The sequence below is a fragment of the Lagenorhynchus albirostris genome, chromosome 3, assembly GCF_949774975.1.
Source record: "Lagenorhynchus albirostris chromosome 3, mLagAlb1.1, whole genome shotgun sequence".
In the NCBI taxonomy this organism is placed as follows: Eukaryota; Metazoa; Chordata; class Mammalia; order Artiodactyla; family Delphinidae; genus Lagenorhynchus; species Lagenorhynchus albirostris.
In genome coordinates this window covers 102,039,974-102,112,062 of record NC_083097.1, presented here as the reverse complement: position 1 = coordinate 102,112,062, position 72,089 = coordinate 102,039,974, and the positions used below count along the sequence as shown (strand labels likewise).

The 72,089-nt window shown below is 39.0% G+C and overlaps 1 long non-coding RNA gene across 1 annotated transcript; it reads left to right on the top strand.

Annotated features, from left to right (window-relative positions):
- Nucleotides 1-35,991: 35,991 nt before the first annotated feature.
- LOC132518210 (uncharacterized) lies at nucleotides 35,992-65,710 on the top strand. The gene is made up of 3 exons (XR_009539881.1): nucleotides 35,992-36,127; nucleotides 58,569-58,785; nucleotides 65,222-65,710. It is a non-coding gene; the product is annotated as an uncharacterized LOC132518210 (long non-coding RNA).
- Nucleotides 65,711-72,089: the final 6,379 nt, after the last annotated feature.

The following is a 72,089-nucleotide window of genomic DNA, read 5'->3' as shown; positions in this document are numbered from 1 at the left end:
ACCCTGTAAAGTGATACCACTCAAGCTAGAGGACTGATGGAAGCCCAGCAGCTCAGGAATTATCCACTCAACAAAGGTGATGTAATATCCACTGTGGACAAAAGACCAAGGTAGCAAACTAATATCTAAATGTACACTTGGTCTGCCAGTAATGTTCTAACTCATGAGAAGGGAGAGACGAGTCAGTAAAATTGTTTAAGGATCTGGGGTCAACCTGAGGTGAAATCCCTGAAAGAAATTCCTGGAGTTAAAATTAAAAGAAACACCCAAGTTGATCTCAGAAAATGGGAATTTAAAACTGTGTTCTTAATCTCTACCTTTCTGGGGGGGAAAAATGAGATTTCTTCAATAGAGCCAGATAGGCAACCAATGGTCTGAGAATTTTTTTGTAGAAAAGAAAAAAATTAGCACAAAATGTAAATTTCTTTAAGATGTTTGATAGTTTATCAAATGGAAGAAGAATTAGACTTTTTCTGTTAATTTCCCAAAGATAGATATGGACAGATGTTTAGAAATTAGTTACAGAGACAGTTTTGAACTTAATATAAAACCATTCTTAAATTTAGAATTCTTCAAGAGTAGAATGCATTAGAAATAAACCCAGTTTTAGTGAAGTAAGGCTCCTAATTATTATTCACATTGGGAGAACAGGCTGACTTGCTGAAATCCATAGAGTTACACACTCCTGAAAGACACCTGTAGGGGAGTCAAAATGTATTCCAGACATAGGCAGAGGGAAGATGCAGCCCCTTAAATGCATTCTTAAAAGGGAAGTTACTGATCTAGGAATAAAGGTCATGAGCTATTGGAAGGCAGAATATTACTGTGGTTTTTGAGCCTAGGACTTATGGAGTCAGACCTGTAAATCAATTCTTGGTTCTGCCAACACTTTGTTCTCATTGACTTTGAAGTAAGTAAATGTTGCACAATTCAGTGTCATTTTTCTCATCTATTAAATGAGAGTGATACCTTTTTCAGGTTTGGAAAAGGATAATAAAATGAGAAACATATGTATAACACTTACTGCAGTGTCTGGCACAGAGAAAGCACTAAAAGTGATAGAAATTAACAAAAGAGGAAAGGGCCGGGCAGTGGAGTGGGGAAGGCACTGATACTATTCATCCTGGGACCACAAAATACAAATAGACAGCCTTTCTGATGTTTCACAATTTTCTATTAGTTAGGCAGGTGACATCATTCTAGACAAAAAGACTGTTCCTACTGGGATAGAGCTATCCTAAAATTCTTTTCCTTGACTGGGAATGAACTTTATGTAAGGCTCTGCTTTAACCATTGCATAATTGAGGGCAAATCCCTACAATTTTACAATGTATAATTGAGGGTGTATTCTAAGTAATCTTTCATCTCTCCCGAAGAAGAAATACTTTTCTACATTTGACACTTGACAGCTTATTTAGCTTCTACAACTTCACAAGAAAAAAAGAAATGAAACTGAATGTCACTGAGATAGAAATATGAAGGAATTACACCAGCGGTAACAACAAACTATAACTTGTCATCTTTCATCTGTTTCTGACAGTGTAACATAATATTTCTACTACTTCTGAAAAGAGTGCATATGAACTGCCAGCAGATGTTTCAAATATTAGTCTCTACTGACCCTCAACTGTCTAAATAGCATAACTCTATTTTGAATCTATTTTCTGGAGTGGGAGTACTTAACATTGATGTTTTGACCTTTAATGCCTTCCCTACCTTCATCATCTGTAGAGAAATATTTGGGATTGTTTTACCATCATCCCTGTTCTGAGAATCACTTCCCTCTAGTTCTATCCACATGGCTTTCACAGGAGCCTTCCTGTTATAGTATCCCTACATTCAGTTTATTTGAGACAGTCCTTGTTTATAATAGTCATGTCATTAGGTTTAGTGTTTGTCCAGGATTTCCCATTTGTTAATGAGGTATCATTATGAAGAGCTGCATTGAAATAAGCCAAGATGGGTTTGGTGACCTCCACTGTATATTTTAACTTCTGCTATGGCCACATCCAACAGCATGTGAGAGGCACAGGCAGTGAATAGATTTCTCAATATTTAGCATATGACTAAATCAGAAAGATGATCAAAATTGAAAATTATCTCTAGGAAAGCAAAAGAGAAACTGAAAACTAATGATGATAGCTCAAGTAGTATAGAAGATCTAAATTTGAAATGCTATAATTATGTTTTAGAGTAGCTTTATTGTAGTAAAATATTTTTTAAACTTCTAATTCAGAAATAATTTCAAACTTACAAAAAGCTATTAAAATAAAATTGTTACAAGGAACACCCATATACCCTTTCCCCAAATTAATTTATTGTTAATATTTTGTCCAGCTGGCTTTATTATTCTCTTTCACTCCCCTTTCTCTATCTTTTTATTTTTTGATTTGTGGGTAAGCTACCCATATCGTGGCCCTTTACCCTAAATATTACAGTGTAATATTTCCTAAATTAAGGATATTATCTTGCATAACCTCAGTATTTATTAATTTTATAAATTTATATTGGTACAATACTTGAATCTACTGTCATGTTCTAGCTTTGTCAGTTGACCTAATAATGGTTTTTAGAGCATTTTCCTAACTCAGTACAGGATTCACTGTCTAGGGTCATATATTGGATTTTGTTGTCAGTGGTCACATTTCTTTATTAAATGGCATAGTACAGGTGGCCCTCTGTATTTGCATAATTTGAGATCATCAGTAAAGAAGATGATTGATTCCAGCGGGAGACACTTTAGAGCATAACAAAATTCATAAGTGGGGAATGTGGTAGTGATGGGCTTTTTAGGAAGGTTAGTTATCCAGTGGTTTGCAGGATGGAAGTTCTAGGGGAAAGCACTTGAAGACAAGAGAAACATTTAGCTGTGGTATCAAGAAGCACTGCCTCACATAGTTGGTTATAGGGAATGTTTCAAAAAAGTGTTATCTCTCTTCCAAGGATTTCTGAAATGTTGACATTCTCAGGGTAGACTTTACAACTGAGTAGGTGCTGGAATCCAGACTTATTCAAATGGAGGATTTGATAACAATTGTTGAATTTCTCCAGTTAGCAGCTCAAAGCTATAAACGCTCACTGAAATTCAAGTCCTCTTCATCCCTTTATCTAGGAATTATTTACTAAGTGCCTACAATTACTGGATCCTAAAGCCACATGGTCATTTCTTAATGTTCAAATAATTGATATGAAATTTAATTTTCCTTTTTGCTTTGTTGTAGACATATAACTCATTTCATTCTTTTGGAAGAAATATTTATTTTTTGGATAGTTTGGAATAAGATTATTTTTAAGGGCATGCCATTACAATGAAACCAATTTGTGGGTCAGTAAATAATATTTCAAAAACTAGATAATTATTTTAACACTCAATTTCGATGATAAATTATTTGATCATCCTGATGTTAATACAGTGTGACTCTATCCATCAAATGAGATTACTCTTCCAAGGTAGCCAGCTGGTCCAATTTGAGCCAATCAGAGTTCTTCCAGAATAGTACTGGAATTGGAATAAAAAACAAAAACGAAACAGTCAAATCTATTTTTAGGTGGCAAGACTAGAATATATTAGTGGCATAGTACCTGTCATATGGATTGGAGAAGCAAAGGAATCAAGTCTAGAGAGAGTGAGGCAAAAACCTAAGCAGAAAAGAGGTCTTTCCTAGATTAACGCTCATGGAGGCCAGGAGAAGATGGAGAGGGTGGAGGTGGATTTCTGCTCCCCTCTGTCAGGCTTTGGTAGTCCTCAATACTCCTAGACAGTGACCAGGTATTTCTGGTTTTTTTAATTTATTTTTTTAAGTATAGTTGATTTACAATGTTGTGTTAATTTCAGCTGTACAGCAAAGTGATTCAGTTATACACACATATACATTCTTTTTTATATTCTTTTCCATTATGGTTTATCCCAGGACATTGAATATAGTTCCCTGTGCTATACAGTAGGACCTTGGTGTCCATCCATTCTATATGTAATAGTTTGCATCTACTAACTACAGAGTCCATCTGCCCCACCTTCTCCTTTGGCAACCACAAATCTGTTCTCTCTGTCGGTGAGTCTGTTTCTGTTTTGTAGCTAAGTTCATTTGTGCCATATTTTAGATTCCACATATAAGTGATATCATATGGTATTTGTCTTTCTATTTCTGACTGACTTCACTTAGTATGATAATCTCTAGTTGCATCCATGTTGCTGCAGATGGCATTATTTCATTCTTTCTATGGCTGAGTATTATTCCATTGTATATATTTACCACATCTTCTTTATCCAGTCATCTGTCAGTGGACATTTAAGCTGTTTCCGTATCTTGGCTATTGTGAATAGTGCTGCTATGAACATAGGGGTGAATGTATCTTTTTGAATGATAATTTTTTCCAGATATATGCCCAGGAATGGGATTGCTGGATCATATGGCCTGCTATTTCTGCTCTCAGTTCATAATTCAAACACCTTCTGCTACCTTGGCAAGCCCATCAACTTCCCCTGGTCCCAGTGGCTATAGGTGAATACTGTCAGAAACTCTGTCTATACATTCATACTTCCACTTCCAATATATGTAGATAAAATAGAGACTTGAGTATTTTTTAAGTCAGCTCTTGAAGGGAAAATTAACAGCTGCTTCCTCCTCTCTCATTCAATAAATATTTCTTGAGCTCCTACTGTGTGCCAAGCCCCTTCTAGGTTTGGGCATTAACCAGTGAACAAAACAAACAGCTCTGAGTTCTATTTGGGAGACATATTAACTAAAGAAAACATAATAGTATGTCACATGGTGATAAAACAAAGCAGGTAAACAGAAGTAGAGAGAGGTTAACATGAATATTCCGAATAAGGGGAGAGCAGAAGAAGAGGCCCTGAGTTTTCCTGTCAGGAGTTCCTCAAGACTCCATTGCCCTGTTTATCCATCCTCAATATTTAATGATTCACATTTCCCAACACCGTTTTCTTCTGCAAAAAAAATCTTGCAATTTATGTTTTTACTAAACACACACACATATACATATAAACACAGCAGAAAATTGTTTTCATCAAAGAATTACTATCATTTAGACTCATGTTGATGTAGGATTCACTGTACATTTTGCAGAACAGCATCTGAAATGCTTGAGCTTTCCCAAGTACTGTAATCTGAATGTTCATGTATTTAACATGATTAATCCATCATAGATTGTCCAGTTTTCAGGGTCTTTTTGTTAACAGTGAATATCGAAAACATTATTGTAAAATCACTCTTCATAGATCAAGTGAAGATAAACATGCTCAGGACTTAAAACTTGAAAATTTTTTTTTATTTAGTAATAATCCCTGGTTAAGATTGGTAGTCTCTGTGAAGAAACTATACCTTTGAAGTTGTAACTAATTACCGGTCTTTCCAAGCTGAACAAGGCTAATACAAAAGAATTCCTAATTACTGTGATTAGCTGACCTTTCCTGTGGGAAGTGGCTGGAAAAGAACCCCCTAGGTGTCTAATCAAACCAACTCCCAATTGCAGCTCTATTTATTTGACATTTACCATCCCAGAGCCCTGTATTGAGTTCATTCTAATCATGGACACCTGGAAGATCTGCATTGCCTCCTGGAATTTCAGATACTTTCTTCAGTTCCCTTTTCTTCTATAAACTTAGGCTATGGATAAGTAATGCTATGCTGAACTGAGTGAACATTTTTTTTAAAATGTCCAATTTCCATGACCCTCTGTATAGCAAATGAATTAGAGCTAGACAAAATCTGAAATCCCAATGACTTTTTGTCCTAGTTTTATAGTTGGAGAAACCAGCCCAGTCAAAACGTTCCTTTTACCCAATATGGGGAGAAGTACAAGAGAAATATTACATTGAAATTTTGAGGAACCAGACATTCTTACTTCCCAGCATCCTCCTGCCTCCTCCAGCCCCACAGCCCACTGCCCCACCTCCATCACCCAGCCTCCACCTGTTAAGTAAGGGACTTCATATACTGTAGTTCCCACTCTGTTGTGGTTGACTCCTTATTGCTCTAATATTCCTTGGCTTCTCCTTTTCGAAACTTATAGTTACAATCTACAGCAGTAATTGGACTTATTCTAATTATTGTATCCTCAGCTACTAACTTGGAAAGTTTATTCTAAATTCTTTGATGACAGTCTGTCCCATTCAGTTTTCAGATTGTTTGCTTGATGGCATAATGAAATGGTATTTCTTCAAAAGAAAAGAGATTCATCAGTAATGAGCAAACGTGTTCTAAAAGAGGTTATTAGCACATGTGATAGAGTCATTGCATGCACTGTGAGGAAAACTTGCACAAAACTCAGAAAACAAGGTCCTTTCCATTTAGTAACTAAAAGTAACAGGAACAGCTATAAAAATTAGAGTGTTTCATTTTTGTTTTAGTAATAAAAAGTAGATAAAGAGAATGAAATGGCCAGGCTAGGAAAAATTGTACTTGAGGCAGAAAATACTATAGCTAGTACATAATATGAGATGGTAATTTTAGTGGCAGGTTTCTTGTGGCAATTCACACCATGAGAAAAAGGACAAACAATACTCTTTTATATGCATCTCATTGCTAATAGATAATTTCCTCTTTATTGTATATGTTTTTGATAAAGTAGACATTAAGTCTAGTAGGTTAGGCTTTTTTTTTTTTTTTTTTTTTTTTTTTTGCGTTATGAGGGCCTCTCACTGTTGTGGCCCCTCCCATTGCGGAGCACAGGCTCTGGACGCGCAGGCTCAGCGGCCATGGCTCACGGGCCTAGCCGCTCCGCGGCATGTGGGATCTTCCCGGACCAGGGCACGAACCCATGTCGCCTGCATCGGCAGGCGGACTCTCAACCACTGTGCCACCAGGGAAGCCCAGTTAGGCTTTTTTTTTAAAGTAGAGGTACTAAAATCACTTTTAAAAATGTATTACTCCATGAGGGGTAACATTCTTATCACCCCCAAATTTGCTTTTGCACACGTGACCCTGCATGCAGATCAGAAGAGTTCCAAAGGGACCACTCCTCATAGGAGAATTACTACAGCTTTCCATGCCATTCTCACTGAGAACACTCAAAAAGCTGCCTGTTATTGGTCAAGGTATTTCAAGACATTAAAAGACCTTTACTAGCAGTGACACTGGTGTCAAGATAAGGTGAATTTATATTTGAGAATCAAGAGTCTTATTCACGTTTTTGATTCACCCAACAAATATTTATTAAATTCCCACCACGTATTGTAGTCCCATATAATTAAGTGCAAGTTACTTGTATCAGTGAGGTTCTTATTTGCAACCAACAGAGACTAATTCAGGCTCATTCAAGAGAAAAGGAAACAATTGAAACTTTGATAGGTCATAGGCTTGCTGGGAGTACTAGACAACCTGGCCCAGAACAGAGGGAAGCCATAGAGCCAGAGCTACAGCCCTAGCATGCCATTGGCCCAGTGCAACAAGAACACCATGACCACCACCACCAGCCACCCTTCTCTAGAACTTGGGCCACCAACACGAGTGACTAGATGCTGCATGCCCCAGCTTACTCCACCCAGGAATACCACCATCCCAGGAAATGGGTGCTGATGACTTCACCAACACCACAGAAAAAGTTTTCTCCTGTCCAGGATTGTTTGTGTTGTTAGTTCCAGAAGTAAAATTAAGGGTGATATATATGCTTAGCTGAGTCTTATCAAAATGAATATCTGGCATTTTGAAGGTTCTGTTTTTGGAAATGGCAGTGTGCTAAAACTATCACTCATTGGGATGATCTATTTATCATTTCTATCATATGATAGTCCTAATGCTGTTAATAGCAATTTAAAGCATAATTGTATTAGATCTGCAAAACATCTGGACATGCTCTTCATAGCAAGGCAACAGCAAGCATTTGGATGATCACTGGTTAAACATAGTTCTCCTTACTTTTGTCTCTTCACTGAGGTAATACCACCTAAGTACACTGATGGAATACATTGTTCAGTAATTAAATACCAGAGTTAGTAAACATCTGAGACTTTATATTTTAGCCTGCTACTCATAAAGAAAACCTGAGGAACTAATACCACAAGATTGATTAGTCATTAAGATGGTTCTATCCTATTTCCATTTCCTCTTAAAAAAAAACTGTTCTATAAACTAGTTTTTTGAAAAATATGATGATAATAAGCATTTGAAAGTTGTGGTTTATAAAAAATTGTGGACTACTGAATAGATCTTTGGTTTTTATTTCTTTGCTAAACAGTACATGCTAGTTCTTTAACCACCTTCCTAAAGAAAATCATTTCACTTGTCTTGGAGTTGATGCTGTTCCCAGCAGTTTCTTCTCTGCTCATTGATTTTTTTTTTTCTCATTTCTAGGCAGCCATCTCTCCCCCCTGCCTACTATTATCAAGTTCATTTAATATCAACTCTATTAATGTAAATTCCACTAATGGAAATGTTCTTTTCTCATTCTCCAAACTATTTTTATTAATTTAATGTAAATGTTAATTTAATATCACTTCACAAACTTTTCCTGTTCAATGTCAATTAAGAAGTCACTGGTTTGCTACTCAACACAGCACTTAATGTCAATTATTTCAATCAGCCTTTCATTTGAAAACTGAAATTTTTAAGTGAAACTGATTGTAATATGTCTGTAAATTTTCTCAATAATTAGTTGAGCAGATTATAAAAGACAATTCCTTAAACTTTTAAGGAACTGGAAATGGCTACTGGAGTTTTCCAACTCATCAAAACTGTACAGCAAAAAATTAATGGAAAATTGTTAGCATTAACTCAGGTGGCTCTTTATTTTTTTTTAAATTAACTTTTATTGGAGTATGGTTGCTTTACAATGTTGTGTTAGCCTCCACTGCACAATAAAATGTATCAGCCACACACATACAGATATCCCCTCCCTTTTGGACTTCCCTCCCATTTATGTTACCACAGTGTATTAAGTAGAGTTCCCTGTGCTATACAGTATGTTCCCATCAGTTGTCTACTTTATACATAGTATCAATAATGTATATTTGTCATTTCCAGTCTCCCAGTTCTTCCCACCCCACCCCTTTCCCCCTTGGTAACCGTACATTAGTTCTTCAAGTCTGTATCTCTATTTCTACTTTGCAAATAAGATCATCTATACCATTTTTCTAGATTCCACATATATGCGTTATTATATGATATTTGCTTTTCTCTTTCTGACTTACTTCACTCTGTATGACACTCTCTAGGTCCATCCACGTCTCTACAAATGACCCGATTTCATTCCTTTTTATGGCTGAGTAATATTCCATTGTATATATATACCACATCTTCTTTATCCATTCCTCTGTTGATGGACGTGTAGGTTGCTTCCATGTCCTGGCTATTGTAAATAATGCTGCTATGAAGATTGGGGTTCATATGTTTCTTTGAATATGGTTTTCTCTGGGTATATGCCCAGTAGTGGGATTGTTGGGTCATATGGTAGTTCTATTTCTAGTTTTTTGAGGAACCTCCATACTGTTTTCCATAGTGGCTCTATCAATTTACATTCCTACCAACAGTATATGAGGATTCCCTTTTCTCCACACCCTCTCCAGCATTTATTGTTTGTAGATTTTTTGATGATGGCCATTCTGGCCAGTGCGAGGTGATACCTCATTGTAGTTTTGATTTCCATTTCTCTAATAATTAGTGATGTTGAGCATTTTTTCATGTGTTTGTTGGCTATCTGTATGTCTTCTTTGGAAAAATGTCTATTTAGGTCTTCTGCCCATTTGTGGAATGGGCTGTTTGATTTTTGATATTGAGCTGCATGAGCTGCCTATATATTTTGGAGATTAATCCTTTGTCAGTTGCTTCGTTTGAAAATATTTTCTCCCATTCTGAGGGTTGTGTTTTCATCTTGTTTATGGTTTCCTTTGATGTGCAAAACCTTTTAAGTTTCATTAGGTCCCATTTGTTTATTTTTGTTTTAATTTTCATTACTCCAGGAGGTGAGGCAAAAAAGATGTTATTGTGATTTATGTCAAAGAGTGTTCTGCCTATGTTTTCCTGTAAGAGTTTGATAGTGTCTGGCCTGATATTTAGCTCTTTAATCCATTTTGAGTTTATTTTTGTGTATGGTGTTAGGGAGTGTTCTGATTTCATTCTTTTACATGAAGCTGTTCAGTTTTTCCAGCACCACTTATTGAAGAGGCTGTCTTTTCTCCATTGTATGTTTTTGCCTTCTTTGTCATAGATTAGGTGACCATAGGTGCATGAGTTTATCTCTGGGCTTTCTATCCTGTCCCAATGATACGTATTTCTGTATTTCTGCCAGTACCACTGCCTTGATTACTGTAGCTTTGTAGTGTAGTCTGAAGTCAGGGAGCCTGATTCCTCCAGCTCCACTTTTTTTTCTCAAGATTGTTGTGGCTATGCAGGGTCTTTTGTGTCTCCATACAAATTGTAAACATTTTTGTTCTAGTTCTGTACAAAATGTCATTAGTAATTTGTTAGGGGTTGCACTGAATCTGTTGATTGCTTTGGGTAGTATAGTCATTTTCACAATGTTGATTCTTCCAATCCAAGAACATGGTATGTTTCTCCATCTGTGTGTGTCGTCTTTGATTTCTTTCAAGAGTGTCTTATAGTTTTCTGCATACAGGTTTTTTGCCTCCTTAAGTAGGTTTATTCCTAGGTATTTTATTCGTTTTGTTTTGATGGTAAATGGGATTGTTCCCTTAATTTCTCTTTCTGATCTTCCATTGTTAGTGTATAGGAATGCAAGAAATTTGTATGTATTAATTTTGTATCCTGCAACCTTACCAAATTCATTGATTAGTAGTTTTCTGGTAGCATCTTTAGGATTTTCTATATATAGTATCATGTCATCTGCAAACAATGACAGTTTTACTTCTTCTTTTCCAATTTGGATTCCTGTTTTTTCTTTTTCTTCTCTCATTGGTGTGGCTAGGACTTCCAAAACTATGTTGAATAATAGTGGTGAGAGTGGGCACCCTTGTCTTGTTCCTAATCTTAGAAGAAATTCTTTCAGTTTTTCACCATTGAGAGTAATGTTTGCTGTGAGTTTGTCATATATGGGCTTTATTATGTTGAAGTAGGTTCCCTCTATGCCCACTTTCTGGAAAGTTTTTATCATAAATGGGTGTCAAATTTTGTCGAAAGCTTTTTCTGCGTCTATTGAAATGATCAGTAGGTCTGAAGTGGGCCTCTTGTAGACAACATGTACATGGGTCTTGTTTTTGTATCCATTCAGCTAGTCTGTGTCTTTTGGTTGGGGCATTTAATCCATTTACATTCAAGTTCTTATCAATATGTATGTTCCCATTACCATTTTCTTAATTGTTTTGGGTTTGTTTTTGTGGGTCTTTTTCTTCTCTTGTGTTTCCCACCTAGGGAAGTTTCTTTAGCATTTGCTGTAAAGCTGGTTTGGTGGTGCTGAATTCTCTTAGCTTTTGCTTGTCTGAAAAGCTTTTCATTTCTCTGTCAGTTCTGAACGAGATCCTTGCTGGGTAGAGTAATCTTGGCTGTAGGTTTTTCCCTTCCATCACTGTAAGTATGTCCTGCCCTTCCCTTCTGGCCTGCAGAGTTTCTGCTGAAAAGTCAGCTGTTAACCTTATGGGGATTCCCTTCTAGGTTATTTGTTGCTTTTCCCTTGCTGCTTTTGATATTTTTTCTTTGTATTTATTTTTTATTAGTTTGATTACTATGTGTCTCGGCATGTTTCTCCTTGGGTTTATCTTGTATGGAACTCTCTGCACTTTCTGGACGTGACCAACTATTTCTTTCCCCATGTTAGGGAAGTTTTCGACTCTAATCTCTTCAAATATTTTCTCAGGCCCGTTCCCTTTCTCTTCTACTAGGGCCACTACAATTCGAATATTGGTGTGATTGATGTTGTCCCAGAGGTCTCTGAGACTGTCCTCAATTCTTTTCATTCTTTTTTCTTTATTGTGTTCCTCAGCAGTTATTTCCACCATTCTGTCTTCCAGCTCACTTACTTGTTCTTCTGCCTCAGTTATTCTGCTGTTGATTCCTTCTTGTGTATTTTTCATTTGTTATTGTGTTGTTCATCACTGATTGTTTGTTCTTTAGTTCTTCTAGGTCCTTGTTAAACGTTTCTTGTATTTTCTCCATTTTATTTCCTAGATCTTGGTTCATCTTTATTATCATTACTCTGAATTCTTTTTTCAGGTAGCTTGCCCATTTCCTCTTCATTTATTTGCTTTTGTGGGATTTTACCTTGCTCCTTTGTCTGCAGTATATTTCTCTGTTGTTTCATTCTGTCTAACCTACTGTGTTTATGGTCTCCTTTCTGCAGGCTGCAGGGTCATGGTTCCTCTTGTTTCTGTTGTCTGCCCCCTTCTGTGAGTTTGGTGCAGGGGCTTGTGCAGGCTTCCTGGTGGGAGGGCTTGGTGCCTGTGCTCTGTTGGGTGGAGTTGAGTCTTTTCCCTCTCATGGGCAGGGCTGCGTCAGGTGGTGTGTTTTGGGGTATCTGTGAGCTTAGTACGACTTTAGGCAGTCTGTCTACTGATGGGTGGGGCTGTGTTCCTGTCTTGCTGGTCGTTTGGTGTGAGGTGTTTAGCACTGGAGCCTGCAAGCAGTTGTGTGGGGATGGGTCTTGGTGTTGATATGGATACCTTCAGGAATGCACACATCAATTAATATTTTCTGGGTCCAGGAATCCTCTGACGTTCCGGTATCCTGGACTCTCTGTTCGTACCCCAGAGGCCCAGGCCCAACCCCTGGTCTGGGAACCAAGAGCCCACAAGCTGCACAGTGAAACCCGATAAAAAATAGAGAAAAGAAAAGGAAAAAGAAAAACAAAACAAAGAAAAACCCAACAGCAACAACAAAAAAAAAACAGACAGACAAAGCTCAGGGCAAATAGCGAAAACAGCAGCAAACAAGCAGCAGCAACAGCAACACAACACACACACGCACACACAGAAAAGAAAAAAAACCCCAAGGGAACAGACAACCAAACAAGAGAATTCTGATATGAGAACAGTCAATAAGGACTATACTAATGAAAACAAAGGATGAAAAATAAAACAGAAACAGGGGCAAGCAAACAATATCCACAACAACAACAAAAAAGTGAATAAAACATAGAATATGCACCAGAACAATTGAATATATATATACATATAATATGAAAAACAAAAGACAAGCCACTAAGCAACAAAAAAGTAAGGGGAAAATATTTTTTAAAAAGCTTTATGTATATTAAGAAAATTACATAAGATAAAATTTTTTTTCAAAAAGTAGAAAATAAAAGATAAAAGCAACAATACCAACAACTGAAGAAAACAAAACAAACCAACAAAGAATAATAGTAATAAGAAAATTTTCCTGAGACTACCTCCCCAGGAGGCCTTCCTATACCTCTAGGTAGGTCTCTGGACCTGCTGTGGACACTGTGGGACCAGCTCAGACTCTGATCTGTCCTGATTACCGTGTGTATTTGCCCACAAAGTCCAGTGCTGCAAAGGCTAGACTGGTTTCAGATGTTGAAACACTCATTGTCTATTCAGGTATTCCACAAACGCAGGATTTACCCAGCCGATCTTGGGGATTTGATTCACACTTGTGCTGCTGCATGGAAAGATCTGCATTTCTCTTCCTTAGTTGCACCACCCCTCGGGCTCAGTTTTGGTTTTAACCCCACCTCTGTGTATGTGCCGCCCTCAAGCATCTGATCCTTTCCCAGGTGAGAGGGAGTGAAAGCAGCAGCTGCTTGGAGCTCAGTTGGGTACTCCCAGTACCTGCAGCATCAGGAGCTGGCATATGGGAGCGTTGCCAGCCCTGCCTCTTTGCACTCCTCTCAACAATGGCACCTCGCTTTCCAGGCAGACCACGCTTCCTCTAGGAGCATTCCTGGCCACATGTCCCCTCACTCCTGTCCCTTCTATTGTATCCACATAGTCAACTGTGTTTCTCTCCCTGGCCAGGTCTGTTCTGCCAACCCCACGCTTTAGCCCTCCAACCCTGCCAGCTTCAGCAGACTCTCGTCCCAGGCAGGGGTGCCCAGGGCTGATTCCCAAGGAGGGTTTAGGGGTGGGTGGCACTCAGGCCCCTGGAGCCTATGCAGGTGGAGGAGGCTCTGGCCCAGGGGGCAGGTGGGCCCACTCAGATGGGAGCCCCTCCCAGTGCCTGCAGAAGTCAGCGTGTGGGTAAGGGGATTATGATGGCAGCTCCGCCCCTTGCACGCTGCTCGACAATGACGCCTTGCTCTGTTGTCTCAGGCTTTTTCCACAGAGTTTCCCAGTTGTGGCACCCCTTGCTCCTGTCCCTTCAGGCTATCCTTTCACAGCCAAGAGCTGTTGTCTCCCTGGGTCTTCACTCCAAATCCCTCTTTCTAGCACCCAGCTCCCCTTCGCAGCAGGTGACACACAATTCAGGCTGGAATACGCAGAGCTGTGGTGTAGATCATGTGTGCGGTCCTTACCTTGTCCTGCCTTCCACAGACCGTCTTCTGCATTCTCCTTTGTTCCCCCGAAGTCCAGCTGATTTCTGTCCCAGCTGATTTCCCCTCCATGAGGGAATCTTTCTTAATGTGGGGATCTCTCCTCACCTTCAGCTTCCCACAGGGTTGCTGGTCTCTTTTTTTATTCCTCTTTTCTTCTTTTCCTTTTTCTTCTTTCTTTCATTCTTTTAGCTGTCCGAAGTCTACTGCTAATGTTCAGCAGGTGCTCTGTGGGTATTGTTCCATTTGTAGATGTGTTTTTGATGAACTTGTGAGGAGCGACAAATCCTGCGTCCTCCTATTCTGCCATCTTGACTCCTCCTCGAGGTGGCTCTTTAATGGATAAATAATCACCACATTTCTACCAAATATAATTTTGACTATTTCCTTATTTCTCCTGTTGTCAGCGTTATTCCCAAATCTTTATGCTTTACAAGACTGCAGCCATCATACACAATTTGGTTTTATGAGAAAGTTATGTTCTACCTTTAATCATGTAAGCTATCAGTGAACATATCAATTTGTATCAAGTCTAGAAACAAATTATACTGCTGTCTCATGAAGAGATGAAGTAATGGGGATAGATATCATACCTATATCATGGCAAATATATGAAAATTAGAATAAAAGTATAATGTGGAATATTATTATATCAAGAATAGAATATTTCCTCTCATCTAATTTGACCACTTATTAACATAAAATAAATATGAGTAATTATTTTAATATTAGTTATTTTAAAAGTTTAATAGTAAAAAAATAGACCTTTGATTCTTCAAAGCAGTAAGCATTTCACATAGAATATAAAGGTCACATCTTTGTCATACATTAAAATCTTAGCTTTTAATCCAGTGATAGACACAAAATTTTATGTTCTGTAATACTTCCTTTTTTATTTGGTTATCATGTATAGCTTCAAAGTTAAATCATGATAAAATCACTTTTGATCAGACGTTACATTCAGTCATTGCTCATAAATAGCTATTAGGTGGTCAAGTAGCCTCAGAAATTACACATGATGTTTACTTATCTTGCATTCAAGATTTAGCCTACAGTATTTCTAATCTTCATCAGTTTTTTTGTTTGAAAAGACCAGAGTTTCTCAAAATTATAAAGAAATTTCATGTAACATAGTATTATTCAAAAAGAAGAGCCTATAATTTTAGTGAAAGAGTCTTGACAAATATCTAAAGTATTGACAACTGTTGATGTCATCCATTAGGTTAGAGTTACCCATTTAATGTTCTCCAGATAACCAAAGTATATCCTTCCTGGTTAAAAAAACAAAAAAAAAAGAATTGTCAAACGTTATAACTGCAAAGAATATTTTCAATTAACAGTAAATCATCCTTGATAAACTGATTTCTTAGGGAGACAACCAAGAAACATCAGTGGTTGCTGAAACAACCTGAGGTCTCTCTCCCATGACTGTTCCTATTTCTCAATAATCTGCGAGGGAAAAGTGGACATACAGAAAAAATGAAGAAGAGCTGAAAAGATAGTTTGGCCTGCCAAAGTTTTTTTTTTTATTATTCTCTATGCCCCTTTATAGTACTAATATAACTTACACCTGATTATCAAGCCAGAAGGAAAAGTGTGAAATATGGATCCTAGATCCAATTTCTTAACCTTTGTGGTACTCAATTTCAGTTTTTGCAAAATGAAAAAAATATACTCATATGTTAATATAAAATTTTAAGTTCAAATGTAGCAAAATGAGATTGTGATTTTCATATTAAGAACTGCACATATATGGAATAATAGATGGTGCCAAAGTCTTATACAAGACATGAAATTACAGTCAGCCCTTTGAATCTTCAGATTCCACACCCATGGATTTAACCAACTGTGGATCAAAAATATTCAGAAAAAAATTCCAGAAAGTTCCAAAATGCAAAACTTGAATTTACCTTGCTTGGGCAACTATTTATATGGCATTTACATTGTATTAGGATTTTTTAAATTTTTATTTTAGAGTATATTTGATTTACAGTGTTGTGTTTCAGATGTACAGCAAAATGATTTACTTATACATATACACATATGTATTCTTTTTCAGATTCTTTTCCTATATACAGAGTATTGAATAGAGTTCCCTGTGCTATACACTAGGTCCTTGTTGATTATCTATTTTATATAGTAGTAGTGTTTTTGTTAATCCCAACCTCCTAATTTATCCCTCCCCGCTACCTTTCGCCTTTGGTAACCATAAGTTTGTTTTTGAAGTCTGTGAGTCTGTTTCTGTTTTGTAAATAAGTTCATTTGTATTATTTTTTTAGATTCCACATATAAGTGATATCATATGATATTTTTCTTTCTCTGTCTTACTTCACTTAGTATGATAATCTCTAGGTCCATCCATGTTGCTGCAAATGGCATTATTCCATTCCTTTTTATGGCTGAGTAATATTCCATTGTACATATGTACCACATCGTCTTTGTCCATTTATTTGTTGATGGGACATTTAGGTCGCTTCCATGTCTTGGCTATTGTAAATAGTGCTGCAGTGAACATTGGGGCGCATGTATCTTTTTGAAATATGGTTTTCTCCAGATGTATGCCCAGATGTGGGATTGCTGGATCATATGGTAGTTCTATTTTTAGTTTTTTAAGGAACCTCAGTACTATTTTCCATAGTGGCCGTACCAATTTACATTCCCACGAACAGTGTAGGAGGGTTCCCTTTTCTCCACACCCTCTCCAGCATTTACTGTTTGTAGACTTTTTGATGATGTCCATTCTGACTGGTATGAGGTGATACCTCATGGTAGTTTTGATCTCCATTTCTCTAATAATTAGTGATGTTTAGCATCTTTTCATGTACTTTTTGGCCATCTGTATGTCTTCTTTGGAGAATTGTTTGTTTAGATCTTCTGCCCATTTTTTTTCTGCCATTGTTGTTTTTTTTTTTTTGATATTGGGCTGCATGAGCTGTTTCTATATTTTGGAGATTAATCCCTTGTCAGTCACATTGTTTGCAAATATTTTCTCCCATTCTGTGGGTTGTCTTTTCATTTTGTTTATGGTTTCCTTTGCTGTGCAAAAGCTTTTAAGTTTAATTAGGTCCCATGTGTTTTTATTTTCATTACTCTAGGAGGTGAAGATACTGCTGTGATTTATGTCAAAGTGTGTTCTGCCTATGTTTTCCTCTAAGAGTTTTATAGTATCTGGTCTTACATTTAGGTCTTTAATCCATCTTGAGTTTATTTTTGTGTATGGTGTTAGGGAGTGTTCTAATTTCATTGTTTTACATGTAGCTATCCAGTTTTCCCAGCACCACTTTTTGAGGAGACTGTCTTTTCTCCATTGTATATTCTTGCCATCTTTGTCATAGATTAATTGACTGTAGGTGTGTGGATTTATTTCTGGGCTTTCTATCCTGTTCCACTGTATTAAGTATTATAAATAATCTAGAGATTATTTAAAGTGTACAAGAAGATGTGCATAGGTTATATGTAAATGCTACACTATTGTATATAAGGGTCTTGAGCATCTCAGATTTTGATATCTTTGTGGGTCCTGGAACCAATCCCCTGTGGATACTGAGGGATGATTGTATAAACCTGTACAAATTTACAAAATAAATGTCCAACGACACCTATGGTATTTTATATTTGCAAAAATGCACATTATGTGATATAGCATCAATTATTGCACCCATTCAGTACAACGTAATTACTCCAAAAAATCATACTTTTCCAAGCTTAAAATGCCCACTCATAGTCATCAAACTCTACTGATGATTCATTATGCAGTTTAGGAATAGGATTAGATTAGAAGCCAGATAATTAAATCACATTTCATTTTGCTTCTAATAATCCATTTTGGCCTTGCACAATTTACTTCATCTTCCGGGACACTGCTTCCTCATCTGTAAAATAAGAGGGTTGAATTACATAATCTCTAAAATCCTTCACAGTAACACAGTTGACTTTTTGTTCAACTTGACCACTTGAGACTATTGCCTAGATATTGTGAATGTGATTTTCTTTGAAGTTCTGTCACTTATTTATCTAACCTAGGGGATTGAGTTGAAAAGGGTAAAACAAGTGATAGCCTATGTATCAGTGATTTTCCTCCAACATGTTACTACAGTTTCCTTTTATCTCAGTAAAAACACAAACAGTTCCAGTGTTCAGAGAGTGAGAATGTTTTGTTAGTGTACTCAGAGTACTCCAGGATAGCTTTTATTGATGGGTATGTTGCATCCAAAGACTAAATTTTGATTATTAATATTGTCTAAGTAACATGAAACAATTCAGGCAAACATAGTTATATCCCCTTATATATGACTGGGACTTTGGAGGCTAAAAGCCAGAGAGAGGTCAACCTCTAATGTGATACAGCAGCTTTGGATGAGAGAATTGCAAGACATGGCCATTACGCAACAGACAGAAGCTGAGGTCAGTGAGAAGCTTTAGGGGGTTCAGTGGGGAGAAGCATAATAAGAGGTTTGAGTTCTAGTCAGACTGAGGCAGTCATGGTTGGCATGCTTAGTCATTGCTTAGTTCTCAGGGGAAACATTAGTTCCATATCTGCTCTAATACTTCTGTCCTAAAGGAAAGAATTCCAGAACCTAGACAGTGTTACTCCTTAAAGAAAGGGATGGGAGTTTAGACAGTCCATCCCAAACGTTGCCATTTATTTATTTTCTTTTCTGTTTGCACAACAGTTGTAAGGCCTTTGTTCCTATTTAACTTTCTGAGATTAAAAAATGATTATATTGGTCAATGTATTCTGGTAAGTAATAGAACCAGTAAAGCCTTCATGTAAATTACCAAAAGCCATTTCCCAATAATTATAAAATAGACTGGGATGCTTCCACTTATATTAATATAAGTTAGCATCATTAGTATTCTTGGTATGATTTTATGAGGTTATTTCGAGTCGATAACAAGAAATTTATGAACTCTTGTAATCTTTCTGAAAACCCCAGCTCAATATTAACTTGCTGAGTACATAGAGGAAGAATTATTTTGGTTATATGACCCAAGTTAATAAAGCAGTTAAAATTAGATAGAAAAACTTCATAAAATTCTCTTGGGATGCTATCTGGATTAGCTAGTTTTCCCATTGGTAATTTTTAAATAAACTTTACAATCATCTAGAAGCAGATCTATTATTAAAGTATCAAACTCTCTTGGTTCATACATTCTAAGTCTAATTCACATAAAGAGGTCTAATTTCTGCTGGACAATGTACGGAGTATAACTCTTTATGAAAAAAGAATAACATAAAGTCAAAGAATATTTAAGTTCAGGAATCTGGTAAAGAAGAATAAACAAGTATGGAAATCCAGGAGGAAGGAAAAATGTACAAAAGCTTACAAAAGTACAAAGAGATAGGAGAAGCATATAAGGGTACTACAGAAACAAGACAAAGCGAGGATAATTTGGAAATCCTAGCTCCACTGCCCACTCCATTTATCACTCCTTCCCAAACACATAGCTTACCACAATTGTTACAAAATAAATTAAACATATATAACCACTGTTGACTAAAGATACAACTGTCTTATGAAGTGTAACAATATGGGAGTTAGAAAGATCTTGGGTCTTGATCTTGACTCTACCATTTGCTAATAGTGTGATTATTGGATTAGTCAATAAGGATTGTTGAATCTCAGTTTCCTCATCTCTAACATGGGGGTTATACATCTTATCTCAGAGACGGCCATGAACATCTATAAGAAGAACGCTTGGCAAGGTGACAAGCTCATGTCTACTCAGTAAATCATGGTTTCCCTTTGCCTCTTTGATTCCAGTTCTCTCCACCTCACCTATCAAAACAGTGGTTAAGGGTTATCCATTAAACAATAAGATTTCCTTTTAGCTTTTAGTTTGTTTATTGCATTATAACACATGAATACATTACCATCGTAGTAATAGGTATAAATACCTATTGTAGTAATAGGTATAAATACCTATTGTAATAATAGGTATAAATACCTAGAGTACAATCTAGGTATCTAGAGTAAAATCTTCCCACTCCACTCCTCAGCCTCCATAACAGTCACCACTCCAAAAGTAACCATATTTAGCATTTTAAGATTTATTCTTCTGCCTTTTCCTAGGCATGTGTAAACACATGAAATACTTAAATTTGGTGTTTCATATATATGGAATTTTACTATATAATTTTCTCTGCAACGTACTTTTCTAATTTACCAATATGTCTTGAAGATCTTTAAAAGTTAATGAATATAGGGCTTCCCTGGTGGTGCAGTGGTTGAGAGTCTGCTGCTGATGCAGGGGACACGGGTTCATGCCCTGGTCCAGGAAGATCCCACATGCCGCGGAGCGGCTGGGCCTGTGAGCCATGGCCACTGAGCCTGCATGTCCGGAGGCTGTGCTCCGCAACGGGATATGCCACAACAGTGAGAGGCCCGTGTATCGCAAAAAAAAAAAAAAAAAAAAGTTAATGAATATAGACCTGTGCCAACTTAGTGCCCAGTAGTCTGGATTATGGATGTTCCCACAATTCATTTAACCATTACCCTTTGTATTAATAAATACTTATTCCTAGTGTTCCACTGTTACAAATGAAAAATATGGACTGAATGTTAAATGTTATTAGGAAATTATTTTTAATTTTCTTAGGTATAATGATTATATTGTGGTTATGTTGGAGAATGTCCTTATTAGGAAACGCATGCTGGAGTATTTAGAGGTCCTTAGGGGGGTGAAGTGTCATGATGTCTGTAACTTACTTTCAAATGATTCAGCAAAAATGTGTGTGTGTGTGGTGTGGGGGGATGAGAATGTATACACATACACATAGAGCTAAAGATAAAGCAAATATGGAAAACATGTAAACCATCATTGAATCTAGGTGGTGGATACAAAGGTGTTATATATATTTTTTTAATTTACATATTCCCAGGGCTCCACCATGAACAGTGCTGCACTGAACACCTCTGTATACCTCTGTGCTTATATAAAGTTGAGCACTGCCTTAGAATAGATATTTAGAAATAGAAATACTGTAAGAATGAAACACTGACTATAAATTCAGATAGGTAGTACCTTAAAAATATTAGACATGTTTATTCTCCATACTGCCATTTCTCCTCACATTCCATTTGTCTATACAAGTCATATGGCCAATGATGCTAAAGAATTGGGAAAATACACTCTTCTTACAGGAATATTCATAGACACTTGAAAATAATAACAGAGTTTGACACAAATTGCAATACTGAATGATATTATTGAATTGAACTTCAAAAAAACCCAAAAAAGTCTTTTGGTATCTAGGTTTAAAAAGAGAAGAAAGTAGGGAGATGGGAAGAAGTTAATTAGGCTCCCTAGCAACACTCAGTGCCAAGAGTCATAGGGAAATATTTCTGTGGGAAAGAATATGTGCCTTAAGAATATTATAAGCAGTCAAGGTATTGTCTAGATTGTCTATGACCACCAGGCGTCATTTTGTCCCTTTGTCCCCTCCTATATTGCAAGGTATAAAGACTGGAAATACCATTTTCTCCATTCCAGCCAGCAGAATTCCAGATGGAATTCTGCCATTGAGAGGAACTTGAACAAGATGTAGAAGGCAGACAAGATGCAGAAGCCATCATGGCTTGGTGCTAGCAGCAGGCAAGCATATAGGCTTTGGCACATGGCAGCTTCTAGGCATCCCCCTGCAAGTCACTCATTTGGGTGCTATAGGCCACTGAGGTCATCAATGATGGCTTCCTGAGATTTTTGTCCTTCCTGATTTCCTGAATGCCAATTTCCCTGAGTTGGACTACTCCAGCCCTTTCAGCAGTTTAGTAAACCTCTAACTCCTTCAGTCCAATCGCACTTTATTTGAAGCACCTGGACTGATTCTCCCTCCATTTCCCTGAGGCACCTTGACTGAATACATATAAAATAGGCATTCCAGCGGATACAAAAACTTAGGAAATAACAGTCCACAAGACTCTCTTTTAACAAGTACTTAACTATAAAATAAAATTAAAAAAATAAAAACAGAACTTAAGAATAGAGAATTAGATATATAGAAGAGAAATACAGAATTCAGATTTTTTAAAGTAGGGTAATATGATTACAGAATATACTATGTTATAAACCTTGGCATTATAATATTCAGAACTACCAAAACCAGGGGGTAAGGAAGAAAGAAGGAGAGGGAAACTGTCATGTGCTAATGTCCAAATGTCATCATCTTTCATAGCAGGTCAGGGATGAATACTGTCTAAAGTTTAAGAATTTGACTTTTGAAATGAACTCTGGTCTCTTTAGTTCTTTCATAATTTTTTTCCTTGAAGTAGAGCATGTACTTGTGTTTCAACAATTAATTCACATATATTTTTCCTTTTTTCCATTAAGTTAAAAAAATTTCATTAATATAATTTTTAGAAAATTTGATCTATTTATATATCCTTTTATCTATATATATCTATGCTCATCAAATTACTTCACTGTAATATCTGGATGGTTGTTTTGTGGTTGGTTTAAAATTTTTATTTTATATAATTTTCTCTACTGTTTAGTTTTTAATAATGTCATTAATAAAGTCATTATTCTTTTTGTATAAAAACCAAAAATAGGGCATCCCTGGTGGCGCAGTGGTTGAGAGTCCGCCTGCCGATGCAGGGGACATGGGTTCGTGCCCCGGTCTGGGAAGATCCCACATGCCGTGGAGTGGCTGGCCCATGAGCCATGGCCGCTGAGCCTGCGTGTCCAGAGCCTGTGCTCTGCAACGGGAGAGGCCACAACAGTGAGAGGCCCGTGTACCACACACACACAAAAACAAACCAAAAATAATAATTAGCTTTAGCCCTTTATATCACCCCTGCCAAGTATACTATATGTTGCTTTGGATTTGTCAACAATCTTTTTTTTTTAATAATGTGAGCAACATTCTTCAATTCTATAAAATTGATTAGTTGCATTTGGATTTGAACTGTTTATGTTTTTATGTAATGCAGTATATTTAACTAAGCTACTCCAGGGAGTTTATGGGGAAAAAATGACCTTGAAAATGAAAGTTAAATCAATAACACAGCATACCAATGCAAGAGAAAGGGTTTTTCCTAATTATCAACTATGAGTCAGTTATAACTATCAACTTGTTGTTAAACAGTTTTTATTCTAATCAGTTCACAAATGCTGATAGAGTTCAAAACAAAGCTAATAAAAATTTTTAATGATTATCTTAGTAAAAAGAAATAGTGTTAAACCCAGTAATCTGGGAAAAGAGTATTTGCAACTCTCAGAAAAAAAGGTTATTTAATCTCAGACTATTGACATACCTACTCCAGTCTAACATCTTTAAACAAAATAAACACTTCTTTGTCTAAGCAGCTCCAAATTCTGAAATCAAAGCACACACAAAACAGTATTCTATCTTGTGTGTTTTTTCCATGACATTTATCCTGATATATCTTGTTGATTAACATTTATAAGGTATAGTGAGTCATTGACATACATTAATCTCCCGGGGGTGTATCAGGGGGAGTCACAATGATGAATATGTATTATACTCTTAGCTGCTGACTCAATCCTATATAGAAAAACTGGACGTAGTTAACTCTGAATAGAGATGATAGAACGTAGTGTCAAAGAGTCTTCAGGTCTACCACTCACCAAACCCTCTTCCAAAGAAAATGGATGGAGAAGATTCTTTGTTTTACGTGACTCCATTTCCCTGATCACTACTGATAGATCAGACATGGGGGCCTGCTTATGAGATCGTTTAGCATGTGAACTCTGTTCATTGGGGAAAAAAATCTAAGTTAGAGATTGATTCATTCAGTATTTCATTCATTTCTGAGATCATACTAAATGCCCCATGCTCTGCAAGGAGCTGGTAGCTAACACAGTGCTTAACCCAATCAGAGATAGGCTCTACCCTCCTGAATCTTACAGTTTAGTGGGAGAAATAGATAGTGGTCAGTGTATCCTACAAATATTTCAAAATGTGTCCTTGTCACAGAAGATTATAGGAAAGGCATAGTCGTAGTGAAAGGGAGGACTGGTCGAATGTGGCTTCTTAGAGAAGGTGACATTTGAGCTGATATCTGAAGGAGGAGAAGCAGTTATGCAGATGAAATCACAGGGGTATAGATATTAGTCAAAGCCAACATCATGGCTGAATGAAATCAACTGGGGGACAAAGTGTTAGAAAGCAGACCAGGATTGATATTCATGAAACCACAACATTTAATGACCAGGAAGATCTGGGATTTGAAAATGAAGAACCAGCCAATGATGTAGATGAAAACCCAGGAAAATGATTAAATTAATCATAGCCTTTATCTTGGGGAGAATGGATAGTGGTTAGAAGAGTTATAGGCCAAAAGACAGAGATACAGAAGTAAACAATTTCCCAGGCTGGAAAACCATGCACAAGCTACAAAGTGGTGAGGAGTACAGAGATGCTTTTCTTGGAAATGAATAGAACAAAGACAGAGATAGAGTGACCCAAAGATCAGGGCAACAGAAGTTTGCTGCTGAGGGGTCAATGGCATTGTACATTCACAGGGGATATTTTAAACATTGTCCAGTTTCTTGAGCAGCATTGTAGCCTCATGATACCTGGATACAAAAAGGTTTCAATTATTTCTTGTCTTTCTTACTTTCCTGTGTATTCTTAAAATAAACGCCTTTCAATTGGGCACTTAAGCATACATATATATAGACACACACACACACACACACACACACACACACACACACACACACACACACATTTCTAGCAACATGAATGAAAGGGCCCAACTAACACATCTAGAAAGTATAGGCTTAATAGAATCAAGTGCTAGCTCATCATGGTACAGAACTGCAGGAAATTGTTCATGCTCTTAAGTCTGTGGTCTCCTTGATTTAAAAAAAGACCATTACAAAAACTGTGAAAGAACCTTTAAGAGTATATAATCTTAAAGTGGAACAAACTCTAGGGGTAATGGATTATACCAGATGGCCACAATAGATGGTTACAAAAATGGGCCATAACTTCAAGTATGGGTTAGATAATTCAGAGGTGGAAAGGGGAGGCACACAGAGAGAGACTTAGCTTAGCTTGTGGCTCTCATGATAGGACAGTACAACATTGGTCCCTAAAATTCTATTCATTAAAATATTCCACCTACAACTTCGGACTGTGTCAATAATCTCACAAAGATACCATGAAACAAAACTTACGCTGCAGGAATGCCATGAAAAAACTACTTTCTTCGTGTCTTCAGGGTTCTGAATTCAATCTGAACCAACACTACAGGACGGTAAATGACCTGAAATATTCACATACATTTTTAATGTAAGACCAGTCCTATCATCTTTTTTTTTTTTTTACTTGAAAATGACTTTTATCAGCAGAGGGGAGTGCTGAGCTCTTGCTACTTCTGATGTATTTGTGTTTCTTCTTTATAAAGTTACTGTTACCTCTGATTTTGAGTGTGTATTTAGACTTGTGAACATAGACAATCATAGTGTCAGCTAGTTAGGGACCTTTGGAGTCATCTAGTCCTACCCCTAACCGTTTCTCTCTATATAAAAGTGTATGAGCTCGTAAGACCACAAGGGATTTGCAGTCTATACAGTGGAATTTACTAATAGATTTTGCCGCTTATGTAATGCACATGTGGGCCATTATCTCCTTTCTCATGCATCATCAGTGTTCCCTTTCTTCTAGATCATTTCCATCAATATACAAAAGTACTGTAATATCTCCCATCTTAAAAATAACCCTACCCAGGCTCCTCTCCAGGTACTTTCCTGTTTTTTCTTCTCATCTTGAGAGTAAAACTCCTACAAGACATAGGACCTTGCTAGCTCCTTTCTTCCCATTCTGTCTTGAATCTACTCCCATAACGCTTTAGTTCTTGTCCCTGTGTTGACATCATTCTTGTCAAGATCACTAGTGACCTTCAAAGAGCCAAACCCAGTGGTCATTCTCTGTTCTATTCTTACTTTCTGTATCAACAGCATTGACATAATGCATTACCCCATTCTTGAAGCATTTTCATTTGGCTTCTGGAATAATTCTCTTTCTCGGTTATCCTCCGCCTTCACCAGTCATCTTCCTCTGTTTTCTTTGCTGGTTCTTCCCCACCTCTCAGCACTCTAGCCACGGAGTATTCCAAGCTCAGCATTCAGAATTCTCCTCTGTCTGTGACAGCTTCTTGGGTGAGCTCATCTAGTGTCTTGGATTTAAGTGTTACCTCTATTTGGATGACTTTAGATTTACATCTCCAGGACTTCCCTGGCAGTCCAGTGGTTAAGACTCCGTGCTTCCAGTGCAGGGGACACGGGTTCCATCCCTGGTCAGGGAACTAAGATTCCACATGCTGTGCGGCTCAGCCAAAAAAAAAAAAGAAAAAAATAGTAATATCTCCAGCCTGGACCTCTTCCCTGAATTCCAGGCTCATATATCCAATTCACTACTTGACATCTCCACCTGGATGTCTAATGGGCATCTCAGACGTAAGTCCACCATCAAGCTCTTGTCCCAGCCACTTCCACCCCTATAATTTTGCTCCCGTGGAAGTCATCCCAATCTCTGTAAATGGCAATTGTATTTTTCCAAGTTTGCCAACCAAAAACCTTAGAGCCATCCATCCTTCTCTCAACACTGTATCCAGTCTGACAGGCAATTCTTTAGGCTCCTTCAAAATGTGTCTAAAATTTTTCATCTCCTCTGTTGTCAACGCCATAGTCCAAACCACAATCATCTCTTCTCTAGATGATTATAATAGTCCCCTGACTCTGCTTTCTGCTTCCACTCCTGTCCCCTGCGTCTCTTCTCCACATAGCAGACATAGTCATGCTCTAAAAAACCTTTATCAGGTCACACTACTCCTCTTTCCACAGTGCTCAAATACTCACATTGTCCTTCAAGGTGCTACATGACCTACCCGAAGCATACCCACAGGTCATCTCATGGCGCACCACCACCTTTCCATCCTCATCGCCTACCACTTTCCCCCTAACCATGCCACATTGACTCCCTGCTCTTTTTTTTTTAAATTTTATTTATTTATTTTTGGCTGCGTTGGGTCTTCATTGCTACGCGCAGGCTTTCTCTAGTTGTGGTGAGCGGGGGCTAGTCTTTGTTGTGGTGCGTGGGCTTATTGCGGTGGCTTCTCTTGTTGCAGAGCCCAGCTCTAGGTGTGCGGGCTTCAGTAGTGGCAACACACGAGCTCCGTAGTTGTGGCTCACGGGCTCTAGAGTGCAGATTCAGTAGTTGTGGTGCACGGGCTTAGCTGCTCCGCGGCATGTGGGATCTTCCCAGACCAGGGCTCGAACCCGTGTCCCCTGCATCGGCAGGCGGACTCTCAACCACTGCGCCACCAGGGAAGCCTCCTCCCTGCTCTTCTGAGCACTCACCCCAGGGCCTTTGTGCTTGCTGTTGTCTCTGTTTGCAATTCTCTTCCCCCACATGTCCCCAGGGCCCACCCCTTCACTCCCTTCAGCTCTCTACTCAAAGGTCACCTTACCTAATGAGACCTTTCCTGAGCCCCTTATACAAAACAGTGCCCTCCCCCACCCCAGATTTCTCCATAGCACTAACCCTCATGAGGCATATATATAGTTATGTGTTTCTCTTTTTTTGCGTGTGGGTTAAGTACGATTTGGTGCAAAGTGAGGACTATATAGCCTAGGAGACAGAATTTCCAGCAGCTCTGAGAAACTGCTCTGAAGAGGTCGGGGGAGAGGTCAGTCTATATATTAATGTGAGTTTAGTGAAGGAGGGTCAAGCACACATTTTGGCAGAGACTTGCTGCTGGTCAGGAGGAGCAGATGTCACTGTTAATGATTTTAGTGCTCTTCTAGATGTGAGGAGATGCAAGAATTGGGCTCATAAAATCTTCGCCTGAAAATACCTATCTGAAGACCTGTTCTGCCAGTTTTTCCCAGAGCACAGAGTGCCTCGTTAGTTGTGTGTTTCTTTATCTGACTTCTCCCACTAGAATATAAGCTCCATGAGGACATGGACTTTGTTGTGTTAACTCATACATCCCCAGGGCCTAGAACTATACCTGGTATATAGTATGTACTCGATGTATATTTATTGAATGAGTGAGTTTGTGAACTTTGTGGCTAAACATACAGTACAAACTATCCCTCCTCTCCCTCCAACTATGCAGTGGTTAGTTAGCTGGTGAGTTAGGATAAGCTACCCTCACCCTGCTCAGGTATTTCTCTGTGATGCCTTCTTCTACCTCTCAGTTCAGGGATTTTATAGCAAATTATTGTGGAACCCTTCTTATTTTGTAAGCTAGGCTTTGTTTAGTTTCTAATCATGCTGGTTGGTGTTTCTATCCCACTAAAGGGGATAAAGCCCAATGTATTTTAAAGTATTTACCTATGAAGAGCATTTAAATGGGTTTGCTTAAAGTGGGGAAAAAGAACACGTGTGTGTAGTGTGCATGTGTTATGTGTTTCATGTTTTTATCACAAAGTTTAGTTATCTTTGACCTTGACTAACCTTCCTTGATGTCTGAGACAATTCTTCTATTTAATAAAACTAATGTATGTCAGATGTGCTTTTCTATTTTTTGTTTGTTAAGCAAGAAGTTGTAAAACAGTGGTCTTTTCAGATACTGTACTTCTTCCAAATGAGCAAACTACCAAACTATCAAAGAAAGATAGTATGAAGTGGTATAACTTGAAATATTATTTTGAGAAATAAGAAGACAATGCATCTCATTAGACCTATTTTTTCATAAGAATATAAGAATACATATCCCATGTTGATTTCAGCATCACAGAACTAAACAGATTGTGAAGTTCAACCTATTTACAATTTATAATGAAATGTAATTGTGGCTTTTAATTCTCAACTGGGAAGTAGTAATCTTACCATGGACATCAAGGGAGAAAAACAACAGTGTCTTCACTTGGCAAGAAGCACTTATGGCTGTATATAATGCAGATAAGTTTGTTTGAGAATGTAGACAGCTTTCTAGACAATCACTGGAGATAGGACCTTAATTTAACCCCGAGCCTGAAGCATTTCCTCTGGGATGTGGATGACTGATAACATGGCGGAGAGCAAAGAAAGTATAGATTTATTGAAAAATGGATGTTGCAAGCAGGGGGTGTTAAATTTCTTCCTTTAAATCATCGTTTAAAAGGACAAGCTTAGATTCCTGCTTCAGGATGAAAAGCCTAAGTATTGGAAGAGAGAGAAATTTTTTAAATCGCAGGTAGTTGGCATTTTCGACATTTCATTTCAAAAGATAAGTGATGTACTTAGCTCTAGCTCATCTTGCAATAAGACGGCATGACTACACTTGCTTTTAATATCCTCCACACAGGATACCTCGGTGATTTCTAATTTAAAGAAAATGAGTCCTTTACTGACAGCTTGATAATCTTTGGGAACACTGGAAAAAAAAAAATCTGTTCATGGTATTAATGAGCATCATATAATAACCAGCTTCTTTAAAAGGTGGAGTAAATAGATCTTTATTAACACAAATTATGTATTATGTGTTTCTGTATCACAGTCTTCAAGAATAACCTTTTAACAAAATGAGTAAATAATCTATAATGGGCCTCTTGCCCTTTCCTAAGCAAAATATCAAGAACTTCTGCAAGGGCAGAGGTTAAGTAACTCCTTTATTTACTAATGATAAAGGTAATTGTGCGAAACCTAATTCTACCAGGTTAGGAAAAGAATTTTTCTTTTAGCTAACACTTGGCCCTCAGAGCAATTTTTTTAAAAATAGAGAGTAATTCTTCAAATAAAGCTTACCCTTATCTCTCCTGTAAGAGTTAGTTAAATTCATGATTGCAAGCAAAACACTGGCTATATTCCATTTTAAATGGCCAGCTAAGAACAGTGAATAACTATTCTTTACTGGGGCTGCTCAAAGTAGTAGTTTCAATATCCATTAATAGTAAACATTCCTTATTATCCCTTTCATCCAGTTGAACTAACCAAGTGGCAGAGTTCTGTTGCTAATTATAAAATAGACTACATTATAGAAGAATTAAAAAAGCAAGTGAATCATCCGGAGAGCTGCCATGGTTTTTCTAACATTCTACACCTACGTGTGAATTTTAATATATAATTTTAATTACGCAATTCTTCCCAGCGCACTGTTCTCATTACTTAGGCAGCGTATGTGTGTATTTCTTTTACCCTGATTACAAAGTCAAACCATTTGAGCTGAAATTAACAATATCTGTGTATTTATAGAGAAAACAGAGGACTGTGTTTTGATAAGGCCTCCAAAGGAGTAGGGCAAAACGTAACCCTGTAAGGAAAGGAAGGCTGCCCGGTCTTCGTATCAGACACTGGCTAACGAAATCCTCAGAGGGTTTGTTACATGAGCCAGTGGGCTGAGGCAACCTTTAACATGCAGGAAACTGGAGTTAATTAAACCGTTACCGGGATCCTATCTGTCATCCTAGCTGTGTGCTCCAACCCAGGTCCATTTACATTTTAGAATTGAAAAAATGTTCTCAGGATTGTTGATAAACCATGTTTACTGTCTCTATTGATTTGCTACTTTTGCATAACCTTTATGTTTTAATTATCTTATAGTATTTCTTGAAGGCTCTCGTGTAGCCACCGCTATCTGATTAGACTTTGCTGGCAATTATGAGACACTAGGAGAACACCGTTTAATGGCTTAATCTGCTTCAAAGGTATTAGATGACTGCAGGAGTGAAACTGCTAAGAAAAAAATAATGTACCATTATGGAAAGGCTATTTTCAAACCACAGTTGTACTTACTGTAGAGGAGACAACCTCAGATTATTTTCCTGCTTTATTCAGTGGAAGGCCTAAGGGGGGATTATTTTGTAGATAGTATGTCAGAAAAAGCATACACCAGGTGGCTATCAATGGATAATTAACATACAAATTTAACACCTGGTGAGCTTTCATTCTGTGAAAGACCTGAGGCTAGGCCTTTTTCTAATATTGAATGAAATCTTAGTATAACATAAATGAAACTTATAGAATGTGTGCTTATTCACTTTACCTAACATTTATTGAGTGCTTTCAGTGTATCAGGTACTGTACTAAGATCTCATTACATGGATCATCTCATGATCATGGGATCATATTAGCCCATTTTAGACAAAAAGAAACAAAGGCACAGAGAGGTTCAGTACTTTGCCTCAGATCACACAGCCTGCAAATGGGTTTCCACCTTAGGGTGTCTGATTCCAGAGCTCTGTGGCTTAACCACTGGGTGTTACCCAGTGGGATATATTTCAATAATGGTTCCTGAATGTCACTAAAAGAAGAATGATCAGGCCATATTATGCTTTTAACATTTTAATACCCAAATACTGGCCCAGAGGTTTAATTTGAAAACCCAATTGTGACAACTGTTTCTAAAAATCAAAATAACTCCAACGCAATTATATATAATATTAAAGTTTATGTACACATATGCTATTTAAAGAAGTTGACCATTATGAATGGGTTTTTACCAGGAGATATAATGGAAAACAGAAGAAGAATCAGATTACTTAACATCCTGCCTGCTCTTCTAAAATTAAAAAAAAAAAAAAAAAAGATCCTGAATTTGCTGATTTATCACTAATGCCTTAACAATGAACGTTCATGAACATATAGTGCTTGTTCACACAATTTTTGTTGTTGTTAAAAGGAACCTGGCAACATTTTCCCTAAACACTCCAAAGGCAATCCGGAGTTCAAATTCCATTCATTTCATTTCTTTTCTTTTCTAAATTTTTATTGAAATACAGTTGATTTACCATGTTTTGTTAGTTTCAGGTGTACAGCAAAGTGATTCAGATATATATGTATATTCTTTTTCAGATTGTTTTCCCTTATAGGTTATTACAAAATATTGAGTATAGTTCCCTATGCTATACAGTACATATCCTTGTTGGTTATCTATTTTATATATAGTAATGTATATATGTCAATCCCAACCTCCTAATTTATCCCTCCCCCCTTTCCCCTTTGGTATTCATAAGTTTGTTTTCTATGTCTGTGTGTCATTCATTTCATTTCTGAACGTGAGGGAAAGAAAACCCCATAACCTTTCTAGCATAAGTAGAGAAATTAGAGCCACTAAGGTTCTGGTCGCACATAAGAGCAGATGCATCAATCTCAGTGAGTCATATAAGCTGCTGTTCCACCCTCTGCCCCATCCATCCATCCACATGATGTTTAGTAAGCAAAGCAGGATAGCATAGGACATGAGAGCACAGATTCTGAAGCCAGGCTTCCCTCCTTCTTAAAGGCTCTGCCTCAGCTAGCTGACTCTGGGCTTAGTTTCTCCATCTGTAAACTGGGGATAATGTATATTGAAGACAATTTATGGTGGGGATTAAGGGAATGACTATAGGTAAAGAACTCAGAAAAGTGGCCCATATAAAGTAAGCGAACTATTAGTAGAACAGTGTCGTGGGGCACTACGCTAGGCCCTTCAATAACATTCCATCCAAATGTATAACTTTGATCTACTTCGTCATTTGCTGAAAAACTAATGACGACAATACTAAGACATGGTCCTTGCTCTCACACTGTCACACTCTTTCTTTAGTTTTCCCAACAATACTTATATCCCAAGGGGAAGGAGAGCAGGAATGGTCCTGGGCAAAATGAGCAGCCTTTTTTCCAGGGCCCTCCAGGGTCACTCTGAACGTGATGTTCATGTGCTCCCCTGCCCGGTCAGCACCATGGCTGCGGCCAATCCTGTGGGCCACACCTGGGCCAGCTGCTCAGGACCTTTCAAGGTACCATTAGGCTTCAGCTAGAAACTTTTGCAGGATCTACACATTCTCCCAGGAAAACACCCATCTCTTTTACTGTGCTTGTGTCCTGCAGGCACGAAAACAAGGATCATTTACCCAGCCCTAAATGCTCATTTGCCCAAAAAGAAAAAAGACATCCATTTTTAAAACTAATATATCTCATTCTATTGCAACCGTAGGGGCAGGAAGAAAATAATCTCCAGTTACTCTCAAATGCAGAGGAAACTAACAGACAGGTAGTATAGGGGAGGGAAAATATTTTTTCCTCCACTCATGGTAGGTTCTCTGACTGCAGCCCTGTAAATTAGATTGACAAAAGACAGATTAACAAGAGAAAAACCAACGGAAGTTTATTAGCATGTGCATTGCACTTACACATGGGAGTACCCAGTGATGAGTAACACAAAAGGGTGGTTAGAACTTGAGCTTATAGAGCATCTGAACGATACTAGTAGTTATAATAAATGTTTAGACAAGTGACAACACAAAGGAAAGGACTTTGAGCTCCTGGAGTCAGCAAGTTGTGGGACGCGAATCTATGGGGAAACTAAGGGCCGATGAGAGCTGGTTGTAACACGGCTGGTGTTACATGGGTTCCTCTGGTGCTGTCTCCGGGCTGATAAGCATGTAGCGTTGTCTCTGGTGACTAACTCCCTTACTTCCTGGTAGAGAGAGGAGGGGGATACCTTTACAAATTTTTGTCGTGCTCTTAGGCAGCTAGTGGGAGGGCAGAGAGCTTGTCTTACATCTGCTTCTTCTCAATTGTCTCCCGTTTAAAATAATCTTTATGGCACGTCCTGCTGCCCCTCAGTAGGGACTTTCTGCTTCATCCCCCAAAAGCAATTCATTCTCTCTCTCCATCCTTGCAGCAGCCACTAGTCAGAATGAACAGGAGAAAAGTCAGACGGCGGTGCTTCCACACCAGCGCCGCATACCTATGGCTTCAGCCGTGTTCTTCCTTTAGCCCCCAGCCTCCCTTGGGAGTTACAGGAGAAAGTCCTGGTTCCCTCTCTTCCAGGCCTGCCTGTAGCCGCAAATCCTCCTCCTTGGAACTCAGTGCCCAACTTCATTTCTGGGAGTTGCTACCACTGAAAGAATATAGGCCATCCAACCTACCTCCCGCCTCTGTGTTTAATCCCTTATGGGCACTGTAGGACATGATGTAATCTGCTCTTGTTTTATGTGTGTTACTGGGGTTTCACAGGATGATTTAGGGGGCAGATGGAAACTTTTTTCTATCTTATAGTTTGAGTTGTATACTTATTTAATTTAATATATTGAGAAACACATCAGCACATCAAAACGACTATTTGAGAAGTATTTTCGCTTCAAATAAGCCTAGGAAAACAAGAATTAAGTTAAAGTTATACAGTGAAAAATAAATATGTACAGGTGATATATGAAGACAGCACACAAAGGAGCAACATTTGAGGCTGTTGTCGTACCCTGACTATATGGTTGACTCAGGGTTATGGCTAAGAATAAGAGGGTGGCTCTGCCTTTTCTGTAAGTGAAGAAAATAATCAAGGAGAGGAAGTGACTTCTAATAGCACCCAATGTGAACATTAAATATTAGCTGTTTCACTAAAAACGTTAATGAACACTAATGAAATGATACAAATACATGGCGAAAGTTTCGCCTGGCTTGTTAAGTTTTGTTTTCTCTTTTAAGAGGGAGCGATTTGTTGCGATGTTGGAAAAACTCCAACAGCCCGCCAGGCTGGAGTTCTGTCACACAGTCCCGAGACACCCCATGCTAAGGGGCCACATGGCAGAGCCCAGGGGGAAAATGGCTGAACAGACAAGCAAACCCTGGAGGGTCTCCCTCAGTAGTTTACTTGCAAGGCTTGCCCTGTTCCTGTGCAAACACTCAGTTAAAATTTGTTTTCTCCAGAAGAGTGAGGAGAGAAAGATAACCCTGGTGGAGGCGTAAATTGGCATTTGCAGTCAGTTTGTATTGTTGTTAGCAACTTAATTCTAACTATATTCTACACACTAGAAAGGGGAGAAGTCATCCCAAAGAAGAGGCTAAATCTCTCCTAGTTGGGGTAGGGACAAAATTGAAGTCACTTTATCAAGTTTTCCTTTCAGGTAATTCTTTAAAGGCAGCATTTGAAGAGCTAGAAGACAGGGGACACTCTCCTTAGATTACTTTGCCTGTTCTGAGTTATTTTGAGTTAGGACTGGGTAAGAAGACAACAGTCAGATCTGGGCTTTGAGCAACTTGCTTTGTAACGATTCCGTCAAGTGCTGGCCCCAGGTCCACGTACCTCACTTGGATGCAGTCCACGGGCAGGGAGCCAGGCATCACCACACCAGAGGCGCGGCACCTCTTCCTGAAGGTCACATTAGCTTGTTGGTAATTCACTTTAGATCATTTTTATATCAAAGCAAAATGAATATACACTGGAGTTGAAAATACTCAAGAATTTTTAAGAGTAAACCACCACATCTGAAAGAAATACTGAACTTTCATCAGTCCGCTTTAGGCTAAACCCCTCCCACTTCCCCAGGGGGACACACCCCCCTTCAGTCTCCTCTACCTAACAGGGGCTTGGGTGGAAAGCTATAAGGAACCCTTCGCTGTCTCTGATGCTTCCAGCCATCCTCATCTATGTACTTCCTTCTCTGCTGCTTCTGGCTCCTTGCAGCCTTAGCCTTAAATTTGCGGGGGGTCCACAAAGATATCTTCAGTATCTGTAAGTACCTGTATTTAGTAAGCCCTTCTGGGAGCTTTCCCTCCACCTCATAATAAAGCTCAGCTATTAACCCTTTCTACTTCAACACGAATTTCCTTCTCTTCTCTTCTCCCAGGCTCACTTAGCCTTTATACTTTATCTCTTACAGAATTAAAGACTGCCTCAAAGGGATTTTGGCTTCCATAGGCAAGAGAAAGGACCCACTGCTGTGCATGCCCGCTTGCCCACATGGCCCCTTTGCCGGCATCTCCTACCCCAAGGCTCCAGAACAGGATTCTGAACGAAAGCTCATCGGCAGCAGGCTCAGATGTGGAATTCTGTCCTGCTTTACCCAGGTATGCAAGCTTCTTGACTATCCAGCTCTCCTCTCTGCCCATCTCTCACTCCTTGGGTTGAAGTACTATCATGAATGAACTGGACTAGTTCTAACTGGTGCTTCGGTACAACTCATAAGGTCCACTAAGTATTCATTTTCTGCTTCTGGGGTGATCATCACTATTCTAGATCAGAACTGTTCTCATACATTTAAAGTCAGTACTTCTCAGCTTAATTCGTCATGCGTCCTTTCAAGTAGGTGATCATATAGCCAATCTGTATACATGCCAAGGTCTCCCGTCCTCTGCCAGGAAGGACGATTGCTTAGCAATGAGGAAACTGGGACACAGTCCTTTTTATTTTTAACTGTAAACATGAATTAGATGCTTGGCACACATGAATGGTGTTAAAACATCTCTTTGTAAAGTAATCTGTCATAGTGTCTTCGTCACCAGGCCAACTGGAAGGACTCTTTACTGTTGCCTCTGGTAGGAAAGTTGAAAACAATGACTAAAAAGAAACCATATCTATTTACATCATGTTTCCATAGCAGTCAGGCTCAGGAGACGGTTTGGGTATATTACCTAGCAAGTTGTGAATGCAAAGATGTCAGACCTTGTTATATATTTGTCTGCTCTGGTAGAAGCCTGGTTACACAGAACGATTTTCCCTTGGCCGTCTTGGGCCCAGGCTCAGAGGCAGTGCCACACACAACTGTGTCTATATTCAATGCTGCTAGGAAATACTGCTGGGCCTTGGTTACAGATCAGTCCTCCTCTGGCAAACCTGCCTGGGATAGGACTTAACCCACTCTCCCAGGGTCTGTCTCCTTCTTGTTTATGCTACTGATATTATTACTCTTGCTTTCTTTTTTTGGGTGGGGTGGTGGTGGTGGTTGTTTTTTCATTTTCTCTAGTCCTCTCCTTCCCAAAGGATGTCTGTCATCAGGCTCTCTTAAGGTCAGCCTTGTTACATGGACCTGACACAAACAAACATCTTTCCCATTCCCCTAATAGTGGTTCTTCCCCTGCCTGTGCTACAAGTCTCAGTGCTGCCTCTGTTGTCACGACCGGCCTGCTTCTGTGTTAACGACTGAGAGCTAGAGGTTCATTTCTGGACACAGTGACGAGGAATGCGAGAGAGTCTGCCCCATGGGGCGTGTTGGTCCTCTTCTGTCCAAGCTTGTTCTTTGCATCCACATCTCTCCCCTGTTCCCTAAAAGACTGCAATACTGGGTCTGTTGGAATTAACACTGCCAGTGACTAAGACAAGGTTTCAGAATCAATGCACTCCCCATCATCCTGGGAAGTACAGGACACAATAAGCATGAGAACTTCCTAAACTTTATTCATCACCTTCGGTTTCCCCAACATTCAGAAGCCCGGCATTTTCTAACAAAGATGATTTCTGAATACTGGGGCGAGGATGGCTTTTTACATACCAATCATAGAACAGAACAGATACAATTTACATGGAACATTTGCGTCTCTAGGTCCTGAGAAATTTGGGAAATTAAGAAGGTTCCCCCCTCATTTCTTTCAGAAAGCATGTGAAAGCATTCTTTTCCTGCTAAATGGATTTAGTCTAACTGCCTCATTCATTATGCTAAAACCATGAAGCAATTTCCTGTTCAAAGCCCAGCTCACAGGCTCTCTGTTGTCAAGTATTTGAATTTCAGATTAGAAATGTGTTCATTTGGATGGCTTGAAAGGAAGGCTTTGTTGTCAACTTGGCTTTATGTTCTGCCAGAAGCCAAATCCCTCCTCTTCAGCAGTCACCAGCAAAATACCAGACCTCAGCTCTGTACTCAATGTCTTGAAACAAACACTTCTGGCCTCTGTGGTCAAAGCAATGGTTAGAGATTTACTTTCCCCCATAACACAGTTCTCTCAGACGACCATTTCTGACAGATAGTAGCAAATATTTAGGGTCTTCACTCTGCCGCCCCCCCCCCACTTTCATATCACCATCACACATCAGAAATTTTTTTAAAGAGAAGTATTTCTGCCACAATACCCTTTGGAGGAGATCAGTTCTCTTAGTAACTGAGCCCTCTGTTACAGAGCAATGAACTGACTAGGGGCTGTATTTCTGTCAACCTTCGACTACTCTGTCCCATCCACCTGCCATTACTTGTGATGTTTTCCCTTATTGATCTTAGAAATTTTTGCACAGCTGCTCAGAAAGTCAGAGGTCATGCTTTGGAGCTGAAGGAATGAAGTGCTGGGGAAAGAAATTCCCTGATACACATAGCAGGAAAAAAGAAAATTGGCTAATAATCATGGAGGTTCTGATACTGGGTAGCAATTCAGGCAATCATTTTTTGCACAAATTTTTGCATTTTTGAAACTATAACGTTCTACAACATTGTCAGTGGGTTTTGTGATTCCTCTGTGACCATCTAATTGTTATTAATCAATAAATATTTATTGATATAATAAAATATAACTGTATGCAGTTATCTATATATTTATTGATATAAATAAATATATAACTGTATGCAGTTATCAATTTAGTCTTTATCTGTGATACCACCATGCAGTATTTTTTGTTGTCACTCAACTATTTGTTTGGTGCTTTACAGTTTACAAAGTGCTTTCATCAACATTACCTCACTTGTTTGTTATTCTATCAGACGAATCTTTTTTAATAATATTTAATTGAAATATAATTGACAATATAACATTATATTAGTTTCAGATATACAACATAATGATTCAGAATTTGCATATATTGTGAAATGATCACCTCAGTAATTATAGTTAACACCCATAATCCCACAGTTACAGTTTTGTGTGTGTGTGAAATGAGAACTTTTAAGATTTACTCTTAGCAACTTTCAAATACACAATACAGTATTATTAACTATAATCACCATATTGTACATTACATATGCATGACTTCTTTATTTTATAACTGGAAGTTTGTACCTTTTGACCCCTTCACCTACTTCCGCAAACCCCCATGGCTGGCAGCCACCAGTCTGTTCTTTATCTATGAGCTCAGTTTGGGTTTGTTTTTTGTTTATTTTTCTATATTCATGTAAGTGAGGTCATATGCTGTTTGTCTTTCTCTGTCTGACCTATTTCACTTAGCAGTATATCTTCAAGGTTCATCCATGTAGTCACAAATAGCAAGATTTCATTCCTTTTTTATGGCTTAGTATTCTGGTGTGTGTGTGTGTGTGTGTGTGTGTGTGTGTGTGTGTGTGTGTGTGTGTGTGTGTGTGTGTGTGTCTGTGTGTGTGTGTCTGTGTGTGTGTCTGTGTGTGTATCACATTTTCTTTATCCGTTCATCCGTTGATGGACACTTAGATTGCTTCCTTATTTGGCTATTGTAAGTAATGCTGCATCGAACTTTGGGGTGCATATATCTTTTTGAGTTAGTAATTTTGTTCTCTTTAGATAAATACCCAGAAGTGGAATTGTTGGATCATATGGTAATTCTGTTTTTAATTTTCTGAAGAATCTTCATACTGATTTTTATAGTAGTTGCACTAATTTACATTCCTACCAACAGTGCACGGGGGTTCCCTTTTTTTCCACATCCTCACCAACACTTGTTATAATTGTCTTTTTGAGGATAGCCATTCTAACAGGTATGAGGCAATTTATCATTGTGGTTTTGCTTTGCATTTCTCTGATGACTAGTGATATTGAGCATCTTTTCATGTAACGGCCATCTGCATGTCTTCTTTGGAAAACGTCTATTCAGGTCTATATATAAAATCATGTCATCTGCAAATAGAGACAATTTTACCTTTTCCTTTCCAATTCTGATACCTCTTCTTTCTTTTTCTTGCCTAATTGCTCTATCTGTGACTTCTAGTACTGTGTCGAATAGGAGTGGTAAAGATGGGCACCCTTGTCTTTTTCCTGACCTTAGAGAAAAAGCTTTCAGACTTTCACCATTAAGTATGATGTTAGCTGATTGTTTGTCATATATGGCCTTTATTATGTTGAGATATGTTCCTTCTGTGCCTAGTTAAGAGTTTTTATCAGGAGTGAATGTTGAATTTTGTCAAATGTTTTTTCTGCACCTTTTGAGATGATCATATGTTTCTTTTCTTTTATTCTATTAATATGATGTATGTTGATTAATTTGCATATGTTGTACAATCCTTGCATTCCAGGGATAAATCCCATTTGATCATAGTCTGTGATCCTTTTTTGTGTGTTGCTGAATTTGGTTAGCTAGTATTTTATTGAGGATTTTTTCATCCATATTTATTAGGGATATTGGCCTGTAGTTTTCTTTTCTAGTCGTGTCCTTTTCTAGTTTTGGTATCAGGATAAAAGGAGTTTGGGAGTGTTTCTTCCTCTTTTATTTCTTGAGTTTGAGAAGGATTGGTGTTAATTCTACTTTAACTGCTTGGTGAAAATGACCACTGAAGGCTTCTAATCCTGGGCTTTTCTTCATTGGGAGATTTTTGATTAGTGATTCAGACTCCTTAGCAGTATTGGTCTATTCAGATTTTCTATTTCTTCCTGATTCAGTCTGGGTAAGTCATATGTTTCTAAGAATTTTTCCAGATCTTCAAGTTTGTCCAGTTTGTTGTATATTTGTTCACAGTTACTTCTTATGCTCTATGTTTCTTTGGTATCAGTTTTAATGTCTCCTTTTTCATTATAATTTTGTAGATTTGAGTCCTTTCTCTTTTTTCCTTGGATAGTCTAATTAAGGATTTGTCGATTTTATGTATTTTTTCAAAGAAATAACTTTTAGTTTGGTTAATCTTTTCTATTGTTCTCTAATTTCATTTATTTCTATTCTGATCTTGCATTATTTCCTTTCTTCTAACTTTGGGCATAGTTTGTTCTTCTTTCTCTAGTTCCTTAAGGCATAGAGTTAGGTTGTTTATTTATCATCTTTCTTGCTTCTCAATGTAAGTATTTATTACTATGAACTTCTATCTTAGAACTGCTTTGCTGCATCCCACAAGTTTTGATATGTTGTATTTCCATTCGCCTTTGTCTCAAGACACTTTTTTCCCTTTAATTTCTTCTTTGATCCATTGGTTATTCAGGAGAGTGTTGTTTAATTTCCATTTGTTCATGAATTTCCGGTTTCCTCTCGTTATTGATTGCTAGTTTCATGCCATTGTAGTCAGAGAAGATACTTGGTATGATTTCAGTCTTCCTGAATTTGCTAATACTTGTTTTGTGGCCTAACATATGGTATGTCCTAGAAGATGTTCCATGTGCAGCTGAGAAGAGTATGTATTCTGCTGTTCTTTATATGTCTGTTAGGGCCGTTTGATCTACAGTATGTTCAAATCCATTATTTTCTTATTGATTCTCTGTCTGGATGATCTATCCATTGTTGAGAGTGGGGTATTAAAGTCCCCAACTATTACAGTATTACTATTTATTTACCCTTTTAGCTCTGTTAGATTTTGCTTTATACGTTGAGGTGTGCCAGTGTTAGGCATGTAGATATTTACAACTTTTATATCTTATTAATGTATTAACTCCTTTATCATTATATAATTACCTTCTTTGTCTCCTTTAGCTTATAGTCTGTGTTGTCTAAGTATAGCTATCTATGCCTTTTTTGGTTGTTGTTGTTGTTACCATTTGCTTGAAATGTCTTTTTCTATCCTTTCACTTTCAGTCTATGTGTGTCTTTAAGGCCAAGGTGGGTCTCTTACAGGCAGCATATTGATGGATCTTGTGTCTTTTTTAAATCCATTCAGCCATTCTATGTCTGTTAATTGGAGAATTTTATCATTTGCATTTAAAGTAATTATTGATAGGTAAGGACTTACTATTGCCACTGAGTTGTTTTCCTGGTTATTTTTATAGATCTGTTGTTTCTTGTTTCTTATTCTACTGTCTCTTTTGTGTGTTTTGATTGATGTCTTTGGTATGAGTATGCTTTGCCTTCTTTATCATGTTCTTTTGTGTAATTACTGTAGCACTTTTTCTTGTCTTTACCCTAATCTCTTCTTATAAGGACATCAGTCATATTGGATTAGAGCCACCCTTATGACCTCATTTTAATTTGTCTCTATTTTTTTGTGTGTGTGTGGTACGCGGGCCTCCCACTGTTGTGACCTCTCCCGTTGCGGAGCACAGGCTCCAGACACGCAGGCTCAGCGGCTCACAGGCCAGCCGCTCCGCGGCATGTGGGATCTTCCTGGACCAGGGCACGACCCCCTGTCCCCTGCATCGGCAGGTGGACTCTCAACCACTGCACCACCAGGGAAGCCCTTAATTTGTCTCTTTAAAGACCTTATCACCAAATACTGTGAGTGATATTCTGAGGTAATGGGGGTTAGGACTTCAACATGTGAATTTTGGGAGGATACAATTTATTCCATGATAGTAATCTCTATGTGGGTTTAAACTACAATCCAAATTGAATTATGCCAGAGAAAAACATAGCATTTGATATGTCTGCTTTTTGATAGAGAATAGTAGTCAATTTGCTGATCTCTTGTGAAGATGATCCAGGCCTTCTTACAAAGAGAGAAAAGGTAGAATTAAGGAGAAATTAAAGACAAATTATGCATTAGGATGGTTCTTAAGGAAATGCTATTGAAGGAAAGGAACTGTTATCCTCAATGATGACCCATTTCGTGGCCTTTGATCTCATTTATAACCTGTGACCTACTTTATTCTGCAGGGTTGTTTCTGCAGTTTATTTTCCTGAATTGACAATTAAGGTACAGGACTTTAAAAAACTGTAATTCTGATCCAAAAAATTTGTATGCTGATCCAGTATTACAGTTTCATTCTGAAAGGGAACCCACAGTTGAAACATTAATCATTCAAAGACAAAATGTCTCAAACACAGGAAAAACATGGTTCCCACCATAATACACAGTCATTTTCAGGTACATATGTTGTCATTTTTATTGATTTTTTATAAAGATTCAAAATAGATATCTACTGTTTCTCTTTCATTTTCTAATTGTATAAACTTTGTCCTACTTTTCTTTCCTGATTTACTCTGATCTTAGTCCTTAAAATTTTTTTCTTCTTGTGCAGAATTAAATATTTTGACTAGTTTAACCTCTGCCAATGGTAACATCTGAGATCACACATGCTTTCTTTGTTCCCAAGGCTGACTGGCAGTGATCATAGGTGCTGAGCTCATCCTGTCTCTCCTGGTCTTCAAGGCTTTCTCATTTGCCACCTCCTCCAAGAAGTCTTCCTCACAGTGCTGACCCACAGTGAATTTTCCTCCTGTAAATGTGGAATGTGTTAAAATCTAATTTTTATTTTCTATTGCTAATAGTATTTAACCTTCCATGACTTTATGTCATCCTTCTCCCACCAGATTGCTACTCTCTTAAAAGGTTCAATAGTGAGCAATTTATGACCATCTCTGTGTTTCTCATGACTAGCACAGTGGAACTTGTGAGTATAACACAGTAATAGAGTAGGCATGAAAAGGCTAACTGGTCAGCCATCTGTGCTACAAGGGGTGTGTGCTATGGCTGGGAGATAAGAAGGAGCAGACAAGCATGTCCTGGAAGACCCACTTTCAAGACTAATCACTAATCAGTGATTTTATGGCATGACCAAAAGAAGTACAAAGTTGTAGCTATAGCCAGCCCTACTTTCTCTTCCCATGTCCTCTTGTCTTCCCACTGTAGGTTCTGAGCTGAGCACAGTGATAAAAAGAGGAATAAGACAGAGTCCCTGTCCAGCTTTTACTTGTTAATGGTAGCACTGCTGATCAGCAGAGGTTCCATGCTCATCACAAGACATTTGCCTGAACACCTGCAGAAGCAGTTGCCACCACAGGTGATAGCTTTTCATAGGCTCTTCCCCAGCTCCCATTTGCTGCCCTACAGTGGCAACTGGCAACACCTGCTTCCCAGATTCCCCTGCAAGCTCTGACTTACCCATCAGACTTAGTGATTCAGGAGAGCTGGTTGCTGACTTTTCTCTGATCTTCTTCATTTCTCTCTTCTGGATCCTTACTTCCCTAGCTTCTCTGACAACTGCACAAGATTTCATTCCTGTAATGAAGCTTTATCCCATACTACATTGCCCAACTGAATGCCAGTGGCTTCAGTCACATACCTCATAAATGTGTGCTATCTTAATGAGCTATGGCAGAAAGTGTTGTGCTGTCTCAGCAAATGACAGAGGTGGGGGAGACAGATAATTTTTATTCAGCTCTGTTCTCTCATCCCTTTATTCCTTATGATCAGATGTACTGATTTGGGATAAAATCAACTGATGGAAGTCATGAGTCTTCTGGTGACCACTAAAAAGGCTTACCATTTATATGATTATAACAAGATCAAAACAGTGACTACTTTTTGACTTCCTCAGCCAACTAAAGTAATGACTGTATTGAAGGTTATTGACAAAATGTCACTATTTGGAACAGTTTGGAATGATAAAAGGTGATGTTTCATATCATTAGCGATATAGGTTCTCAGCCTATGCCTTGAAAACACAACTTAATGTATTTCATCTTGAGACTGTGTCTATTCCTAGAATTTGAGGCACTCCCCTATCCCTAAGAGTTTTCTCATCAGTAAAATATGCCATCTTTTAGCCAGTTTTCCCTTACAGCTTTTCTGTGAGATCCTGATTTAAATAGATGGGGTATCATTGACGGGATCAAAATAAAGTTATATTGAAGACAAAAACAGTAAAGACTTTGAAAGTATAATCTAGGGCATAGGAAAAGAAGAGACAAGATTTAGGGATGACAAGAACAGTGTTGATAACCTATGTTATGTCACACTCTTGAGAAAGTGTGGAAGAGGGAAGCTTGTACTGGAACACAAGCAGTGAGCTGGGCATTGGGCATAATCCATAGCTTACTTTATTTATTTTTTAACAACTTTGTTGCAGTATAATTGCTTTACAATAGTGTGTTGGTTTCTGCTTTATAACAAAGTGAATCAGCTATACATGTACATAGATCCCAGTATCTCCTCCCTCTTGTGTCTCCCTCCCACCCTCCCTATCCCATCCCTCTAGGTGGTCACAAAGCACCGAGCTGATCTCCCTGTGCTATGTGGCTGCTTCCCACTAGCTATCTGTTTTACATTTGGTAGTATACATAAGTCTATGCCACTCTCTCATTTCGTCCCAGCTTACCCTTCCCCCTCCCCGTGGCCTCAAGTCCATTCTCTACGCCAGCGTCTTTATTCCTGTCCTGCCCATAAGTTCTTCAGAACCATGTTTTGTTTTCTTTTGTTTTTAGATTCCATGTGCCAGCATACAGCATTTGTTTTACTCTTTCTGACTTATTTCACTCTGTGTGACAGTCTGTAGGTCCTTTCACCTCACTACAGATAACTCAATTTTGTTTCTGTTTATGGCTGAGTAATATTCCATTGTATATATGTGCCACATCTTCTTTATCCACTCATCTGTTGATGGACACTTAGGTTGCTTCCATGTCCTGGCTATTGTAAATAGTGCTGTGATGAACATTGTGGTACATGTCTCTTTTTGAATTATGGCTTTCTCAGGGTATATGGCCAGTAGTAGGATTGCTGGGTCATATGGTAGTTCTAGTTTTCGTTTTTTAAGGAACCTCCATGCTGTTCTCCATAGTGGCTGTATCAATTTACATTCCCACCAACAGTGCAAGAGGGTTTGCTTTTCTCCACATCCCCTCCAGCATTTATTGTTTGTAGATTTCCTAATGATGGCCATTCTGACTGGTGTGAGGTGATATCTCTCACTGTAGTTTTGATTTGCATTTCTCTAATAATTAGTGATGTTGAGCATCCTTTCATGTGTTTGTTGGCAATCTGTATATCTTCTTTGGAGAAAGGTCTATTTAGGTCTTCTGCCCATTTTTGGATTGTTTGTTTGTTTGTTTGATATTGATCTGCATGAGCTGCTTGTAAATTTTGGAGATGAATCCTTTGACAGTTGCTTCATTTGCAAATAATTCCTCCCATTCTGAGGGTTCTGTTTTCATCTTACGGTTTCCTTTGCTGTGCAAAAGCTTTTAAGTCTCATCTATTTCTGTTTTTATTTCCATTTCTTTCAGAGGTAGATCAAGGATCTTGCTCTGATTTATGTCATAGAGTGTTCTGCCTATGTTTTCCTCTAAGAGGTTGATAGTGTCCGGCCTTACATTTAGGTCTTTAATCCATTTTGAGTTTATTTTTGTGTATGGTGTTAGGGAGTGTTCTAATTTCATTCTTTTACATGTAGCTGTCCAGTTTTCCCAGCACCACTTATTGAAGAGGCTGTCTTTTCTCCATTGTACATTCTTGCCAAAAATGAGGTGACCATAAGTGTGTGGGTATATCTCTGGGCTTTCTATCCTGTTCCATGGGTCTATATTTCTGTTTCTGTGCCAGTACCATACTGTCTTGATTACTGTAGCTTTGTAGCATACTCTGAAGTCCAGGAGCCAGATTCCTTCAGCTCCATTTTTCTTTCTCAAGATTGCTTTGGCTATTCAGGGTCTTTTGTGTTTCCATACATATTGTGAAACTTTTTGTTCTAGTTCTGTGAAAAATGCCATTGGTAGCCTGATAGGGATTGCACTGAATCTGTAGATTGCTTTGGGCAATATAGTCATTTTCACAATGTTGATTCTTCTAATCCAAGAACATGGTATATCTCTCCACCTGTTTGTATCATCTTTAATTTCTTTCATCAGGGTCTTATAATTTTATACATTACAGGTCTTTTGTCTTCTTTGGTAGGTTTATTCCTAGGTATTTTATTCTTTTTGTTGCAGTGGTAAATGGGAGTTTCCTTAATGTCTCTTTCATATTTTTCATTAGTGTATAGGAAGCAAGAGATTTCTGTGCATTAATTTTGTATCCTGATACTTTACTAAATTCATTGATTAGCTCTAGTAGTTTTCTGGTAGAGTCTTCAGGATTCTCTGTGTATACTGTCATGTCACCTGCAAGCAGTGACAGGTTTACTTCTTCTTTTCCAATTTGGATTCCTTTTCTTTTTCTTCTCTGATTGCTGTGGCTAAAACTTCTAAAACTATGTTGAATAAGAGTGGTGAGAGTGGGCAACCTTGTCTTGTTCCTGATCTTAGTGGAAATGCTTTCAGTTTTTTACCATTGAGGATGATGTTGGCTGTGGATTTGTCATATATGGCCTTTATTATGTTGAGGTGAGTTCCCTCTATGCCTACTTTCTGGAGGGTTTTCATCATAAATGGGTGTTAAATTTTGTTGAAAGCTCTTTCTGCATCTGTTGAGATGATCATATGGTTTTTCTCCTTCAATTTGTTAATGTGGTATATCACACTGATTGATTTGCGTATATTAAAGAATCCTTGCATTCCTGGGATAAACCCCACTAGATCATGGTGTATGATCCTTTTAATGTGCTGTTGGATTCTGTTTGCTTGTATTTTGTTGAGGATTTTTGCATCTATGTTCATCAGTGATATTGGCCTATAGTTTCCTTTCTTTGTGACATCTTTGTCTGGTTTTGGTATCAGGGTGATGGTGGCCTCGTAGAATGAGTTTGGGAGTGTTGGAAGAGTTTGAGAAGGATAGGTCTTGGCTCTTCTCTAAATGTTTGATGGAATTCGCCTGTGAAGCCATCTGGTCCTGGGCTTTTGTTTGTTGGAGGATTTTTCATCACAGTTTCAATTTCAATGCTTGTTATTGGTCTGTTTATATTTTCTGTTTCTTTCTGGTTCAGTCTCAGAAGGTTGTGCTTTTCTAAGAATTTGTCCATTTCTTCCAGGTTGTCCATTTTATTGGCATAGAGTTGCTTGTAGTAATCTCTCATGATCCTTTGTATTTCTGCAGTGTCAGTTGTTAATTTTCCTTTTTCATTTCTAATTCTGTTGATTTGAGTCTTCTCCCTTTTTTTCTTGATGACTCTGGCTAACGATTTATCAGTTTTGTTTATTTTCTCAAAGAACCAGCTATTAGATTTATTGATCTTTGCTATCAACTCCTTCATTTCTTCTTCATTTATTTCTGATCTGATCTTTATGATTTCTTTCTTTCTGCTAACTTTGGGGTTTTCTGTTCTTCTTTCTCTAATTGTTTTATGTGTAAGGTTAGGGTGTTTATTTGAGATGTTTCTTGTTTTTTGAGGTAGGATTGTATTGCTATAAACTTCCCTCTTAGAACTGCTTTTGCTGCATCCCATAGGTTTTGGGTCATTGTGTTTTCATTGTCATTTGTTTCTAGGTATTTTTTGATTTCCTCTTTGATTTCTTCAGGGATCTCTTGGTTATTAAGTAGTGTATGGTTTGGCTTATTTTTTACAGATATTTTTCCTGTAATTGATATCTTCTCACAGCGTTGTAGTCGGAAAAGATACTTGATACGATTTCAATTTTCTTAAATTTACCACGGCTTGATTTGTGACCCAAGATATGACCTATCCTGGAGAATTTTCCATGAGCACTTGAGAAGAAAATGTATTCTGCTGTTCTTGGATGGATTGTCCTATAAATATCAATTAAGTCCATCTTGTTTAGTGTATCATTTAAAGCTTGTATTTCCTTATTGATTTTCAGTTTGGATGATCTGTCCATTGATGAAAGTCATTTGTTAAAGTCCCCTACTCTGATTGTGTTTCTGTCAAATTCCCCTTTTATGGCTGTTAGCATTTGCCTTATGTATTGCGGTGCTCGTGTGTTGGGTGCATAAATATTTACAATTGTTATATCTTCTTCTTGGATCGATCCCTTGATCATTATGTAGTGTCCTTCTTTGTCTCTTGTAATAGTCTTTCTTTTAAGGTCTATTTTGTCTGATAGGAGAATTGCTACTCCAGTGTTCTTTTGGTTTCCATTTGCATGAAATATCTTTTTTCCATCTCCTCACTTTCAGTCTGTATGTGTCCCTAGGTCTGAAGTGGGTCTCTTGTAGACAGCATATATACAGGTCTTGTTTCTGTATCCATTCGGCCAGGCTATATCTTTTGGTTGGAGCATTTAACCATTTACATTTAAGGTAATAATAGATATGTAAGTAAGTTCCTATTACCATTTTCTTATTTGTTTTGGGTTTGTTATTATAGGTCTTTTCCTTCTCTTGTGTTTCCTGACTAGAGAAGTTCCATTAGCATTTGTTGTAAAGCTGGTTTGGTGCTGCTGAATTCTCTTAGCTTTTGCTTGTCTGTAAAGGTTTTAATTTCTCTGTTGAATCTGAATGAGATCGTTGCTGGGTAGAGTAATCTTCTTTGTAGGTTTTTCCCTTTCATCACTTTAACTATGTCCTGCTGCTCCCTTCTAGCTTGCAGAGTTTCTGCTGAAAGATCAGCTGTTAACCTTATGGGGATTCCCTTGTGCGTTATTTGTTGTTTTTCCCTTGCTTTTAATATTTTTTGTTTGTTTTTAATTTTTGATAGTTTGATATGTATGTGTCTTGGTGTGCTTCTCCTTAGATTATCCTGTATGGGACTCTCTGTGCTTCCTGGACTTGATTAACTATTTCCTGTCCCATATTAGGGAAGTTTTCAACTATAGTCTCTTCAACTATTTTCTCAGTCCCTTCCTTTTTCTCTTCTTCTTCTGGGACCCCTGTAATTCTAATGTTGATGCGTTTAATGTTGTCCCAGAGGTCTCTGAGACTGTCCTGAATACTTTTTTTTTTTAAATTCTGCTCTGCAGTAGTTATTTTCACTATTTTATTTTGCAGGTCACTTATCCGTTCTTCTGCCTCAGTTATTCTGCTATTGATTCCTTCTAGAGAATTTTAAATTTCATTTATTGTGTTGTTCATCATTGTCTGTTTGCTCTTTAGTTCTTCTAGGTCCTTTTTAAATGTTTCTTGTATTTTCTCCATTCTATTTCCAAGATTTTGGATCATCTTTACTATCACTATCTGAATTCTTTTTCAGGTAGACTGCCTATTTCCTCTTCATTTATTTGGTCTAGTGGGTTTTTACCTTGCTCCTTCATCTGCTTTGTGTTTTCTTGTCTCCTCATTTTGCTTAACTTACTGTGTTTGGTGTCTCCTTTTCGCAGGCTGCAGGTTTGTAGTTCCTATTGTTTTTGGTGTCAGCCCCCAGTGGCTAGGGTTGGTTCAGTAGGTTGTGTAGGCTTCCTGGTGGAGGGGACTGGTGCCTGTGTTCTGCTGGATGAGGCTGGATCTTGTCTTTCTTGTGGGCAGGTCCATGTCTGGTGGTGTGTTTTAGGATGTCTGTGAACTTATTATGATTTTCGGCAGCCTGTCTGCTAATGGGTGGGGCTGTGTTCCTGTCTTGCTAGTTGTTTGGCATAGGGTGTCCAGCACTGTGGCTTGCTAGTTGTTGAGTGGAGCTGCGTCTTAGCGTTGAGATGGAGATCTGTGCGAGCGATTTTGCCATTTGATTGTACATGGAGCTGGGAGGTCTTTGGTGGTCCAATGTCCTGAACTCAGCTCTCCCACCTCAGAGGCACAGGCCTGACTCCCAGTCAGAGCACCAAGACCCTGTCAGCCACATGGCTCAGAAAAAAAGGGAGAAAAAAAGAATGTTATTAAAAATTAAAATTAAAAAGTAATAAAAATGAAAGAGAGCAGCCAAACCAAAAAAGAAATCCACCAGTGATAACAAGTGTTAAAAACTATACTAAAAAAAAAAGGACAGACAGAACACTGGAACAAATGGTAAAAGCAAAGCTATACAGACAAAATCACACAAAGAAGCATACACATACACAATCACAAAAAGAGAGAAAGGAAAAAAATATATATATTGTTACTCCCAAAGTCCACCACTTCAATTTTGGGATGATTCGTTGTCTCTTCAGGCATTCCACAGATGCAGGGTACATCAAGTTGATTGTGGAGATTTAGTCTGTTGCTCCTGAGGCTGCTGAGAGAACCCCAGCACAGCTCCTGGGGTTCAGCTTTAGATTGGCCCCGCCTCAGTGTGTAGGTTGCCGGAGGGCGTCTGTTCTTCGCTCAGACAGGATGGGGTTAAAGGAACAGCTGATTGGGGGCTCTGGATCACTCAGCCCTTGGGGGAGGGCAGAGGCCGGCATGACATTGCAACAGCCTGAGTGAGGCGTGCTGTGTGTTCTCCTGGGGAAGTTGTCCCTGGATCACGGGACCCTGGCAGTGGCAGGCTGCACAGGCTCCCGGGAGGGATGGTGTAGGAGTGACCTGCGCTTGCACACAGGCTTCTTGGCGTCTGCAGCAGCAGCCTTAGCGTCTCCTGCCCGTCTCCGGTGTCCGTGCTGATAGACGCGGCTCGCGCCCATCTCTGGAGCATGTTTAGGTGGTGCTCTGAATCTCCTCTCCTCGCACACCCCAAAACAATGGTGTCTTGCCTCTTAGGCAGGTCCAGAGTTTTTCCCGGACTCCCTCCTCGCTAGCTGTGGCGCACTTGCCCCCTTCAGGCTGTGTTCACGTTGCCAACCCCAGTCCTCTCCCTGGGATCTGACCTCAGAAGCCCAAGCCTTTGCTCCCACCCGCCCCAGCTAGTGAGTGCTCATCAGCACTGATCCTCTGTGCAGGAATCTTTCTGCTTTGCCCTCTGCACCCCTGTTGCTGTGCTCTCCTGTGTGGCTCCAAAGCTTCCACCCCACCACCCGCCGTCTCTGCCAGTGAAGGGGCTTCCTAGTGTGTGGAAACCTTTCCTCCTTCACAGCTCCCTCCCGCTGGTGCAGGTCCCGTCCCTATCCTTTTGTCTCTGTTTATTCTTTTTTCTTTTGCCCTGCCCAGGTACGTGGGGAGTTTCTTGCCTTTTGGGAGGTCTGAGGTCTTCTGCCAGCGTTCAGTAGGTGTTCTGTAGGAGTTGTTCCACGTGTACATGTATTTCTGATGTATTTGTGGGGAGGAAGGTGATCTCCAAGTCTTACTCCTCTGCCATCTTGAAGGTCTCCTCCATAGCTTACTTTAATCTCTGTAACAGTTATAAAAAGAATAGCTGGTATTGATGGGCATGTGCCTTGAGTGTTACAGATAAGAACTTCCTCTCCAGAGGTGCTCTCCACTAGATGATAAAGTCACCACTCTGGACTAAAAGACCAGGGGCTCTCTGTCTTTTTTACATTTATACTGTAGCCCATTTCTAGTGCAGACATAACACATTAAAGATAGTCAATAAATGTTCTTAAGTGAAAAAATATGTCCTTGGAAGAGATAAGAGTTGGTTATGTGGGATACCAAGGTAAGGCTCAGACTCATTTAAGAGATGTTCAAATACAGTCAAGGCTTATTCACAGCACTGTGTAACACTCCCCAAGACACCTTATTTGTTGATAGCCAACAATTTCTTACAATTCCAAAGGATCATCAAATGATCAAGCCTTTTTGCTTTTAAGTATTTTCTGACCTTAATATATTAAAAACCTATAGGGCTTCCCTGGTGGCTCAGTGGTTGAGAGTCCACCTGCCGATGCAGGGGACACGGGTTCGTGCCCCGGTCCAGGAGGATCCCACGTGCTGTGGAGCGGCTGGGCCCGTGAGCCATGGCCACTGGGCCTGCGCGTCTGGAGCCTGTGCTCTGCAATGGGAGAGGCCACAACAGTGAGAGGCCCATGTACTGCAAAAAACCAAAAAAACAAAAACCTATAAACCTTGACAACAGGAGGGGATTAATACAGATACAAGTCCTATATTTATTTCTACAGGTAGAGTTGCCAGGCAACCATCACATTATAACACACAGGACTGTCATTATGGACCCCTCTTCTCCTGTAACTCCTTTACTGCCAAAATGAAAAGCAATGCAGACAACAATGTCGCTTAAAAGCATCCATCCTCCAGGCACTACTCGATAAAATCTTCTGTTGAAGAAACTGCAGAATACTCTGGAGCTGGCAAAAATGACTCCATGCTTTTATAATAGTCCTTCTCAGTATAGAAAATGCACTTACATTGACAGAAAACTGTGAGTAAAAAGGTAATTCAGAGTATTAAACTTTGAAGAAGTTAGCAATGTAAAGTATTTATCATAAATTAATATAAGACACCAGGGGTCCTAAGTACACAGCAGAATAGGTGCTGTCTTATTCATACTCTGGTTACTGCTCAGCTTTCCTCCATGGTAATTTCATCCATACCATTCACAGGATGACAATTTTATATCGTAAGAGGTCCCTCGGTAGTGGATATTAATATATAATAGAGGGGAACAGCAGGGAGAATTTTTTGGTGTGCTCCTTGCCACTAAGACACACAAACTGCTCCCTTGATGAACATATGGTTATATATTAAAATATTAGTGATGGCACTAGCATTAATAAGAGATATAACAATATAACCATATATTGTATATATTAATAATCCACAGAAAATATTATAGATCCTAAAGAAAAGCTCCCAGGATAAATTGTGTTTATTCTTTCTTGTGGTTTAAAAAACACATAATCTTCAAAAATATGCAATGCTTCCACAATGGGACTTAAAATTATCTGAGGTCAAATATCTGAACTATTATTTTTTTCTAATGAAGAATAAACAATAAGATCTTTATTGTTGTCTCTAGACCATAATAGAATTGCCAGTAAATAAGGGATGAAATAAATGTTTCCAAAATAATAAAAAGCATCAAGCTAGATTAGTGGTTTCTATAGTTCCTTAAATGACACATATTCCACATGAAAACTATTTCAACACGTTTCCTCAAATAAAAATATATCTACATCAGGCAATGAAGAAACACTAATTAGGATCTATCTAATGTAGGGGACTTCTGCATTGTGAGCAAGATCTAACTACAATCCTGTATAAAACTAACATTTAAAAAATCTATTCCTTATTATTCAAGGACTTTGAAATAGTTTGCTAAAAATAGCTTTTCAAATGGGAAAATTCCATTTCAGTTTAGGAGCTCAAAAAGCACTAATTCCAAGGTAGAACTTAAATGGCATATGAAAGGACACATAACAAAATAGTGGTGTAGTCTAGAACAAACCAGGTATATACTTCATTCAAGGCAAACTGTACCTTCAGTAATGAGCTAGAGTGATTGTCATCTTCCTAGAGAGTAATATCTTATTTGTCACAGCAGCTATTTTCTCCTTCTAATTTTTTTAGGTATAATTGACCCTACATTATATTAGTTTCAGATATATACCATAGTGATTCCATATTTGTATATATTGGGAAATGAGCCCCCAAAATAAGTCTAGTTAACATCTGTCACCATACAGTTATAAACTGTTTTTTCCTGTGATGAGAACTTTTAAGATTCTCATGGCAACTTTCAAATATGCAATACAGTATTATTAACTATAGTCATCATGCTATACATTATATCCACATGACTTATTTATGTTACTACAGGAACTCTGTATGTTTTGACCCCCTTCACTCATTCCCCCCACCTCTGGCAACTACCAGTCTCTATATCTAAGAGCTTGGTTTTTGTTATTTTATTGGAGTATAGTTGATTTACAATGTTGTGTTAGTTTCAGGTGAACAACAAAGTGATTCAGTTATACATATATCCATTCTTTTTCAGATTCTTTTCTCATATAGGTTATCAACAGAATATTGAATAGAGTTTCATGTGCTATACAATAGGTCCTTGTTGGTTATCTATCTTATACATAGTAGTGTGTGTGTTAATCCCAAATTCTTGACTTATCCCTCCCCTCCCCCATGTTTCCCCTTTGGTAACCATACATTTGTTTTTGAAGTCTGTGAGTCTGTTTCTGTTTTGTACATAAGTTCATTTGTATCATTTTTTTTTAGATTCTGTATATAAGTGATATCATATGATATTTGTCTTTCTCTATCTGACTTAATTTCACTTGGTGTGATAATCCCTAGGTCCATCCACATTGCTGCAAATGGCACTGTTTCACTCTTTTTTATGGCTGAGTAATATTCCATTGTATATATGTGCCACATCTTCTTTATCCATTCCTCTGTTGATGGACATTAAGGTGCTTTCATGTCTTGGCTCTTGTAAATAGGGCTGCAGGGAACACTGGGGTACATGTATCCTTTCAAACCATGGTTTTCTCCAGATATATGCCCAGGAATGGGATTGCTGGATCATATGGTAACTCTATTTTTAGTTTTTTAAGGAACCACCATTCTGTTCTCCATAGTGGTTATACCAATTTACATTCCCACCAACAGTGTAGGAGGATTCCTGTTTCTCCATTTCTTCTGTTCTTCTGTTCTTCTGTTCTCCTGTTTCTTCATTTATTGTTTGTAGACATTTTGATGATGGCCATTCTGACTGTTGTGAGTTGATACCTCATTATAGTTTTGATTTGCATTTCTCTGTTCGTGATGTTGAGCATCTTTTCCTGTGCTATTTGGCCATCTATATGTCTTCTTTGCAGAAATGTCAATTTGGATCTTCTGCCCATTTTTTGATTGGGTTGTTTGTTTTTTTGACATAGAGCTACGAGCTGTTTGTATACTTAGGAGATTAATCCCTTATCGGTCACTTCATTTGGAAATATTTTCTCACATTCTGTGGGTTGTCTTTTCATTTTATTTATGGTTTTCCTTGCTGAATAGAAGATTTTGAGCTTAATTACATCCATTTGTTTATTTTTGCTTTTATATTCATTACTGTAGGAGGTGGATCAAAAAACAAATATTGCTGCGGTTTATATCAGAGTGTTCTGCCTGTGTTTTCCTCTAAGAGTTTTATAGTTTTTGGTCTCACATTTAGCTCTGGGATCCACTTTTAGTTTATTTTGGGATATGGTGTTAGAGAATTTCTAATTTCATTCTTTTACATGTAACTGTCCAGTTTTCCCAGCACACTTGCTGAAGAGGCTCTCTTTTCTCCATTGTATATTCTTGCCTCCTTCATCAAAGATAAGGTAACCATATGTGCATGGGTTTATGTCTGGGCTTTCTATCCTGTTCCATTGATCTATACTTCTGTTTTTGTGCCAGTACCACACTGTCTTGATTACTGTAGCTTTGTAGTATAGTCTGAAGTCAGGGAGCCCGATTCCTCCAGCTCTGCTTTTCTTTCTCAAGATTGCTTTGGTTATGCGGGGTCTTTTGTGTCTCCATACACATTGTAAAAATTTTTTGTTCTAGTTCTGTGAAAAATGCCATTGGTAATTTGATAGGGATTGCACTGAATCTGTAGATTGCCTTGGGTTGTATAGTTATTTTGACAATATTGATTCTTCCAGTCCAAGAACATGGTGTATATCTCTCCATCTGTTTGTGTCATCTTCGATTTCTTTCATCAGCATCTTATACTTTTTGGAGTACAGGTCTTTTGTCTCCTTAGGTTTATTCCTAGGTATTTTATTCTTTTTGATGTGATGGTAAATGGGATTGTTTCTTTCATTTCATCTTTTGTTGTTAGTGTACAGAAATGCAACAGATTTCTGTGTATTAATTTTGTATCCTACAACTTTACCAAATTGAGCTCTACTAGTTTTCTGGTAGCATATTTAAGATATTATATGTATATTATCATGTCATCTACAAACAATGACAGTTTTACTTTTTTCCAATTTAGATTCCTTTTTCTTCTCTGAATGCCATGGCTAGGACTTCCAAAACTATGTTGAATTAAAGTGACAATAGTGGACATGCTTGTCATGTTCCTGATCTTAGATGGAATGCTTTCAGCATTTCACCATTGAGTATGTTGTTAGCTGTGGGTTTGTCATGTATGGTCTTTATTATGTTGAGGTATGTTCCCTCTATGCCCACTTTCTGCAGTTTTTATCATAAATGGGTGTTGGATTTTGTCAAAAGATTTTTTTGCATTTATTGAGATGATCATTTGGTTTTCAGTTTATTAATATGTATCACACTGACTGATTTGTGGGTACTGAAAAACCCTTGCATCCTTGGGATAAAGCCCACTTGATCATGGTGTATGAGCCTTTTAATGTATTGTTGGATTTGGTTAGCTAGTGTTTCGTTGAGTATTTTGGTGTCTTTGTCATCGTGGATATTGGCCTATAATTTTCTTGTGTGTGGTATATTTGTCTGGTTTTGGTATCAGGGTGATGGTGGCCTCATAGAATGAGCTTCAAGTGTTCCTTATTCTGCAGTTTTTCTGGAATATTTTGAGAAGGATAGGTATTAACTCTTCTCTAAATGTTTGACAGAATTCACCTGTGAAGCCATCTGGTCCTGGACTTTTGTTGGGAGTTTTTAACTCATAGTTTCAATTTCAGTACTTGTGATTGGTCTGTTCATATTTTCTATTTCTTCCTAGTTCAGTCTTAGAAGGTTGTACCTTTCTAAGAATTTGTCCATTTCTTACAGGTTATTCGTTTCATTGGCATAGAGTTACACAGCTCCCTCCCTGGGGTGCAGGCTGCATCCCAACTGCTTTTTCTTTTTCCCTTTGTCCTACCCCGTTACATGGAAGATTTCTTGCCCTTTCAGAAGGCTGAGGTCTTCTGCTGGTGTTATGTGAATTGTTCCACTTGTAGATGTATTTTTAATGTTTTTGTGGGAGAAGGTGAGCTCCACATCCTAGTCCTCTGCCATCTGGATCCTGTCCTGCTGTTACTGTTACTTTAGCATAATGCCTTCAAGGACCATCCATATTGTTACAAATGGCACATTTCCTTCTTTTATGGATTAATAGTATTGCATTACATATATATATATATATATATATATATATATACACACACCACATCTTCTTTGTCTCTTCATCTATTGATGGACACTTAGGTTGTTTCCATGTCTTGGCAATTGTAAATAATGTTGCAATGAACATGGAAGTGCATATATCTTTTCAAGTTAGTGTTTTCAGTTTTTGGATAAATACCCAGAAGTGGAATTGCTGGGCCATATAATAGTTCTATTTTTAATTTTTTAAGGAACCTCCATACTGTTTCTCATAGTGGCTGCACCAATTTATATTACCACCAACAGTGCACAAAGGTTTGTTCCCTTTTCTCCACATCCTCACCAACACTTATTATTTCCTGGTTTTTAATAATAATAGCCATTCTCACAGGTGTGAGCTGATAGCTCACTGTGGTCCTGGGGGCATAGGAGGGAGGCCAGGGAGATCAGGAGAGGCAGGCAGGAGGGGCCCTCTGGGAGGAGCAGAGGGCGATTGTCCCACCCACTCAGGCCTAGGGAGCCTGCTGAGCTTGCAGGCCAGTCCCCTGCCTTCCGAAGTCCTCTCCAGGCCATTTGGGTCATTGGGGGCATAGGAGGGAGGCCAGGGAGATCAGGAGGGGCCCTCTGGAACCAGAGGAGCAGGAGAGGATAGGAGGGTGTTTGCCCCTGCCCACTCGAGCCCAGGAAGCCTGCTGGGCTCCCAGGTGAGGTCCCCTGCCCTCTGAGAGAGACAAGGTGTGGAGGGCACACCTGGGCCCCTTCTGTTCTGTTGAGCCTGAATCCCATCCCCCACAGTCCCCAGGGCCTTTTCCAGCCCTGTGGGTCCTAAGCATAGGCCCTGCCCAAATGTCACCTTTGCTTACGCCCTGCCCTCCACAGCCAGGGCCTTCTCCCCCTTTTTAAATTTTTTTTTCTTTTCCATCCTCCTCTTTTTTACTATTGTGGTAGTGGTGTCCCTTCTGGTTGTTGATTCATCTATATTTTTATATTCTAACATATCTGTTAGTTTCCTAGTCTAATTTTACTTTACTTTCTACTTTGTTATTCTTTTCTTTTTTTGCCTCCCCACGCAGCTTGCGGGATCTTGGTTCATGACCTGGGGGGTCAGGCCGAAGCTCCTGCGGTGGGAGCTCCAAGTCTGAACTGCTGACTAACAGAGAACCTCAGACACCAGGGAATGTTCACTGGAGTGAGGTCTCATGGAGGTCCTCATCTCAGCACCAAGACCCAGCTCTACCCAACAGCCTACAAACTCCAGTGTTGGAAGCCTCAGGCCAAACAACCAGTAAGGTAAGACAGGAACACAATCCCACTCATAAAAAAATGAGACAGCAAAAAAATATGTCACAGGGCTTCCCTGGTGGCGCAGTGGTTGAGAGTCCGCCTGCCGATGCAGGGGACACGGGTTCGTGCCCTGGTCCAGGAAGATCCCACATGCCGCGGAGCGGCTGGGCCCGTGAGCCATGGCCGCTGAGCCTGCGCGTCCGGAGCCTGTGCTCCGCAATGGGAGAGGCCACAACAGTGAGAGGCCCGCGTACTGCAAAAAAAAAAAAAAAAAATATGTCACAGATGAAGGAGCAAGGTAAAAACCTAGAAGACCAAATAAATGAGGAAACAAACAGGCAATCTACCTGGAAAAGAATTCAGAGTAATAACCGTAAAGATGATCCAGAATCTCAGAAATAAAATGGAGGCATGGATTGAGAAAATACAAGAAATGTTTGTTTAATAAACAAACAGAGATGAACAACACAACAACTGAAATGAAAAATACACCAGAAGGAATCAATAACAGAATAACTGAGGCAGAAGAATGAATAAGTGAGCTGGAGGACAAAATGGTGAAAATAACTGACAAGGAGCAGAATAAAGAAAGAGTGAAAAGAATTGAAGACAATCTCAGAGACCTCTGGGACAACACTAAGCACACCAACATTTGAATTATAGGGGTACCAGAAGAAGAAGAGAAAAAGAAAGCGTCTGAGAAAATAGTTGAAGAGATTGTAGTGGAAAACTTCTCTAATGTGGGAAAGAGAATAGTCACCAAAGTCCAGGAAGCACAGAGAGTCCTATACAGGATAAACTCTAGGAAAAACACACCAAGACACGTATTAAACTAACAAACAAAAATTAAATTCAAAGAAAAAAATGAAAAGCAGCAAGGGAAAAACAAAAAATAACATACAAAGGACTCCCCATAAGTTTATCAGCTGATTTTTCAGCAGAAACTCTTCAGGCCAGAAGGGAGTAGCAGGATATATACTTAAAGTGATGAACCAAGATTCCTCTACCCAGCAAGGATCTCATTCAGATTTGATGGAGAAATCAAAAGCTTTTCAGAAAAGCAAAAGCTAAGAGAATTCAGCACCACCAAACCAGCTTTACAACACCACCAAACCAGCTTTACAACAAATGCTAAAGAAACCTCTCTAGGCAGGAAACACAAGAGAAGAAAAAGACCCACAAAAACAAACCCCAAACAAGAAAATGGTAATAGGAACATACATACTGATATGAACCTTAAATATAAATGGATTAAATGCCCCAACCAAAAGACACAGACTGGCTGAATGGATACAAAAACAAGACCCATATATATGTTGTCTACAAGAGACCCCCTTCAGACCTAGGGACACATACAGACAAAGTGAGGGGATGGAAAAAGATATTGCATGCAAATGGAAATCAAAAGAAAGCTGGAGTACCAATACTCGTATCAGATAAAATAGACTTTAAAATAAGGACTGTTACAAGAGATAAGGAGGGACACGACATGATCAAAGGATCAATCCAAGAAGAAGATACAACAATTATAAATGTTTTTGCACCCAACATAGGAGCACCTCAATACATAAGTAAGTCAAGTGCTAACAACCATGAAAGGAGAAATCGACAGTAACACAATAATAGCAGGGGACTTTAACACCCCACTTACACCAATGGATAGATCATCCAAACAGAAAATAAAAAAGGAAACAAGCTTTGAATGACACCATAGACCACCTAATAGCAGGGGACTTTAACACCCCACTTACACCAATGGATAGATCATCCAAACAGAAAATAAAAAAGGAAACACAAGCTTTGAATGACACCATAGACCACCTAGAATTAATTTATATTTATAGAACATTCCACCCGAAAATGGAAGAATACACCTTCTTCTCAAGTGCACACGGAACATTCTCCAGGATACATCACATCTTGGGTCACAAATCAAGCCTCGGAAAATTTAAGAAAATTGAAATCGTATCAAGTATCTTTTCTGACCACAACACTATGAGATTGGAAATCATTACAGGAAAAAAACTGTAAAAAACACAAATACATGGAGGCTAAACAGTGTGCTACTAAATAACAAAGAGAGCACTGAAGAAATCAAAAAATACCTAGAAACAAATGACAATGAAAACACAATGACCCAAAACCTATGGGATGCCGCAGAAGCAGTTCTAAGACAGAAGTTTATAGCAATTCAGTCTCTCCTCAAGAAACAAGAAAAATCTCAAACAATCTAACCCTACACTTAAAACAACTACAGAAAGAACAAAGAAAACCCAAAGTCAGTAGAAGGAAAGAAATCATAAAGATCAGAGCAGAAATAAATGAAATAGAAACAAAGAAAATAATAACAAAGATCAATAAAACTAAAAGCTGGTTTTTTGAGAAGATAAACAAAATTGATGAACCCTTAGCCAGACTCATCAAGAAAAAAAGGGAGAGGATGCAAATCAATAAAGTTAGAAGTGAACAAGGAGAAATCACAACTGACACTGCAGAAATACAAGGGATTATAAGAGACTAGTACAAACAACTATATGCCAATAAAATGGACAACCACCAAGAAATGGACAAATTCCTGGAAAGGTACAATTTTCCAAGACTGAACCAGGAAGAAATAGAGAATATGAACAGACCGATCACAAGTAATGAAATTGAAACTGTGATTAAAAATCTTCCAACAAACAAAAGCCCAAGACTAAATGGCTTCACTGGTGAATTCTATCAAACATTTAGAGAAGAGCTAACACCGATCCTTCTCAAACTCTTTGAGAAAACTGCAGAGGGAGAGACACTCCCAAATTCATTCTACGAAGCCACCATCACCCTGGTACCAAAGCCAGAAAAGATATCACAAAAAAAGAAAATTATAGACCAATATCACTGATGAACATAGATGCAAGAATCCTCAACAAAATACTAGCAAACAGAACCCAACAGCACATTAAAAGGATCATACACCATGATCAAGTGGGATTTATCCCAGGATGCAAGAATTCTTCAATATATGCAAATAAATCAGTGTGATACGCCACATTAATGAATCAAGGAATAAAAACCATATGATCCTCTGAACGGATGCAGAAAAAGCTTTTGACAAAATTCGACACCAATTTATCATAAAAACTCTTCAGAAAATGGGCATAGAGGGAACCTACCTCAACATAATAAAGGCTATATATGACAAACCCACAGCCAACATCATTTTCAATGGTGAAAAACTGAAACCATTTCCTCTAAGATCAGGAACAAGACAAAGATGTCCACTCTTGCCACTCTCATTCAACATAGTTTAGGCAGTCCTATGCACCACAATCAGAGAAGAAAAGGAATACAAATTGGAAAAGAAGTAAAACTGTCACTGTTTGCAGATGACATGATATTATACATAGAAAACCCTAAAGATGCCACCAGAAAACTACTAGAACTAATCAATGAATTTGGTAAGGTTGCAGGATACAAAGTTAATGCACAGAAACCTCTGGCATTCCTATACACCAACAACAAAATATCAGAAAGAGAAATTAAGGAAACAATCCATTTACCATCGCAACGAAAAGAATAAGATACCTAGGAATAAACTGGCTAAGGAGGCGAAAGACTTGTACTCAGAAAACTATAAAACACTGATGAAAGAAATCAAAGATGACATAAACAGATGCAGGAATATACCATGTTCTTGGATTGGAAGAATGAATATTGTGAAAATGGCTATACTACCCAAAGCAATCAACAGATTCAGTGCAATCCTTATCAAACTACCAATGGCATTCTTCACAGAATTAGAACAAAACAATTTTTGGAGGGCTTCCCTGGTGGCGCAGTGGTTGAGAGTCTGCCTGCCAATGCAGGGGACACAGGTTCGTGCCCCGGTCCGGGAAGATCCCACATGCCGCGGAGCAGCTGGGCCCATGAGCCATGGCCACTGAGCCTGCGCGTCCAGAGCCTGTGCTCCGCAACGGGAGAAGCCACAACAGTGAGAGGCCCACGTACCGCATAAACAAAACAATACAAAATGTTTAGAAACACAAAAGACCCTGAATAGCCCAAGCAATCTTGAGAAGAACAACTGACTTGGAAGAATCAGGCTCCCTGAGTTCCAACTATATCACAAAGCTACAGTAATCGAGACAGTATAGTACTGGCACAAAAACAGAAGTATAGACCAGTGGTACAGGATAGAATGCCCAGAGATTAGCCCACACACATATGGTCACCTAATGTATAACAAAGGAGGCAAGAACATACAATGGAGAAAAGACCGCCTCTTCAATAAGTGGTGCTGCGAAAACTGTACATCTACATGGAAAAGAATGAAATTAGAACACTACCTAACACCATACACAAAAATAAACTCAAAATGGATTAAAGAGTTAAATGTAAGACCAGACACTGTAAAACTCTTAGAGGAAAACATAGGCAGAACACTCTATGACATAAATCACAGCAAGATCCTTTTTGACCCACCTCCTAGAGATACAAAACAAAAGTAAACAAATGGGACCTAATGAAACTTAAAAGCTTTTGCACAGCAAAGGAAACCATAAACAAGACAAAAAGACAACCCTCAGAATGGGAGAAAATATTTGCAAATGAAACAACAGACAAAGGATTAATCTCCAAAATATACAAACAGCTCATGGAGCTCAATATCAAAAAAACAAACAATCCAATTAAACAATGGGCAGAAGACCTAAATAGACATTTCACCAAAGAAGACATACAGATGGCCAAGAGGCACATGAAAAGCTGCTCAACATCACTAAGTATTAGAGAAATGCAAATCAAAACTACAATGAGGTATCCCCTCATGCTGGTCAGAATGGCCATTTTCAAAAAATCTAGACACAATAAATGCTGGAAAGGGTGTGGTGAAAAGGGAACCCTCCTGCACTGTTGGTGGGAATGTAAATTGATACAACCACTATGGAAAACAGTATGGAGGTTCCTTAAAAAAACTAAAAATAGAATTACCATATGACCCAGCAATCCCACTACTGGGCATATACCCTGAGAAAACCATAATTCAAAAAGAGACATGCACCACAATGTTCATTGCAGCACTATTTAGAATAGCCAGGACATGGAACCAACCTAAGTGTCCATCAACAGATGAATGGATAAAGAAGATGTGGCACATATATACAATGGAATATTACTCAGCCATAAAAAGAAACAAAATTGTGTTATTTGTAGTGAGGCAGTTGGACCTGGAGTCTGTCATACAGAGTGAAGCAAGTCAGAAAGAGAAAAATACCATATGCTAACGCATATATATGGAATCTAAAAAAAAAAAAACATGGTACTGATGAACCTAGTTGCAGGGCAGGAATAAACAGGTAGACATAGAGAATGGACTTGAGGACACAGGGTGGGAGGGGGAAGCTGGGGCAAAGTGAGAGTAGCATCGACATATATACACTGCCATATCTAAAACAGTTAGCTAGTGGGAAGCAGCGGCATAGCACAGGGAGATCAGCTCAGTGCTTTGCAATGACCTAGAGGGGTGGGATAGGGAGGGTGGGAGGGAGGCTCAAGAGGGAAGGGATATGGGGACATGCAGATTCACTTTGGTGTACAACAGAAACTAACACAGTATTGTGAAGTTATACTCCAATAAAGAGCTATTAAAATAAATAAACTACAAGGATATATTGTACAGCAGAAGGAATATAGCCAATATTTTATAACTATAAATAGAGTATAAGGTTTAAAAATTGTGACTCAGTTGTATACCTGAAATTTATATAATATTTTAAATCAGTTATACCTCAATAAAAATATTTTTTTAAATCCTAGCTGACCTGCCAAAATATGTAACCTGAATCTAATCGTGAGGAAACATCAGAGAAACCCAAGTTGAGGGATATTCTACAAAATAACTAGCCTGTTCTCTCTAAAAATGTCGAGTTCTTTTATACACACAGACATCTTCTCCACTCCAAAGTAAAGTCTGAGCAACTATTCTTGATTCCAGGAGATCACAGAGATATGAGACCTGATTGAATCCTGGACCATGAAGGACCGTGAACTATAGATTAGAAAATAGTGTTGTGTTTTAAAGTTCCTGAAATTTGATAATTACACCCCTAATTATGTAAGAAAATGTTCTCATTCTCAGGAAATACATACTGACATATTTAGGGATAAATGGTCTTAATGTCTACAAATTATTTTCCAGTGTTTTTCGGAATATGTATATAAAAGTATTGATCTATACGTGTGTATGTATATATACATTTACAGAGAGAAAGTAGAGAAATCAAATGTTCATAATTGGTGGATTCTGAAGGATATACCTGTGGAACTCCACTTACCCATAAACACTCAAATTTAACCTTACCTTTCTTTTAATGTATCAATAGAGCATACTATGTTTCAGATACTTTATATCCAATTATCATTTTATCCTTATAACAGCTCTTTGAAAACCTTTTGTCATTAGCTCCTAGTGAAAGCCCAGAGGACTGAGGTAAGTCCTGAAGCATGGGTCTATTTGTCTCCGCTGTGCAAGTTTTTAAGCCTGATGCTGTCTTCCTGCCCTGGACAATGTTTGATGCTCTTTCTTCCATGCTTCCATGCTTCCATAGCAGTTTACACAGACCTCTTCTATTGTATTTATCTTGTGATACTGTCATTACGTTTTTAAATATGTGCATCTTACTTTTGCTTACCTTCAACCTAACACGAAGTCTGACGCATGGTAGGCATCCAATAATAAACAAATCAAGGAAGGAATATGTGCACACCACTCCAGGACATGCACTGAAGTGCACCCTGGAGTGGATGGTAGATACATAATCATCTACAATTGCTCTGTCAATATGACATCTACTCACTACATGTAGTTGTTGAGCACTTGAAATGTGGCTAGTCCACATTGAGATGTGCTGTAAGTATATATGCACATATTTATTATGAAGCATTATTAAGAAAAAATGGAGAATATCTCATTAATATTTTTTCACATTGCTTCCCCACTGAAATAATACTTTGGATGTATTGGTTTAAATAAAATATATGATTAAAATAAATTTTCGTTTCTTTTTACTTTTTTTTAAATTGTGGTGACCGTAAATTTAAAACTACACATGGAGCTCACATTATATTTCTTTTGGTAGTGCTGGTCTACACAGATGAGCAACCTACTTTAATGATTCTGATTATTCTTCAAGAGCAGCAAATAATTCTTGCCTTCTTCATCCCTTTTGAAAACTAAGAGTAAGGTCTACTGGGGGAGTGTTCTTGAACTTTAATGTACATATAAATCACCAGCAGACAGATTCTGATTACTAGGTCTGGGGCAGGCCTGTGAGTCTGCATTTCTAACAAGCTCCCAGGTGGTGCTGCTACTGGCCCAGGACCACACTGAGTAGAGCGTGACTGAAGCCAGCCAGGCTTTCATTTGATGCAGGCACTGGCATATAAATATTTCATTAACCTAAGGAAAGTCAATATATTAGGAAGTCTAATTGCTGAGAACCACCTCTGGTTACATCAGTTAGTCATAAGAATGTGATTTCCCCAGATCTACAATATGAGTTACCACACTATTAATAAAACGCTTGCAAAAGTAAGAAGCAAACCTTTCTATTAAGGTGATACAGAATTATGCTAGTCCTTTTCTCAAAACACACACAGCATCTTAACAACCCCAGCTGTCCCTCAGGGGACATTATAGGACATCAGCGGGACTTAAAGATGGCCCCAAATCCTGGTGTTACGGATGCACTTTAGAAATTAGAGATGGACAGAAAATAAGACTATCTTTCTCCTATATGCCTAGAATGCCATTTAAATATTTCTGTATCTCCATATGTTTTTCTGTTTGTTTGTTCTGCGGTACGCGGGCCTCTCCCTGCTGTGGCCTCTCCCGTTGCGGAGCACAGGCTCCGGACGCGCAGGCTCAGCGGCCATGGCTCACGGGCCCAGCCGCTCCACGGCATGTGGGATCTTCCGGGATCTTCCCGGACCGGGGCACGAACCTGTGTCCCCTGCATTGGCAGGCGGACTCTCAACCACTGCGCCACCAGGGAAGCCCTCCGTATGTATTTTTAATGAAAAGCATCTCTTGTCCTATCCATTTCTAGGTAATAACACCCACAAGTTACTGTGGACCAAGAACTATGTTGTAAAACACGTCAAGCAGCAGCCACAGCTGGAGCGATAACAATAAAGTTCCCTAAGCTGTCAGACACCAAACCAGATATGTCAAGACGCTAAGGTGGTGAAGGGGAACTTGTGATGCACCCTAAGGAAAGAGGAATTCTCTGTAGTGTAGTGCTGAAGATACAACCATTTCCAAGAGGAAACTTTAATAATAGGGAATATTTTTGCGGACTTATTAATAATACTAGTCTTACCTTTCATCACACTGTGTTGGATTGACTCACCCTGTAAAGTAAGGAATATTCTCATTTTGTAGATGAGGAGACAACATATTAGATGGCAACCAAGACTTGAATCCAGGGCTTGAAAATTCTAAGTTCCATTCCATTTCCATCACCACCACAGGAACCTTTGGCAAAAAGCAAAAGAAACAAGTTGGAGCATGAGGCCACCTCAGTTAAGGTCTAGTGCCAGCTCTAGGCAGGAGGTGGTCTGGCATCCTCTAAGCTTTACCAAGATCTTTGAATTACCTCTTCCTCTTTTAACCTTCAGAAACACTCCCCTCAAGGAAATATCTGATAAACACATTCATGCTAAACAAGGAATGTTGTTGCTAAATCTTAGGTAGCAGCTAACTGGATGGGGGCAAGGAAATCAGCAGAGGAGGCATCCTGAACGTCAACCTGGAATCCTGTCCCCTGAGGCAATGTAAGGCAAGCCCTGCCTAATTCATTCAGACACCCAAGAACTTCTACCATGATTTACCAACATAAAGAAAAAAATTTTTTTACAGTAGTCATAAAGATAAACTCACAGACAGATGATCTAAACATGGATTTGAGATGAGCCTACACTGACTATCCATTTTGCTTCTTTGGGTATTTTTCTGTTCCATATTAGTATTTATTAATGAGCAGAGCTTAGAGAAAACACATGTTTAGTGAAGGTTGATGCCTTTTTTTTTTTCCTCAGCTCATGATAGGTAAGATGATAAATTGTAGATGAGGACTGCTAGGAGGCAGAAAAAACAAGTGGATGTTACCATAGAAAATTAGTGGACCAAGCAGATTTTCATCCAAGTACTAAGTTCTTCAAACTAGTTATAAATAAAGGAACATCAATTGAGGTGGTTTTTCCTGAGACAGTCAAAACAATATGCTGAACCCAGGAAGATTTCATCTGTAATTGATTAAGATTCTTATCTACTTAAGAGACCTGCTTTTCTGTGTCTGGCTTTTGCTGGCCCCTTCAGTGTTGTTGTCACATTGGTCAAAAAGGAACTTCTCTTTATTACGGGAGCACTATAATTTAGCAATAAGAAAGCAGCATATGGGGCTTCCCTGGTGGCACAGTGGTTGAGCGTCCGCCGGCCGATGCAGGGGACACAGGTTTGTGCCACGGTCTGGGAGGATCCCACATGCCGCAGAGTGGCTGGGCCCGTGAGCCATGGCCGCTGGGCCTGCGCATCCGGAGCCTGTGCTCCGCAATGGGAGAGGCCACAGCAGTGAGAGGCCCGTGTACCGCAAAAAAAAAAAAAAAAAAAAAAAAAGAAAGAAAGCAGCATATGGCAAGAGATCACCTATCACATGAGTCAGCGTGACAAACTTACTTAAACACAGATGAGATTCCAAATCATGGCACGCACATCTTCTTAAGCAGTGTCAATGTGGCTCTTTGGTCTGCATTTATGGGGAACATGATTCTGTCTCTGTCCTAAAGTGAAACTCGATTCAGTGGAGCCCCTGGAATGCACAGAAGAGATGCCACAAGTGAAATAGATGTTTGCATCAGTTGCAAAAAGATTGAGTTTTAAGTAGGAAGCAATGGAGACAATACTTTAAGTTAATGAACCTTGTCCTCCAGGTCAAGTTGTTCTGTCAACATTCAGAAAAGAAACTCCATTCTAGTGGTATAATTTCTCATTTTCCAAAAAATACCTCCTCAAATTCCTGATTATCCCCTGGTGGGGTTCTTACCTTGCAGAACAGTTTTAGGTTTCAAAATTGTGCCACCCATAAATTGATAACTACCTAGCGGATTTGGAAATCCCCTTCCCCTGTCCACCCTCAAAACTCTTCCTGGCTACTGGTGAAAAATACAGCTTGAAAGTCAACTGAATAAGCAGTAGGGTAAAAGGCAGATAGCATTAAAAAAATCCCTATATATTTATCACCCAAATTAAAGGCCTATGGCAAGGACACAAAAACAGAAAAAGCAGAGTTGACCATAAATGAACATAAATGTGTAATTTGACTGCATCATCAAGTTCTGACTCAACATCAAACCTTTTCCTGGGGAACATGCTGGGGCATTCTTCTCTCAAATGAGGTAGAGAGATGTTAATACAACCGTGAAGCTCTTAGTTGTGGTAGCTATCATGTTGATCTTGTTTTCCTATCAGAGAGCTTACCTAGCTATAAGAAGTGAATGACTGGGGAAGGAATCAATATGGTATAGGAGTAGGACATGGAGCTCACCTCCTCCCACATATACATCAAAAATATATCTACAAGTGGACCGATTCACACAGAGCATCTACTGAACACTGGCAGAAGACCTCAGCCTTCCAAAAGGGCAAGAAAACTTCCACATAACCAGGTAGGACAAAAAAAAAGAAAGGAATTGGGAAGGGACTTGTGCCCCATGGAGGGAGCTCTGAAGGAAGAAACACTCCCACACTCTGGGAAATCCCCTCACCAGTGGGGAGACCAGCCTGGATGGAGGGGAAGCTTTGGAGCCTCAGAGGAGATCACAGCAACCAGTTTGTGGAAGGCAAAACAGACAGTGACTTGCACAGATGATACTGCTGCACTGTGCTCTCCAGCCTAAGATGCTCGTCCACTGGTGCAGGAGGGGGCTGGGAGCTAGGGCACAGGCTTCAGAGGTCAGACCCAGGGAGAGAACCGGGATTGGCTGTGCAGAGACAGCCTGAAGAGGCTGGAGTGTGGCAACAGAGGGTGCACTTGGAATAAGCCTGAGCCCGCCAGAAAGGCAAGGTGCCATTGTTGTGGGGTACACGAGGAGAGGGACGGGACTGCCATAAGGAGCTTCTTTCCCTATGCTCATACTCTTAGGCAACAGGACACCACCTACAGAAGCTGAACTCTAGATGCAGGCATGAGCTGCTGCCCCAATCGTAGGTTCCACAGGTGGGCACAGGACACTGTCATTGCCAAGAGACCTGAAAGCAGGCCCCAGTCGCTGCCTCAGCTGTCCCAGGAGTGTGTGGGCCACCACCACTGATGTAGGACACGCGAGCAAGTGTTGTCCCCACTGTCCCAGGGGCGTGTGGGCTGACAGGGGACCCATGAGCAAGAACCAAGTGCTGCCCCCCATTGTCCCAGGAGTAAGGGGCCTGCTGCTGCCTCTGGGAGACCCATGAGTGGGCACCAGTTGCTGCATACCCCATCCAGGGAGCACACATGAGATGTGAGCAGGTGCCAATCACTGTCCCTGCTCTCCTGGGTATTCACAGGCTACCGCTATGGCTGGGAGACCCTCAGGTGGGCGCCAATAGCTGCCCCCACAGTACTGGAACTGTGCATGGGCCACCACACCTACATACCCCATATCAAGGGGATATCCTGAGGAAAGAGGCAGCAAGCATCCAAACTAAAAGCAGCCCCTCGATTCCAGACAAGATGACAGAGTACAAGAACTTGAGCTTATCTCCTCTAATGAAAACACCCAAATCACAACTAACTGTTGAGTGACCATCAAAAAAAAAACTCATACCTACCAAAGAAGACAGTCTACATCCAAAGACAAAGACGAAGCCACAACAAGATGGTAGGAGGGGCACTTTCGTGATATAATCAAATCCCATACCTGCTGCGTGGGCAACACACAAACTGCAAAATAATTATATTGCTGAGGTTCTCCCACATGAGTGAGAGTTCTGAGCCCCAGTCTGACTTCACAGCCCGAGAGTCTGGCGTCAGGAGGGAGAGCCCCCAAAGCACTTGGCTTTGAAGGCCAATGGGGCTTGAGTGCAGGAGCTCCACAGGGCTGGGGGAAACAGAGACTCTACTCTTGTAGGGTGCACAAAAGATTTCATGTGCACTGGGACCCAGCACAAAGCAGTGACTCTATAGGAGCCTGGGCTAGACCTAACTGTGGGTCTCACAGGGTTTCCAAGGGGAGGGGAGGGGAGATGGAGTTTGGCTGTAACTCACTGCAGGGGCAAGGACACTGGTGGTGGAGGCCCCAGAAAATACTGATTAGTGTGAGCTCTCCCAGACCTGGCCCCACCCAAGAGCATGCAGGCTCTAGCACAGGGACACCTGTGCCAAACAAACAGCAGGATAGGAACAGAGCACCACCCATCAGCAGACAGGATGCCTAAAGTTGTACTGAGCTCACAGCCACCTATAAACACACCCCTTTACATGGTCCTGCCTACCAGAGGGAATAGACCCAGCTCCACCTACAGGGGGCAGGCACCAGTCCCTCCCACCAGGAAGCCTGCACAAGCCCCAGGACCAACCTCACCAACCAGGGGGCAGATACCAGAAGCAAGAGGAACTACAGTCCTGCAGCCTGTGGAAAGGAGACCACAAAGAGAGAAAGTTAGACAAAAGACAGCAGAGAAATATGTTCCAGATGAGGGAACAAAATAAAAACCCAGAAGAACAACTAAGTGAAGTGGAGATAGGCAACCTACCTGAAAAAGAATTCAGAGTAATGATAGTAAAGATGACCCAAGATCTCCTAAAAAGAATGGAGGCACAGATTGAGAAGGTACAAGAGATGTTTAACAAAGACCTAAAAGATTAAAAGAACAAACAAACAGAGGTGAACAATACAATAACTGAAAAGAAAGATACACTAGAAGGAAACAATAACAAAATAAATGAGGCATAAGAACGAATACATTAGCTGGAAGACAGAGTGGTGGAAATCACTGCTGTGGAAAAGAATAAAGAAGGAAAAGAAATGCAGACAGCCTAAGACACCCCTGGGGCAACATTAAATGCACCAACAGTCGCATTATAGGGGTCACAGAAGGAAAAGAGACAGAGAAAGGGCCCGAGAAAATATTTGAAGAGATTTTAGCTGAAAACATCCCTAACAAAGGAAAGGAAACACTCAAGTCCAGAAAGTCCAATATAGGATAAACCCAAGGAGGAAAATGCCAAGACACATATTAATCAAACTGACAACATTTAAAGACAAAGAGAAAATATTAAAAGCAACAAAGAAAA